This window comes from Aythya marila, assembly GCF_965140915.1.
Source record: "Aythya marila genome assembly, chromosome: 24".
Classification (NCBI taxonomy): domain Eukaryota; kingdom Metazoa; phylum Chordata; class Aves; order Anseriformes; family Anatidae; genus Aythya; species Aythya marila.
Genome location: NC_139065.1, coordinates 1,588,709 through 1,659,661, shown reverse-complemented (window position 1 = coordinate 1,659,661; position 70,953 = coordinate 1,588,709). Strand labels below are relative to the sequence as shown.

The following is a 70,953-nucleotide window of genomic DNA, read 5'->3' as shown; positions in this document are numbered from 1 at the left end:
AGTAGGTAAGACCTTCTGAGCTGTAATATATAATAAAAATAACTGCATTTTAGGAAAGGATACAAACCAACCTGCACCTTCTGGGGCTTAGGAAAAAAAAAAAAAAAAAAAAAAACACCTCACTAAATTTTCCCATAACTGCTGACTGCACACTTCCTCAAAACACTGCTCACTGCTGCTTTGTCTGTGTTATGATCCCACCTGATGCTTTGTCCCACTTGATCCAGAGGAAGGTGTCCCTGCCCGTGGCGGGGGGTTGGAGCTAGGTGATCTTTAAGTTCTCTTCCAACCCAGACCGCTCTGTGATTCTGTGAGGTGCATATTACATATTCAATTTTCCATCCAAGATTAATTTTCCTCATGAATCTATATATTAATATATCAGCTTTGGATACATGACCTTATAAAGCACCTGAGAGGTGCATGCTGATGATATTCAAGGTCAGGTTCTTGCTATTTCAGACTGTAAAGCACTTGCCTTCAGCAGCAAGGCAGAGGTCCATACCACGTGTTCAGCATTCAGCATGCATCCGAAGGCTAACGCAGAGTGCAAAGCATCATCTTGACATCTCGAGTATCAGTTCTAAGTACTCACCAGTGATTTATCAATCTCTTCTTTCTGTGGAACTTTTTCTTCATCCGCTACAGCTAAATTCTTCTATTAACTCTTTTGAAGACCGGGGTAAACTGCTCCCAGAGAATTTATACTGGCTTCCAGAGCTGTCAGGCTGCGTGTATATCTTCTTAAAGTACATTCATTATAGATTTGAACATTGTTACTGTAAAAAAAGCACCTACCTTCTCTTATTCCTTTAGCTTCAGATGATCGTGTTTCGTATCTGCCAGGACATGGAGTCATTCAGAACGAGTCTTGGTTTCCATAATATTTAAAAATATTTTTAAAGTGAGATAATCTCATCCTTCTTTCCCAGATGTGTTCAGATGAAGACAATGAACTTTCTCTGTTCTCTGCAGCACATGGGAATGGCTCTGAGTGTGGTATGTATTTGTGTTTACACTGCCATGGTAACTGTGTTTGTTCTCTGTACAGTAGGGCACATCACCGTGAAAGGGCCATTGAAATTAGCATAGACAGTGACTTCATATTCACCACCAAAATTTGACTCCAAGCGCCCTACACATTCATTTTTCCTTTGAAAACAGGATGGATGGCAAGTTACCAATGAGTAGCAAGTCTTTGAGGCAGCTACTTCTTTCTAAGTCTTCTTTCTTGCTTTAGTTGGCAAAGTTTTGGATTTTTTCTAGCAAGCCAGGTGTATGGAGTGTTATTATATTACAGACTCATAGAATGATACATTATAGAATTATATATTATTATTACAGAATATAATTGTTATACTATGTTATGGAATATTTAATAATAATGACAGGGCCTTACATCCGTTTAAGACTCCTTTCACTGCCCTTGCGGTGAATGGATTTGATTCCTAGTTGGCCATGACCTTCAGAAGGATCCAGAAGAACTCTACAAATTCCAGTTAAAACACAAATTATACAGGGGAGTCAATGCAGAAGCAGGTACAGATGCTGCTGTTTCCAGATTTAAAAAAAAAAAAACAAAAACAAACAAACAACAAAAAAAAACCTTCATATGCACTCTCAGCAGTAATCTGGAACTGAATGCCAAAAAAATGCAGTGCCAGAGGGCCAGAAAGTAAGCAGCACTTGTCACTCCTACAAATCGCCCCATGCAACTTTTAATGACCATGACTTACAGGCAAAGACATTACTGTTTTATTCTTCCCACATTCCAGTTCCAGTCTTTTTCTGACCCTTCACTACAGCACACATGAATTAAATAGCAAGCTCTCCCAGGCAAAGGCCTTGCATTATTTATCTTTACTGTTTTGGTACTGAAGGAGTTGAGGAGGAGAGGGCATGCTAACACACAGATACATGAAGACATGCGTTACCCTTTCTTAAAGCTGAATATTTCTGAGGAGAAAGTTAATAAAGTAAGTTCCTGATTCTCAGATATATAAATTACCTCTTTGTCACTGCCAAGACTGAAAATTAAATGAAAACTATTGAACCTTCTATGTCTTAAAAAAAAATAAAAAATTGATTTTAATGTTAGTGAAAGATGGGTAATAATGTAGAATTCCATTTTAAATATAATAACGCTAAAGAGATACAAAAAGCAGACATCAAAATACCAGCTCAGAGAAACTATTCCAACTACACCAGTGACGAGGGGCTTATCATGACTGCCAATAGTTTGCTCTGGTCATTGTGCTCCAAATAAATAAATACCATCCCATTTTAATCATGGCTAAGCTTTTATACCAAGGTTTGTTAAATTATTTTTCAGCTAGCACAAACATGATCTAGGTCACCAAAACGCAGCCAGCTGAGCTGTAATCCAATAGTTCTTTAACACCAGACGGTGCAGAGTGCAGGAGGAGTTTCCCTGCCCTGGTCCTTACTCAAGCACCAGGGGAATGTCGGGGGCTGGAACCTGGCTGGGCCATTAAAAGTTTTACTTTTGGCAAGGAGGCACAGTGAGGTGGGGGCCTGCACAAATAAATAACTTGATGGGAGACAGCACAAATAAATAACTTGATGGAACAAACGGTCACATTTTCAGGAGTAATTTACCTTTATATGCACGAATATAAAACCAGAACTAAAGTTTTCGCATTATGTTCTTACCTATCTTGGCTGGCTGTTTAGGGCCCAGTGCAGTTAAACAATAATGGATGCAATTCAGGTCATGCTGCAGCCTCAGTGAGAAGAGATTCTAAAAGATTCGCCTTCAGTGAGCAAGAAAATAAAAATGAAAGAAAATTCAGAGATAAGCATGGTTGTTAGTTCAACAAAGAACAGTCACGTGAGAGCACTGAGGAAGAAGATCAATGAACTGAAAGACAACAAATGAGATAAGGAAGCCTTCAGCTGTGAAGGGATGGATGTTTTCTCAAATGAGAAGGAATGAGGCATTGCACGTAAGTGGAATACACAACTCCTATTTTCTATTTTTTGCCCAAGGATCTCAGTTTTTCATTTTATACTGAAATAAGTCATGTAGCTTTCTGCTTAAGGGTGTTTTGTTCTCATCTTTGTATTTTCTTGGAGACACGATTTTCCACTGCACTGCACCATCTGCTCATCGCTTACACCACTGCGGAGTGGAAGGGAGCGCAGGGCCCAGCATGCAGCGTCCACGTTGCTTTGAGCCACTCATCTACACGGAAAAGACAAATGTTGCTCAGTGGGGAAATCTTACTGAGGACATATTTTTCATTTTTCTGTACTCCTGTGAGTTCCCAGAAGCTTGGAGCACATGAACATTCCGGTCTTTTCTGTCCTCGTGCACTCCTTCATCAGCCTCACTGGACACGAGCAATCCTGGAGGCTAAAAAAAAAAACACAACTAAAACGACAACCTGGAACAGAAAGCAAACGGAGGCTAAAACCTCTTCCCTGTTTTCTGCTGGCCATACATACTTGCAGTTGGCCTCCTGGATGCTGGAAAATATAATATTGCTTACCTAAGACTTCAGGCTTCAAATAATCTTGTGTATCTTTTTTGTACTGGAATATTCCAAACACTGCGAAAAGCATCAGTTAACACAAATTCAGGAACAACAAGATAAATAAACAAACAAACAAAGTACCATAAAACAATGCTGGGGAGAGCGTCCTGTGCCGAGGATAATCCCTGATCTGATTTCACGCAGGTTTGCAAGATGCCAAAACCACAGGGCTCGGCTGCAGTCGACCTGGCCCAGACACAGTAACCCAGGAGAACAGATTCATTCCCTCCTGATGGCTGCTCTCAGTCCATTCCCTACCAAACGTTGAAAAATACCTAAAACCACAATTGTTTCAAAGCTGATCTGGATAAATTAAGCTCTTGATCACTTTTCAGCTCAAACCAGCTCACCCTAGGCTTACGTATTACAAATGTGAAGAGAACATGCCAGCACGTTTTAGCGTTGGTGCCATGCCACAAGGAAGGTGTAATGCCTGATATTACTTTATGGCACTGAGGTAATCCAATAAATTACAAAAATATGCTACTGGTAGAAGAGAAACAAAGGTCTAGAGCCACCCAAGCAAGACAGAAACCTCAAATCTGAGGCAGTGGTTCTTCTGCAAATGGACCTGTGTGGTGCAGACAGAGAAAGGAGACGTGGCTCTGGCGATGTAGCATTAATAATCGGCAGAGGCAGGCGTTCCAGCCCGTGTTCTCCACATGATGCCATCTTTTTGATTTTTTACCACTGACTGGCTGTTCAGACTGCCATATGATACTTGGTATGCTTGAACAGGCAAGGGAGATTCTTCCCCCAACCCTGGGCCGTGGGGAAAGTCCAGCTGGCCAACCTTGCCAGCCAGATTTCAAGGAAAAGTTTAGAGCTGGGCCAGTTGGCATGGGCTTTAAGACTCAAGACTGGCAGGTATCCCACTCACTTCACGGTGTACTGCTGGAAGCGATTAACTTTTTGATAAGGCCACTTCTTTAACATGCTAATATGTTTACTGCCACGCGTTCCATGAAGTCTTGGAGAGGTGCAACTTGCCTGCCTCCTCGATAGGATGTGGAAACCCTGCAACGAATAGAGATAGGAAATGGCCAATAGTAAAAGAGATGCTGGAAGGATGGATAAATGTTATCTTTAGAGCGTTTCCCAAACATATGTGAAAGTCCAGAGTGCAAATTTCCCATTTAAGTTGGATTTTTTACATAAAGATCAGCTTTCAAAACACCACGGCTGAGTTCTACAAACGAAATCCCACCACCAACTACAAAAAGTGTTCTCCTTCAAAAAATAAAGACCTGAAAAGGCAAAGGCTTCAGCAAGTCTTTATCAATCCTCAAACTTACAAGAAAAGGCAAGTAGTGGTCTTTCACCCCAAACCTGAGAACACAAAGTTGCATTTCTCATTCTACCGACTCCCTTCCCACCGCACGACAACCCAGACGAGCCTTTAAGCCGTTCGGGGGGCTCGGCGTTGCTCACCAAAGAGCGCACGGCACCGAGCACAACCGGGCTAGCAGCGCACACCCGAGGAACACCGAAAAACCCGAAATGCTCCGAACCCAGCGCGGCTCCAGAGCAGAGCCCGGGGACCCCCGGGGACCCCCGGAGACCCCCGCGGACCCCCAGGGACCCCAGCCGCGCTGCGCACCCCGCAGGACGCGGACCCCGCAGCCCCGGCCGAGCCTCCCCATCCCTCCCCAAAGCTCCTCCGGGTGGTGCCGCCCCGCGGGGGCGGGCGGGGGCCGGGGCGAGCCCCCCCCTCTCCGGTCCCTCCTTCCCCTCCCCGCCCCGGCTGCACGGGCGGAGCGCTCTCCCGGCGGGGCTGCGCCGGGCCATGGAGCAGCACCTGCGGCGGCTGAGGCAGGAGCTGGTAAGGGCTCGGGGCAGGGCTTGGGGCAAGGGTTGGGGCTGGGGGGGACCCCAAGCTGTGCCCCCCCCCCGGTGCTTGGCGAGGAGCGGCGGCCGGGGCCGTGCGGGCAGCCGTCGGTGCGAGGGAGCTGTTTAAACCGGGGGGGAGGGAAAAAAACAAACAAACAAACAAACAAAAAAACAACACACCCCAGGTGTCCGCAAAGATCGGCGACCAAAGAAGCGTTTGCGGTGGCCTCCGGCAGGAGTCCGGTGCGGGATGGCGACGATGCGAGGGGAGCGTCTCGCCCTGCAGCGCCGGGGCAGCCCCCGGGGTTCTCGGAGCGCTCCCGGCTGCGAGGGGGGGGGCACGGCGGGGACCCCCCCATCACCCCCACAAACACACAGCCGGGGGGGGACAAAAGGAGGGGCCGGGGCACGGCACCAGCGGGCCGAGGGGCTTTGGGATGCGAGCAGCCCCCCCATCCAGGCTGAGCTCTTCGCAGGGCGCTGATTTCTGGCGGTGTTTGTGCTATCGGGGCTGGGTGACAGGTTTACCTGCCGGGTCCCCGTCCTGCTGCGATGTCCCCGTCCTGCTGCGACACGGGGCTCTGCTCGCCTTTGTCACCTCCGGGTCGGAGCTGGCGGTGCCCGGGCTCCAGCGGGGCAGGCAGGCTCGCAGGTGGGCAGGGGGCTTTGCTCCGAAAAACCTGGCAGCAGCCGGTGCCGCTTCACCTGGTGGCGTTGGCGACGTTTCCCAAGCGAAGAGAGCGGCCGGAGTACAAACTAAAACAAAGAAAGCGAGAGGCACGGGCGTGCTGGGTGCGATGAATGAAATGCAAATCGCGACACGAGACGCGCACGTTGCAACCTGGAAGGCCTTGAAAATCCGAACAAGTCGGAGGGTGAGGTGGATAAAATGAGTCACTCTCAGAAGAGTGTGCTTAGAATAAGGTTACTAAATCTGTTTTTTTGTCTTACTAATAAATTAGTCTCATTATCTCAGCAGTATTTTGTATAGAAGCCTAAACATTGCACCTTTGGCTTGTGATTCAGAAATGTGCCTGCTTTGCAGAGCACAACACAACATCTGGGTGGTTGGGATATACTTGAAAACAGATTCCTGACACTTACCGTGAAAACCAAAAAAAAAAAACAGAAATGAGAAAATTCTGGTTTTATTCATGCCCCTTCTATAGTGCAGTAACAGAATATTTTTAACTGTAAAAATGCCAATTTTTATGATATTAATAATCCAGGGCATTAGCTTGGCAAAGATTTATGCAGATGCTTGGCTTAGACTGGGAAGGGACATTTATCACCTTCAGTAGGACCAGTCGTGACTTAACTGAAAGTAGCCCCATATTCCTATGCTTGGTTTTAAATAGTCATGTTCTTTCCTCCTCTCAGCCTCCCCCCTCCAAATTACCCTTACTTAGAAACATATTTCAACAACAAGCTCTCAGGATTTCAGCGTGCAGCTTTGGAGTTGCTCAGAGCGCGCTCTGAGAGCATGGCTTTCATTGGGAGCTCGGGGAGCTGCAATTGCACTTACTGAGGGCAGGAGGTCTGTATTAATTACAATAAGTATAAGCGATATCCTCGGCAATAACAGCTTTTAAAAATCAATACTGTCAAGATAGTCTGGAATTAAAATAGATTAATGTTTCTTTAAAGACCAGCCAGCAGCGCAGGAGACAGCTGCAGCCATCTGCCCTGAATGGCGAGTGGGAACCGAGCCTCTTGACCCTGCCTTCCTTGCCACTTTCTTCATTACTTGGCAGGGCATGCCTCCAGATGTTAAACACACCAGAACCAGGAATCATGCAGGAGGAATGGTGGGAAGGACTCGGTCTGTTTGCTCAGAAAAACAGAGGCAACAAGCTGCCCCTGTGCACCTAAAAGGGAGCCCTGTGCCCAGCTCCAGGGCATCACGCTGAGGGCAGAAACACAGAGATTTACCTTCTGTGCAGCTCTGGTCAGTACAATGCAAAGGCTGGAAGCCACCTGGTCTGCACAAGTTTAGGTTGCTTCAGTTTCAACTCCAGCCTTTGGCTGGTTTTGAGGACTTTTTTTTTTTTTTTAAAAAAAAAAAAAAAAAGAAACAAGCGGATGTTGGCACAGCTCCCAGTTCACAAGGAAAGGTTATCTGCAAGTGCAACTCAATCCCCCATCAGTGTGGGATTCGAGGATTCCAGCTCTGATTTTTCTTGTTCCTGTTTTATGTATTAAAACCATATTTAAGTAATTGTGTGCTTGGCTCAGGCTGCTGGTGTGCCCAGACGTTTCAACACACAGCCTGTGCATTGAGATCACGCCGGGCTTTGCCAGACAAGTCACAGATGAGCGTGGGTCTGGGCATGCTTACACCAGCCTCCGTGTCAGCCTCTGGGAAGGCTCTGCCAGGCCTCTCACGATGGCTCCCAGAGATAAATTTGGCCCATTTCAGTCAATGAGAGCGCTCATATTCCCATTGCATGTTTTCCATTGTAAGCTGATAGTTTCTGGCATGTGTGGTGTCCCTTTGATTGGAATTCATTCAGAAGCTTCCACATGCAAATGTTTTAAAGCCAGGAGAGTCTCAGCTGACACAGCCATTCATCACAGCCGGGCGTGCGACCCGAGCACAGCACAGGGTCAGATCCATTTCTGAAGCTGGGGTCCTTGTCCTGGTGCTGACATCCCCGTCTGGGTAGCTCTGGACTGGCCGTGTCTGCTCTCTGCTCCTCAGTCTCTTGACATATAAAAACACAGACCTTGTCCACCTCCTCCTAAAGCCCCTGGAGATTTAGGGATGTGAGAATATGCAGGGCTGGTTTGTAGGCCTGGCACAGAGTACACTGTGCTTCTCCTCTCGTTGTCACCTGTCCTTCATACGGCGATTGTGAGATGTGCAGCAGCACTCGCACATCTTCCCTTAACGCAGTTAACTCAGCGCTGAGTCCTTTTCACTATCAGCTGGACTCCGAGTCTGCAAACATCCTTCTGAGGCACAGAAATATTATCTCTGCTTTCTGAGTTACGGAATATTATCTCAGCTGAAAGATCAGATTTAACAAGAATTGTCTTGCTCAGGGATTAGGAGAGAGGAATTTCATTTCCGTGTCTCATGCTGCAGATGGCATTACCTCTGTAAACTTTCTGACACGGGGATTGTTTGCATTTATACACAGTAACATCAGCAGAGCACAATGGGATTGGGGTTTCAAGGCTCGTCTACCAGAAGAATAAATCGCTTGTCTTTATCTAGGTAGGGGCTGGTGAGTTCATGGGGCAGATTTACCTTGCACTTGGGCTTTGCACGGCTCTCGGGGTGAGGGGTCGCAGTCAAGACAGCCAGAGCTGTGACTTCACTCTGAACACTTTGATTTTTCTTGAGGTATCCAGGACATTTCTGGGCTTTCCGCTGCCTTTTACTACTTGTCCTTTTAGATGGGGAAAAGTAGATACTTAAAACAAAAACCACCACTCCAACTTGAACTTCTGAATGTTCTCCTGCACATTCATCATAAATACATCAAATTACCACGTTTGATAGAGTCTGACTCCCCTCTCGTATTATGTCCTGGTAGACAATGTTTCTTGCTATGAATATCTTACAGGAATAGAACATTTGGTCTGACTGAAAAATGCAGCTAATTATTTTTACTGTCTCACAGTGGGTCCTATTCCAGTAACTGTGTCATGCTGGAAACGGATTCTCTGTACTTTCATTAGTGCTATTTCGGGAGCAGCTCTTGTGGTCTGCAGTAGACAGGGCACAAGCAGCAGAGTCCAGGGCTGACATCGCTGCTCACAACTGCAGCAGGTGGAAACATGCAGCTTCGTTTGTGTCTGTTGATGAATTGATCCCCTTCAGGGAGGCTTTTCCCATCACTGCTGGGATGGCATCAGAAAGCTTGCGTGGTTATCACACATCTTTCCTTGGCATTTGCCTTGAGGGAGGGCACAAAGCAGAAGCTTGGCAGCAGAATTCCTGTTACGCACAACGTGGGGGAGAGAAAAAGCAATTACGGGCCTTGTCCATTTGTTTATTTCCAGAGAAGACTTCTGAAAATGAAAACTGTGGATTTTTTTTCTTTTTAATTACAGCTGCACGCATTCAGGAATTTTTATGACCAGATACCCCAGTGCAGGCAGGCCACTTGGCTGAAAACTGAGATTTTTAACCATCATCTTCAAGAGACAGTCTGTACACTGAGGCTTGCGGTCTTCCTCAGCCCTGTGTTGAGGAGTCTGAAGGCCAGAGTTCTTTTTTGATTATTTACTGGCTGTAGAGAATTGATTTTCTGATTTGCCTTCAAATGTGTGTGATCGGGAAGCACAGAACAACAATTGAAAGGAAGGAAACAGAGTAAGGAAGATAGTTAATCGAGTGATGTGAACTGCGTCTTTCACGGTTAACATCTGCTTGAGAGCCATTTATCCCACTGGGAAATTCTTCAGTAAAGTTTCAGCATCCTTCCTCTTTCAGATAAATTGTGAGCTCACACTTAACATCCTAATTTACTCCTAAAATATTCTGGGAAAACAGAGGTTAAAAAAAAAAAAAAAAAAAAGACTTGAAATCCTAGTGATAAAATTCCAGGACAGAACAACCATCGCAGGCCCATAGCATCCAGGGAAAGGGAGGCAGGGCACAACATCGAGCTAGCAGGAGGCTCCCTGCGAGCACTGCAGAGCTGCGCCCAGCCACAGTTGCAGGCTTGCTGAAGATTAATCTACCTAGTGACCCAAAGGAAAACACAGAAACAATATGATCAGCTCAGCATTTCTAAAATAATTTTGGTCTCTATTAGGTCATCCTCTTTAAATACCAATTGTTTGTGCCTGGTTCTGTTGCCTACCAGCCCTGTTATTGAGAGCTGCTATTTGCCCTTTGCTCTTTCCTGTCCCCTTAGCAATAACTTCCTCTCGTTGCGCTGCTTTACCTAGGAGCTGGACATCTGTCTTCCTCCCCGCTATGAGGGGCGCACTCAGAGCTCTTCTTCCCAGCCCCGTGCTCAGCTGCAAGCTGTGATGCGTTCGCTGGCTTTTCTTTTTCCTCTGGTCAGCACCAGAAAGCTGCCGTGGTCCTGGGCAGGCCAGATGTGCAGATGGGCTGGGAACAAAACCAGCTGTGGCCCGAGGGGATTGAGCGGAACTGAATTCTGAAAACTTGGTGAATTTAGATGCTATTAAGAAAAACTTTGTTCCCAGAGCGAGCTTAAAAAGTTCTTGATTTACGAGTGAAATGGCAAGTGAAATCTCCCTTATTTGTATGTCTCAGGTACACGGTTTTGAGTTTGATAAAATGCCAGTAAGTGCTAGAGGATGTTCCTTGGAGCAAGTTGTCCTCCTGCTGTGTTAATCCGTTTGGGAATCACTGATTTGTAAGCTGTGAAAACTGGTTGGGGTTGTTGCTCCAGGAATAAGTATTTCAAAGAAATGATTAGAAAGGTATAACTTCCAAATTAATTGATGCCTTTGCCATCCAAAATGGATGATTTTCAATGTAAAAAAATCCGGAACATATTTGAACTCCGCCAGTTTTGCAAGATGGGGGCTGAGCATCCGGGGCTGGTTTGGCAACCAGTTTGGGATTCGCAGCTCGCAAGCACAGAAGACAGAACATCTCCTGATGCCCTGTGGTGGCCGGGTTACATAAAGTCACTTGCATAACCTCAGCAAGCACAGTCAGGGTCTCTCTGCACACCAAATTAAGGCTCTCTGGGGTTTATCTCACATTCACGCTCTGTTTGAAATTGCGCTTTCGTTCTTCACAAATCCCAGCTCCTTCTACACCAAGTGCCTGACCGCAGAGCTCACGGGGCTGCAGGGGTTCTCTGCTCGGCCTCATGTTCCCATCACCTTCCAGCCAGAGCATCTGCCTGACTTCCAGCCCAATCTGCTGCATTAATTGCAGAAACTTCCCTTCTAGCAGCCCAGAGAACTTGATCTTGAATCTTGGCCAGGGTGGTGGTCTCAGATCCGGGGGAGCTTGTTCCTTTTGTCAGCAGTTAAAGCCCGGAGAGTCTCAGAGAAGCCAGCGTGAACTTGGGAGGAAGGGTTTCTTCTTGGCAAACAGGAGAGAATGGCTGTTAGACACAAAAGAAGAAACTTCTTTTTCCAGAGCTTTCTCTCCATGGCAAGTATTCTTAATTACCACAGAGTAATTACACGTGGATGAAATCCAAGCCCCTGCAGACTGTTTGGTCACCAGTCAGTGACTTCACTTGGGGCTGGGTTTTGTTCACACTCTTCAATCCATGAAAGACCAAGCCAGTGCCACAAATAGCAAAAGATGAAGCAGGTTTCTCTTGGAATGGTTTTTGTTTGTTTTCTCAACTTCCACAACCTGAAGCTTTAGCAGCGTAATTAAGCAGAGCTAAAAGCTTCAACACCTTCCCAGCCCTTTTGCTGAAAGTGGAGTGGATTTGCATTGCCAGGGACACCGAGGCCATCTCAGCCAGAGGTGAGCTGCTGGGCAGCAGGTGAGGACCACCCAAACCTCATCATCACTCCCAGGAAAGCATCTCCGCTGCTTTTCCAGTGCCTTGGCTCCAGCCTGGTGCTGGCTCTGGTTCAGCAGAACCAGCTCATTCATCCAGGTTCACTTCTGAACACAAGGCGAGCGCTGGAATCCGGGTGTTCGGGGCTCAGACCTCTCACCGGGGGGAGGCTGGGTCCGTCTGCAAGAAACGAGCACGCGGCTGATAAATGCTGCCCATGAAATATTAATGCTTAATAGAGCCTTGCTGGATGAGGCATGCATTGTAATGATACCACCCATCGGGGGGGAGTTAATTGAATCAATGAGGTGAACAGCAGAGCCGCCCAGCATATGTTGGGGTTGCAGTCGGCCCGGGCGGTGCAGGGGGACCCGTGTCACTCCGCTCAGCGTGGCCACACCGCTGCGCCCGCCAGGGGATTTGAGGGGAAGCAGCCAATGAAGGGCCGAGCCAGCTCCAAATCCAGCTTTTTGCAAAGCCCCAGATAAAACAGACTTCCATTAATAAGGCGAGAAAGGTTAGGACGAGGAGCATTACAGCAAATCTGGAGAGGTAAGGTGATAGTTTTGTCTGAAGCTTGTAGAACATATGGCCTCAGCTTTTGTACTGGTAACCCAAGAGCTGTGGTAGTCTGGAAGTGGGGCATTATTTGCGTACCTGCAGAAGCAGAGGTTTATTTGCTGATGTTAAAAAATTAGATAGCTGGGGACAGTTGATAGTGCAATTGGGAAGTTGGCAGAGTTTTTCTGAATCTCCACAGCCAGCGTGTTCGTTCTGGGTGGTAAATGAGTTTCTTGGGAGGGAAGCTCTGAAAAATCAATGGAATCTCCCTGCTCATTTTAGGTTTGGGGTTATGAAATGGAGATAGGATTTTGTGGTCAGAAACTGTTGTGAAGCTTTCCACTTCCAGAGCTAGGCTGTAACAGAGAATCATGTTTTTTGATGACTGCTCTGCTGCACTGCTCAGATCTGAGCACAGAAATGGAAATAGAGCAAACTAAACTAAATTAGCAAAAATTAAGTAAAAAAATGAAAGATTCATAAAGTAAAGCTGAACAAGAGATGTATCTGTCCTTTTTCATACTAAACTTAAAGACCTATTGCTGTACAAAAAAAAAATAAAATCTCATGAGCCTTTTAAACTGTTTTTGACAGTATAGGCTAAAGCTGTTCCTAGACAGTGGTAATCTCTCCTGCAAGCCACCTTGTATCAGTGCAACGCCTTCACCTCCAGCCCTGCCATCCCCTGCTGTTCTTCCCTCTCTCCTTCCCCTTCCCCTCCCCACGAGGGGTGGCAGCTGTTGGGACATACAGCCCGCTTGTTTTATGGTGCTGCTTCGGGAATATGATCCAGATCCTACATAAGAAAGGGAAAGCAACCGAGCAAGAGAGAAGAGGGGAATTTAGCAGCTCTGGAAAATACCTTGCGTTTTTCAAGTCTAACATAGAAAGTTAAATCTGTATAGCAAATTTCAGGGATAAAGCAGGACTGCTGCTGCTGGTCTTAGATCACTATTGTGCTGTAAATAAGTTTAGAGTTTGTTGTTCTGTACAAGAGTTCAAGTGCATTTACATTTCTTTGATTATCCTCCAGTGATAGATGCCTGTAATGAGAGCATTTAGATCAGAAGATACATTGTCAAGTAATGTGATCCTTATTAGGGTTGATTTTTAATTTAGTTTAGCACTTCAGGTAAAGAAACAGTTCTCAGTGGAAGGCACGGTCTCCTCATTATTCTGACTCCCAGTTTCGGTTTGTTACTCAGGACAAGGGGAACAAAAGCAGTGGAATACACTTAAACTGGAGACAGCTGAAACCAGAGTTATACACCTTGGGTTTCTGCCAAGCAATTAATGGGAACTCAAACTATTTTTGTTGTCAGGTCAAAAAAAAGAAAAAAAAAACACTACTTCTGTCAGCTCGCCTTATTCCTAGAGGGTCCAGATTATTTTTAAACCATGTAAAACCCTTAGAGAATTTGAGAAATATCCGGTTGCCGTTCCATGAAATGGATGTGGTAGAGGTATGCTGCATGTCAGACGCGATAAGGGGGGCGGCCACATGTCAGACGAGCTGCAAGCCCAGCTCTCCTGCCCTCCGGTCCGAGCCTCCTCACCCTCTCTGCTCCCCAGACACTGACCTGCTGCCTGCTTCTTCCCCCGCAGCTGTCCATGAAGGAGGTGGGAGACGGGCTGCACGAGCAGATGAACTGCATGATGGGCGCGCTGCAGGAGCTGAAGCTGCTCCAGGTCCAGACGGCGTTGGAGCAGCTGGAGATCTCAGGGAGTCGAAGCACCAGCGCGGAGCAGCACCCGTGCTGCCGGAGCAGTGGAGCAGGGCCACGGGGCCGGGCAGCAGCAGGGAGCTGCAGCCCCACATCCCTCACCTGCATGGTGCCACAGCCGGCCAGCTTGTCCCATCCCACTGTGCTCCCAGAGAGCGGCCACCTCGGGGACACCTCTTCCTCCTCCTCCTCCTCCTCTTCCTCCTCCTCTAGGAGCACCTGTGGCAAGGATGCCTCCCACACAAAGGGACCTTCCTCGGCCCCAGCCAGAGCAGAGCGCGTCCACCCAAGGACATTCGAGCCCAGCAGCCAGAGCATGGCTGGGAGGTGGCCGGCACACCAGGAGTGCCCGGGGTGTGAGGACAGCCACGACTGGACATCCTCCCTGATGTCCCAGAGCAGGAACCGGCAGCCTCTGGTCCTGGGGGATAACATCTTCGCAGATCTGGTTGGGAACTGGTTGGATCTGCCAGAGCTGGACAAGAAGGGGGAGAAGAGCGAGGCCTCCCTGTCCGCCAGCAGGTCCCAGGAGCTCTGCAAGAAGTTCTCCCTCACAGCCAACATCTTCAAGAAGTTCCTGAGGAGCGTTCGGCCAGACCGAGATAGGCTTCTCAAGGAGAAACCTTGCTGGCTACCGCCTGAAGACAAACAACCCGAAATTTCCAAAAGACCCAAAAAGACGAACAAACTCAAGGGGACATTTTACTTCCCACTCCATGGGAACATCCAGAACCACCACAGCAAAGTGGAGAGGTGCCCAAAGGGGGAAGGCAGCATCAAGAAACCCAAAACTGGCACCAAGAAAGTCCACGATACCATAGACTACACCCAATCCGGGTTTGATATCAACACAGCTGTTTGGGTCTGAGTTTGTCGTGTCCCCCGCTCTGCCAAGCATTTCTTGCACCAGGGAGGAGCTGAGGCCGTGCACTTCTCAGGAGCCCCCCGAGCTCTCGGCTGGGACCGAAAGGTCTCCGAAGCGTGCCATGCTGTGGCTGCAATCCCCTGCACGTGGCATCTCCCATCGAGCTGCAGCTGGCTCAGCCCCACACACTGAGGCAGCCCATGGGGACCAATATTTGCAGAAATAATCAGAATTGTTGGCAGCTTTTAGGGTGAGCGGTGCCACCGATTGCAGCTCCTGGAGCTTGCCTCGTGACAGCACCTTCAGGCCCCCTCAGGTGATCTCCAGTTACAGTACCTGCAGCACAAAATTCACTGTATGTGTGTGTATGAGTGTGCAAATATATAGTTTTTTAAAAATTCTGATTGTGTGCACTTAAAACTGGGTTGTAAACCTGGCAATTCTAGCAGTGATCCTGAAGGACTTGTTATTTAAATTTTAGGAAAAAAAAAAAATGAGTGCTGCCACCTAAATTTCAACAATTGCTACTTGCAGGTGTTGAATCCCAGCTCTGTTGCATTTCAGCTGTTTCTCGTCCCCCTGAGCTGCATCTCCACTGTGCTCATAGCACAAATTCCCCCTCCTGCTAAACCAGTGGGGCCGGAGGCTCCTTCATGGACATCTGTGACATTTGGAAACTCCAGCCACTTTTGCCTGTCTCCATGCCCTTCTCCCCCGGGCTCACATTGAGATACAGCATTGCCACAGATGTTTATTGTTAACTTTGCACTGTGACACAGAATTGCAAGAGACGTTTGTTGTTGTTGTTTCCCCTGTTGTTGTGTACAAACCCTGTCCTGAAAGAACCAAGTTCTTCAGCAGCCAGCTCTCCAAGAGCTACAAATAAAGCAGCATCATCCCCGTGTGCTGTGGAGCAGTTTGTGTCCTGGTGCTGGCATCCAGCCCTGTGTACATCAGCCTTTTCTCCCCTACAGAAGCTTCTGGGTTTGCACTGCCCCAAGGACCCAAATCGAGCCACTCAGATGCCCACAGGGGTGCTTCAGCCCAGTCCTGGCCAGCAGTGGGGGCTTGGGGCCCCAAAAACCTGCTCTGATCACTCCCAGTTTAGGAAGGGCTCATGTGTGAGCAGCAGCATTGTTTTTTTAAACATGCAATTCTAGTCATGTTTTAGCTTCCCAGGACAGAGAGGCCAGTGGAGCAGAGGCATAAAGGGAGAATTCCCCCCCCCCCCCCCAGAAATTAAATATAGGCACAAGACAAGCCCTGTTTCTGCCCATACAAGGAGAGAAGAGTGGGTCAGCATCTGACAGCTATGCTCAGCACTTTTTCAGGAACCTGAGCTGGAAGCAAGCTTTTGTTTTCCTTCCTCACAGGCCCTAGCTCTGGGTGCTTTTGCTTTCTCTCCATTTCTCTGAATGCTGAAAGGCTGTTTGGGGCGCTCTGTTTTCCTCCTCTTTTATCAGGACTTCATCCTGTTTGGTACAAAGGCACCCTCCCAGCTCTCACCAGCCCTTTCTGTAGGATCAGCAAAGAGGAGAAAGAGCTTTCTATAAGCAGCAGCACAACAGAGCAGCAGCTCCTTCCTGCACTGACAGCTGAATCCCCCCCCTTGCCCCCTTTTCCTTCATTAAGGAGGGCAACTGCTCCCTCCACCCTCACTAAGGGACCCACCACAGCATGCACTGCCCCAGCCAGGGTCCCAGCACCACAGGGCCCCCACAGCCCAGGCAGGAGCGAGCCAGCCAGCCTTGCCCACCCCCAGATCAAGCCCCTGCCATACCTGCAGCTCCAGCAGCCAAGCCCCACACACAGGTGCTGAGTAGGGGGTCCTAAAGGCTGATTGTGCCCCCCTGGGGGCTTTTTAAGCCAGGCATGGGCATTGCCCTCAGCTGGGATGAGTGCAGGAGGAGCCCCAGCTGAGCACGGCAGCAGGGCAGGGGGTTTGCACAGCTGTGGGCACTCAGGGCGTTGTTTTCCTCCCTGCAAGGCTTTTCCCTTGCTAAGGCAATACCTGCCGCAGGGGGATTTAAAATGGTGCAATTATATGGGATGCAGTGAGAGCTGGAGCCTAAAACGTGCATTTGGAAACCGCTCGGTGGGAAAAGCGATGTCTGGGATTTGCCCCAATTTCCCTCCGTGCAGCCCCTCCTTCCCCCGTGGCTGGGGCTCAGAGAACAAACAGGCTGCTGGGCATCTCGGGGGTTATAAATGACCGGCTATGCCAAAACATGTGCTGTCTTGCAAATATTTGACACCCACCCCCAGCAGCAGCTGCTGGCAGCTCTGCTCCCCGTCGATGCGGTCTCACACGGAGCCAGCAGGACGCTTCTCCTGGGAACGAGCTCTTGTGGCCCCACACTGCAGCAGCTGCCACAGCCCCACGTTCGTGCCGGCCGCATGGCACCGGCCACGGGCACCCTCGGGCCCCCATCCCGTGCCCTTGGAGAGCCCGGCTCTGAAACCAGCCCTTTCTTTCCCTGCTTGGAGGAAACGCTATTGTTTCCAGGCCCGTGTGGACAGGGCCGTTCTTGGCCCAGCAGCCGCCCACGCGTTCCTTTCCCACCCAAACCATGCACCCCGCTCCCCCCGAATTCCTGGCAGTGGGGTGGGACCGGCTACAGCGGGTCAGTGCCAAGGGGCTCGGGGTGGTCTCTGTGCCTGCTGCTGCATGCCCTGATCCTGCCTGCGGCCACCAGCAGGATCACATCAGCCCTGGATCAGGCTGCAGGACAGCCCAGGGAGCCAGGAGGTCACGTTTGCTTCGTTCCTCCTGCTCTCGAAGGAGCAGAGACCCTCAGGGGTGCCTCACACACACCAAGCACCCAGTATAGCTTCAAACGTGTTTATGTTCCCTCTGCCTCCTAAACGTGTCATCAAAGGATATCTTGCGCTGAAATAGGATTTTCCAAAGTGTTTACAGTGACAAATTCAGTGTGCTCTAAGCTTCAGACAGCCACTTGAAAATTGCAAGTAAATGTGGCTGGATCTACACATTCTTGGGAGAAAAAATATTTAATTAATATTCTTTAAGAGGCATTCAAACAATAAAGACTATCAGGCAAGCCAGTCATCCTACCTCGTTTTGTCTCCAGAGCAGGATTTGCTAATAGATGTGGGTAGAATTTGTGAATTACCATTTCACTTCTCCAGGGACTTTTCCTGAAATGATAATGGCTTTTTCTCCTCTTTTTTCATGAAACTGCCATGAAATAGTTCCCCATTATTAAGTATGAGACCTAGCTAATTAGCACGATGACAGTCTTTAATGAGGCCCTAGCTGTGTTCTGCATCTTTGATAGGTGTGGTTAATACCAAACACGGCAATAATTACAGAGAGACGTTCCCCCGTGAACCTGTCCCATGCAAGGCAGCAATGGCAAATGAAACTTGGGCGCTGAGATTTATTAGAAATCTCTATTCCTGGATTGTGAGAAGCCCAGAGAGGATCAAGCTGGAGTTAATTTGACACCAATAATGTTCGTTCAGACACCAGGGGTTAATGAGATGGCAGTGAGGGATGGATGCAGGAGGAGATTGGCGCTGCCCACTGCTGGCCTGATCCCAGGAGCCCTGGTTTGGGCACAAGAGGCAGCAGCAGCGAGCCCAGCAGGGAGCTGCTCCGAGGCTCTTGGTGGACTTTCCCTCCCCAGGTGCTGCTCTGCCCAGGTTTGTGCTGGGCCAAAGGGCTGGGGGCAGCACTGCCCGGCCCCACACACGTTGAACAGGCATGGATCAGCGCTGCGTCTGGCCCAGGTCGCCTCGTGTGCAGAGAGGGTCGGGCTCTTACAATTAATGAAGTGATTTCCAGGGTCTGCTCCTCTCTCTGCCTCTCTGGGCTTTCCCATCTCATCCAGCACTGACGCTCACAGCGTGCTTCCTCCAGCCAGATGGCCTCCAGAAGGCTCACAAATGTGCCAGTAATTAAAAAGCTTTTATTTTTAAAACCATTTCACAGCTTACGCTTCTGACAATGGGATGGGGCTAAAGCTGGGCAAGAGGAAAGGCAAATAGAGGCTGGCTGTGCCCGTTTGGGTCCCTTCCCATCGCCCAGCTCCTCTGTGTCCCCTGCATCCCAGGGGCAGCTCCGTGACCGCGCTGCGCAGCGGCTGTGCCCCTGCCACTGCCAACCATCCGTGCTGATGTGCCTAACTAACCGGAAAGGCCTTCTGACTGGAAACTGAGCAAATTTAACAATTTCCCCTCAATTCCCCTCATACTGAGTCTGGCAGGAGAGAAGCCAATTGCCGTATCATTGCTGAAATAAGACCCATTTTGTTCAAAGCCCACCGCTGTTTATTCACGCCAACATTTTCCCCATCACCTTTGTCATATTATTAATCAGCAGCAGAACCTCTTCTACTTCCTCGAGCAACATTCCAAGAACCAAACCATGCCTCTCTCTTCAACATCCTTGTCTCTGCAGAAAGAGGGAATGTTTCTCTTTCCTTTTGTTCAAGTCCAATTGTATCCACGTGGCATTTCTAATCAAGAAATCGTACCCTCTTCCAGCTGGCAAGCAGTCTCATATGCTGATCTTACAGAATAAACAAAAAACAGTTTCTGCAATTATTTGTGTCAGCCGAAGCCGGGCTGTGACACTGCTGGGAGCTCTGCTAGCCCAGCTCGGCTTTGCTCTGCTGCCCCAGAGATGGCTTTACCTGAGCCTCCCTGCTGGAGGTGGCTCCTTCTCGTTCGCCTTGGGGGATTCATTCGCTGCCCGGCTGTGAGCTTGCAGTCCCCAGTGAGGTCTCAGTGCATGTTTTTCAGGTGCATTTCCTATAATAGCCACAATGAGCAAAGCCTCTGAACTGGCTCAAGTTTCTTGGTTCTCGCCAAGCAGGGAAGAGAAAGGGAGAAATCAATATCCCGGGAAAATGAAACTCCTGACCCTCCTCTGGTCTTCACCTTGGGCAGTCTGGAGGCTAAATCAGAAAAACACTTTCAAGCAGGCTTTACACAGCACAGGAGACAGGACATGGTCCTGGTGGGGACGGGGAAGGGGCTGGATGAGGCCACAGCCCTGGTGTGGGAGCAGGGGGGAGAGTGGCTGCTGGGTGCTGATGCCCACAGGCTGCTACCACCTTTGGGGCCAAGCCAGGTCCCGCTGCCCATCCCTGGTACTGCTGCCTCGAGGCACAGAGGAGCTCCTGAGCAGGGCACAGGGCTGGGCACCAGGGGTAGCTTCAGCTCCATCACCCAGCTCTGGTTTGTCTGTGCCACCTCTGGAGATGCTGCTGTGGGAGCTGGGGGTGCGGGGGTCCCACCGTCTGGGCAATTAGCGGGCAGATCTGCTCCCTCATTAGCGGACTGAGCCAGCAATTCGGGCTGGACCCATCCCAGAGGGCTTCGCTGCATTCACACCATCAGGCTGGCGTTAGCGATGTGACATTTCGAACCTGGAGATAACGAACGTGACATTCTGTCAGGTTTAATTAGTCCCTTTGCTCTGCCCATGACAGCCTCTGTGGAGGTGAAACCTGGAGCTGAGCCTCCGAAGGCGTCGCGAGCGGAGGTGAGTGCCAGGAGGCGACACCGGGCCTGAGATCAGCCGGTGCCCCAAGAAGCAATTGCTTTATTCTTAAATGGATACGCAAACAGCAACTCTCCTTGCCTAGTTAGTATAACCAAGGGGTCTCTCCTGCGTTTTGTGTCCTCTCTGGTCTGTAACAACCCTTTGGGACTGAAAAATCTCCCGAGAGGACTGGCCGGGTGTCAGGAGCGCTGCACAGCGCCCGTCACCTCCGGCCTGGGCTGAGGGCGTTGCAGCACCAGGCCCCGTCTGAAGGGCTGCAGGAAGAGACCCCAATTAATCTGATGTCCTGGCAGCGGTTCCAGCAGCAGGGTGTGCTGGCAGTGTGGGAACACAGCAAGGGATGAGCACTGAGCCCTGTGCCCGGCCACCACTCACCCAGGCCATGCTGTGGGCTCTTGTGGCAGCCAGGGCAGGAGGCCGAGGGGAGCGCTGCCCGGCTGCAGCTCTCCCCAGCTACCTGCTCCGGCTCTCCCCGCTCTCCCTTTTTCATTCCGTTCCAGACCAATTACTGAGAGTTTGCACCCAAAGGCAGCTCGCCAGGCATTTATGCGTGCAGCTGCCTGGTCTGAATGCACTCATGCTAATTGTGTGGAAACGAGTCGCGGTCGATTTTGTACCAAGCTTCCTGCTCCCTGAATCGAGCTGTGCTTGTAAGGACTGATCACGTCCTCTGACTGAAAAGGATTCAAGAGGGAATCTTTCTGCTTACTGCTTACCTGGTTTTCAAACACTCATCACTCAATGTTGGTGATGCCGTTACTGGGATTTGCTGAGCTTTCCACAGAACAGGTATCTTGTTTGCCTTTTTAAGGTGTCTCCTAAGATGAACGGGAACAAACACTCCACCTGCAGCTGGAAACGGACTCAGGAAATTCACTGGAGATAAGAGATATTGCCAGGAGAAGTCAAGCAAAACTTTTCCTTCTGCAGGGCTTTTATGGGCCCTCTAAATTACCCTGAAATGAACAGGACAAAACTCCCTCACCCTGCCCGTGAAGCAGCAAGCCTTACTGGTGCCAGGCAGCCCTGCGTGCCCAGATTTCGTGGTAAACTCCGCTCTACCTTGCCAGACCCGTGGGTGGCACTTGCCAGGCAGATGAGCATCAATCGGCCAGCTCAGCGCCAAGCTCCTCACTGGGCAGCAGCACATTTTGCAGGCCTGGGCTGCAAATGCATTCCCAGCACCACGAAGTGCTGCAGGGCAGGCCTGGTGCTGTACGCATGCCCCTCGTGTGTGAGTCTAAATCGGGTCTGGAACAACCTGTCACTCCTGCAGCATGTCAAAGGTAAATTTCCCCCTATCCCTACCAGAGGGGATTATGTTCCCAGCAGGGGTTCAGGTTTTTTGCCATAATATGATTTAATGTGACAAGTGCAATTAGATGTGACACGTCTTTGCAACATTTCACTACCTTGGAAAATCACAAACAAGCTTAAAATAAAACAGAATGCACAGACTCGCAGCTCCCTGCACGCTGCAGCTGGAAAAAATAAGCACCAACTTAAGGACTTTTCAGTGCTTCCTTTGGGATACACAAAGTCATGAACACGATACTATAAATTAATAATTTAGATCCCAGCCCTGCAATGAGAGCCATCTGGCCAGATGCCTCTACCCTGACCAGAGTCCCTTGGAGTTAACAGCACACCACGCAGAAAGATCTGTCCACGTGCATCTCTTAATGGACTGAGCCTTCGGTCCCTGCCCTGGAACAAGCAGAAATGGAACAAAAAGGACCCTCAGCACTTGGATTCCTAATTTAGTGTCCTCTGAAATTAAGAGAACAAATTAAACCTACAGCGGCTTTGTAAGTGTAGGCATATGTTTACTGAGCCCTTTGGTTCCAGAGCATTACACCAACACTAATTAATCTCGGCACTCCCGTTAATTGGTGGCCCCAGCCCCTCTCTGAGCACTGGGGCTGGGAGGGGGGCTCTACTGAGGCAGGGAGGGAGTCCCCTGGCAGGAATGGGGACGGCGACAGGGATGGGAACGGTGCAAGGGGATGGGGCTGCAACAGGGAGGGGAGTGCGGGATCCTCAAAGTTCTCGGGGAGCTGGAAATCCGAGCGTGGTGAGGGCAAACCAGGCCTCTGCAGCCCCAACCCCTGGGCACTGCTGGGTGCCCGGGTGGGCTCTGAGCTCGCGCTGCCCCTCACACCCCTCCTGCCCCAAATCGTTGCTTCAAGAAGGGGAAAAACGCCCAGAATTCGAGATGTTTGCTTACGGCTGTACCTCATCCACAGTGGCAGGGTTGAAATGCTGAGACAATTCATTATGCACATAGAAATTAATTCTCATTTCCACCCTGTGGGGCTCTTCATTTACACTTCAGTTGTTGGAGCTGTTGCATGAGATGTATTTTCGTTTGCTTCTGTCTGAAATTAACGTGGATAGTCGATTGCATTTTCATAAGAAATGTTTTTACTTCCTAGCTACTATTAAATCCCTCTCAAGCAGGAGAGATGAAAGCAAGTCACCTCTGTGTTTCAAACAACAAAGGGGCTACAGAAAATATCACAGTGTGGGAATGGTTAACCACAGCACCGGGGAGATAAATCAGGGGTAAATCCTGATCTCTGCACAGCAACCAAGCCACGCTCACGCAGCACCTCTGCTCAGGATGGGGTTTCCCATTCAGACCTGCAGTGTAACCGTGCCCAGCCTGGTACCTGATGCAGGTTGCATGGCTCCAGGACAGAGCCTGCTCGCCCCTGTGGTCCTGTCCAGGATGGAGGCTGAGGGCAGAGATCACCCCATGTGTGGCGGCAGCACGAGAGGGAGCAGGATGGGGCTCCGGAGACCCCACAAGAGCCTCTGCAAGGGGAACGTGCAGCCAGGCACGGCCACGCGTGATGCCCGCTGCATTTCCCGGGGAGGAGACAACGGGGAAGGAGTTGGAAGCTATCAGCAGGAGGAGAACAAAAACGCTCTTACACTCGTCTTGCTCGCCATGCTCATCTAATTACGTTATTTAACAGGATACCCTCTCATTGATTTTAATTACTCATATAATTTGGGACGTTATTCACAGCGCATCCCTGCAGGGCGCATGAGTCTTGGCTGGGAACAATGTGCTCAACTCTTCCTCCGACATGAAAGCAGAAGCTGGGGAAGCCGAGCACGGCGCGAGCGCAGAGGGGGCACGGGGCCCTCCGTGGGAGGCTGGGACTTGGTGCTGCTCCTGTGCTGATGCAGGACACACCAGCGAGGCTGGGATCGCCCTGAGATCAGACGTTATCCCCCGCGTGTCTCGATGCAGCTCCACTTCTGTGCATCTCCGCGCTCGCACGTGGCCAGCCATCCCTGCAGCCTCAGCGGGGTTTGGGGAATTCCTCGCCTGTACCCGGGGCTGGGGTCGTGCAGCCCAGCTGCTGCCTGTGGGATGCTGAGCACAGCCCCTCGCCTCCCCCGCCCCTCGCCGAGCAGCTGCGCATTAATTGTCCCTTTGATATCGGCCAAGGACGACGCTCGTGCCACGCCGGCGGGGAGCTCGCCCCTGCCTGCACCCCCCGGGCTCCCGCTCCGAGTGCTCCGCAGCAAGCGGCCACTGCTGAGCCCCGAGGGCCATTAATCAGAGCCCCCGGCTGTTATCAGAGCCCCTGACCGTTAATCAGAGCCCCCAGCCCCGCGAGAAATGCTTCCAACCGCCCGCCCTCCGTCACTGTGGTTTTTTGGAAGATGATTGCACGCAGTTTAGCGAAATCGGGCTGTGCATCCCCCAGCATACACTTGTCTGGTTTCTTCACCCGCTTTTGTAAGTTCGTGATTTAATTAGGATGCGAACAATCCCAGAGGAATGTTTAATTAATATTATAAAGCAACAATGGGATGATTAAGCAAGTCTGGGCAGCTGCTATTTATGCACAGGGCATGTGGCACTTGTTGGGGGCGAGCGTGTCAAGGAAAAATCATTCCACAGACCCCTCTGTGCAATTTTATTTCTTGTTTTAATTGTCTGGTTCAGTCCTTTTCTCCTCTTTGTGTTTGCTCAGGCAGAGCGAGAGGAACAGAGATTTAGCTCAGAGTCTCTTGTTCAGCTTAATTATAGAGTGAAAGCTCTCAAATGAGGAACCGCTCTCCCACCCCTTCTCCTCCTTCTCCAGCCGTGAGGTCTCCAGAAACAACCCAGCAGCCGCTTTGGGCAACGAATGCCCTAAAAGTGGTCCAGGAATAGCATCCAGGAGGTGGGGGCATGGCCGGGGCGTGCCGTGGGCATGGCTCTGTGCTGTGCTGGGGTGCCGGGAGCAGGCAGCACCACGTCCCTCGCTGCTTGGCCCTGTGCAACTAAATGCACTCCTCAAATGGTTAAGTGAAGCTCTCCTTGCATGATGCCTTCATGGCATTTTAGGCCAGTTGCTCTTGAGAAGATTTTTCTTGCTTCTCAGAAGCCTGCTAGCAACCTGAAGTAATTGCATTTGCCTTGGGTTGAATTCCTTTTGCAGCTTCTAAAAATAAACCCTTGATTTCTTCTATTTTCCACAGAGCAGCCTGCACTGAAAGCAGCAACCAAACGGAGTGAAAAAAAAATATTAAAGGAAGCGGGAAATCCAACAGACGCGGAGCGAGAAAGCAGCAGCAGATCCCGAATCCTATTAGGAACGTGCCACTCAGCACAACAGCAGCATGCCAATTAGCATTTTCCGGGGGAGAACACACGGGCAGGGCGCAGCGCAGCCACAGATGGGTGCCTGATGCTGAGCGGGGAGTTTGGGGTGGTGCAGGGCTGTGACAGGGGCTGTGGGCACGGGGCTGTGCCCAGAGGCTCCAGGAGGGCAGCGGAGGGGCCGGGAGGAGCCCCCGGGAGCTTTTTCCTGCTGCCCATGGGCAGCGGCTCTGCTGCCAGCTGCCCTGACTCATCCCTGCGTGCCTCAGGCGCTGCCTCGCGCTTATTCAATTATTGCTCCAGTCCTGCCCCCGCGCCGGGAAGCTAATCTCATGCCGAATGCTTCTCGGTCAAGCCCTAAATGCGATTGTTTCAGAGGGAGAGGGCCAAAGCCGCCTGTGATCTGCTCACCAGACAATGGCAACGCGTTGGGCACAGAACAAAGGGCAGCGCCCTGTGCCCGGTCCCACAACAGCTGAGAGCTGCAGAGGGACAGTCCACGCCATGCTCTTTCTTTCCAGGGCTGCAAACTCATGGCCGGGAGCTGCCAGGCTCGCTTGTCCTCGCAGTGCATCAGGGCCTTAATGGCTTTTTATGTCAGCCCCAAATCGATGCATTTAGAGCAGAAAACTTCACTCCGAGGCCAGTCAAACATGTATTATCGTTTGCTCAATTACAGCGTCTGATTCCCTGACAGGACAAATAAATATCTCCCCGCGTTAGAGTCCTGCAGAAGAGGGATGCTGGCTGTTGTTCCCATTGACATTCATGGACATTTCTAATGGGACTTCAGAAAGCAAGAGGCTTCTGTTCGCCTTTTAATCTCTTTATTTCTGCAGATTTCTGGTTCTTTGGCACTAGACAATACCAAGAGTCAGCTGAGCAAGGTGCACGTTACTGGAGAGAAACCTGTGGGCATGCACGTGCTGCCTTTCCTGTGCTGAAGGAGGATGCTCCCGCTCCGTCTGTTTGCAGTGCACTCAGGGCTGACTGCATCTCAGATTTAGCTGTCGCTTTGTCAAAGCCCAGCCTTTGCCCTTTGCTCCACATATCCGTGATTATGCCGTGTCTTTTACCGTTCCTGCAGATTAACTGTGACTGGTATGCGAGATGGCCAATATCGGGTCTCCCTCGTTTCCAACATCATTTATCATAAAGGATTATCCCACAGGGGCTCCTGTGCAGTCATATTTAATAACGTACAGTGCTTCCAACCAAATGACTTCTGCTGTGAATTTAAGCCACACTGACACTGCAGCTTGACACTGCTTATTTCCAAAGCTAAATGAAAACCTGTAGTAGGGTACTGGTTATCTACGGCCCCGAAAATGTTACATCCACACACTGGCCGTGGGGAAGGTGGAGTGAAGGCATAGCCCAGCTGAAGTTAATTTGTCTGATGATTTGTAACAACCCGGGTAGCAAAGGGCAGCAGAGCCACAGCGCTGCTTGCTTCCACTCAGCTCCACCACCGTTCACTCCAAATGGGATACAAGAAGCCTGATTTATACGTAAAACACTTGGGGAGAGAAGTAAAATTATTGTCAGCTTTGCTCAGCTGAGAGGAGCTCGGATCGAGGCACCTATTGCTCTCTGTGTGGCCATCCTGAGTGACACCCAGAGCTTTTCAGGTTCCTGGGCTGCAAAGCAGGGAGGGCACCACAGAAATGAATCCAGGAGGCTCCGTTGGCACCCTGCGAGCAGTGCTGGGCCCTGGCAGCACCGGGTGCCCATCCCCTGCCGCGCTGCTCCCCTAGCCTGCTCCTTGGCAGAGAAACTTTGGAAACACTTCCCAGTGCCTCCTCCTCCTCCCTTTCTGAGCCAGGGCTCGGCTCAAAGCAGTACTTTGATGGGGAGCGGGTGGGAGGCTGCCCACCCGGCCCCATAATGCTCGCAGTGTGCTGGGCCGCAGAGCCACGCTCGGCCCCGTGAATTTGTCCTTTGTGGCTCAGCCTCCAGCCGCAGCCCCGTGAGCAGCTGCCGGCTGCAGCCCTGCTGCCGCCCTGCTCTCCCCGCAGCACAACGGGCTCCTTATTCCCTTCCTCCCCCCCCGCCATCGGGGCTTTTGGCCTTACACATCCCTCGCACACAAAGAAAATGCCGCCAGTGTGCAAATTCAGCATTGAGCCAGGGGCTGGCAGGGCCAAGGCAGCAGGATGGACACCTCAGGCTCACACACCTTTGACAAATCATTTACTCTTCCTCTACTCTTTCTGAAGCATGGCTAATTAGCCCTGGCATGGCCTCTAATTAAGGCAGCTTCTGATGCTGCCTCCAGGCACTACCCCAGGCAGCTCCTGGTCCTGCTCAGCACCACGGGCTCTGGAAAGGGAGCTGGTTTTGCAGATGATCCTGGTGTGAAACCATCACAAACCGCTGCCTGCTGAATGCCTCCACCGGTAGTTAACACAAACTCAAAGTCTGGGAAACCCCAAAGGCACCAAACTCAGCTGGGCGCTGCTTTTACTGCTGGGCCATCTTCTCTCCTCAGGTCTCAGTGAATGTCCCAGTAACAGGCCTCAGGACCAGTTTGTTTCAGCTTCTCCCAGGTCCGTTGGTCTCTGCAAGTGGTCCCGGGCTCTTCTGGACAACGTGACACAGGCGGTGGTGGAAGGGCTGCCCCACACATCCCTCAGCTCACCAGCTGCAACACGGGTGCAGGCCCAGACCCCAGTTCCTCCTGAAGCAGCTGTGACAGCCCAATGCGAGCAGCATGGGAAAACACTGAGAACAGGCAGCGTGTGCCCCAGGAGACCCCGGAGAAGCCCACGTGGGTGTGCGAGACCATCCCAGAGCACGTTTTCCCACGACTTGCCCCTGAGCGTGCACAAATCCCCGTGAGATCGCCCAGCTGCTTCCCCAGCTGTTTGAGGATGCTGACCCGAGCACCAAGGCCACGTGAGGTGGAGGAAGCCGCCGGCTGCAGCGCCCCGTGAAGCCTCACAGGGACGTCACCGGGATGAGAAGGACCAAACTTCCTTTAGCATCCCCTGAGAAATGTGGCTGTGAAGAGGTGCAGCAGCCCAGGGCTCCTGGCAATTTTGTGCCGCAGCTTCGTGATGTTGCCTGAGGGCCTCCAAGGCAGCTCCTCTCCCTCATCCTGCACAGGGGCTGCGGAGAGCTCTCTTGGTAATTTGGGGGTCTCTCCATGGCACGGGATGGGCGGCTGCACGGCAGCTGAAAGCCTTCGCCCTGCTCCGGGTCCCAGGACAGATAAAACAAACTCCTGGCTCTTCGCTGAATGGCAACCGGCCCATAGCAGAAATGAATTTTGCTTCTTCGGTGTCCAGCCCTGGCAAAACAGATAAAACAGTCGTTAGTTTGGGTGACTTTTGCAAAGGCCAGCTCTGAAGCTCACATTATGTTGATGAGGTGTCTCACACCGCTGCTGGGTGTGCTCCCCAGCAGCAGGCGCGTCCGTGCAGCTCAGGGGCTGGGAGCAGAGCACGGCAGCAGCACAGATCCCTGCAGGCTCCACGACCCAGCATCGCCTGCCCAGCTCCTTCCTCAGCCCTGCCTTCGGATCCAGCTCAAACCCGGCCATTTCAGCTCCTCAGAAAATGGGGCTCATGGCACCGGGGAGCTGCCCTCCGGTCCTACCGCCTTGAAGTGGGAAACGGGTTTCAGAGCAACTTTTGGAAACACAGAAACGAGGAAGACAAAAACAGGCTGGAGGGATGAAAGCACGGCCTTTTCTCTGGGGGAGTTTGTGCGAGGCTCAGCTTGAAGCAAGGGCGCTGGATGAGGCCGGGGCTCGGGGCCTGTCAACGCGCTGCCTCCCTTGGCTCTGTCGGGTGGTGCCAAAACCAGAGAGGCTCAAGGCCCCTTGCAGATTTTAATTTTTCACTTTCTTCAGGGTTCTCCTGGCCAAGGCCCCGGAGCCCCCCCCCCGAGCCCCGGCGGCTGCAGCCGGGCACGGGCCGAGGCCGCCCTCTGGTGGGCACCGAGCGGAGCCGAGACCCCGGGACCGAGAAAAGGAGCAAAAAGGAGCAAAAAGGAGCAAAAAGGGCGAGGGGAACAGCCCGAGAGGGAGGCACAGCCCCCAGGGGAACACAGCCCTGCCCTTGCAGCCTGGGCTGCTCCGGGTTTTACAACCAAAGCACCTGGCATTTACAGAAGGTGAACCAATTTCTCGCGCTGTCTCTAGAACATCAAGGTTTCCATTTTTCATAGAAGAGACATCTAGCAATCAAGAAGTACATTAAAATTACTTTATTACTAAAATATTTTTACATTTAGTAAAGATAACCAACCTGCAAATACCATGCTTCTGCTCCTCCTGAAAAAGGAAGCGCAGTGGTAGGTTGAAGACAATCAGCTACATAACTAAGTTTGTCCTAGCAACTTGTAAGGAGGCAGATGTTTTCACATTATTGTCATCCGAATATTCTCATCCAGTCTTGTTTGGGCTGCATTTAGAAACTGGGATCTCTGTATAATTCAACAGCTGCATCAGTAACAGTTTTAGAAAAAACACATTTATAGAAATTTGTCACCCCGGGTTTCCAATAAAACTATACAACTCCAGGAACAAATGTTCACCAGCTATTACATCTTGATTTCCCATTTAAACAATCAGGACAGAGTCCGTCCCGAGTTTTCTCCACTGTGAAGATACATTTCTCTTCTCACTTACTCAGAAGTGAAGCGGGAGCAAATCCTCCAACACTGAGGGAATTTCAGCAGCATCAAACTGAAGATGTGATTTGGGTCCAACGGGCCCCAAAGGCAGTTCTTTTACTTGCATATGCACAGGAGGATCGAGGCTGAGCACCCAGCGGTCTCTTCATACCCTGCTCTTTTAAACTTGATGAAACCAACAGGTATTTAAAAACAAACCGAACAAGTCAAAATGGAAAAAAGAAAAACAAACAACCCTTCATCTGACTGCAGATCAGGTAACGTTAGCCAGATTTTACCTAAAAACGCAAAGCAGCTGTTTGCTTTGTTGAAATCGTGTTTAGTCAGAACCGACACACAACTCCCCAGTTTCGTCTCGAGATGCTGACCGTATGTAACATCCCCGTGGGCTCCTGCCCGGCAGGACAACGCTGCTAAAGGAAGGATTCTACTGGTGAAGTACACAGCTGTGTGAAACTGAAGACGACAGTGAAGTCAGACCTTGATACAGTATTAAACCAAATTTGTACATATAAAAATAATTGTACAGAGGAAATATTTTCAGCAGAATACAATCTTTAAATATTCAAAAGAACATACAAAGCTAATTAAAAGTAGCCTTCTGTACTTTAGTGTGTAATATGATTAAGTACATCCAACAAGGAGGGTGCGTGAAGACATCGCATTGGCGTAACGACAAACTGTTGGGATCTGTTGCAACAATGATCTACCAGAATGGAAAAAGAGTTCACAAAACGTTGATAAAAACCAAAGTCTGGAAACCATAACAAAAACACAGAAACAAAATGAAAATGTACTAAAATTTAATCATTCATAAAAGCTGTAATTTAATCTGTGACAGTAAAACACAAGAAGCAATATTAGAGTTGGTTTAGTATATTATATATTTTTGCTTTTAAAGCCATAGAAATCAGTTATCCCAGTTTTTTCCTATAAAAGACCCATTTTTCCAAAGCATTATGCACAAACATTTTTAATTAGAATATAATGGCAGAATGAAAATAATGATATTCTGTAACCTTTAAATATAAAATGAAGTCGACGACTCAAAAAGTTATTTGCTGCTGTGAGTTCAAAGGGAAATTTTAGGTAATATATATCTATAGTTATAGATATAATATATAATGGTGGAACATTTTTAGTGCTTGATGGGGAGAAATTATGGTAAAAGGGTCAATATGAAATTTTAATTATAGTAGCAATATCTAACATTTGAAATGCATCCATGCTCCTTTGTATAATCATACACTAGAGTCAATTATATTTATTTTCACATCTGTTAACTGCTATTGCAAAGGAGAAATACTATTGTCTTAAATTTCCAAGAGATATACACAGAGCAATTTGTTTTTCCAGGGACTGTGTGCAAACCATTTTAAGATCTAAATTCTTCTCATGGTATATAAAAACAGGAGAAGCTTCTTCAGATATGTTGCTAATTTCCATAAGGTTTTGACGTCGGGAATGCTGGCACTTTCCATTTAGGCAACAGTTCTTCATTCCTGCAATCTAGAAAAAGCGAAAAACAAGGTGATGGTGGGAACGTTTCTCATCCTACTGAACAGCAACCTCAGACGAAGGCCTGAGCGTTTCCCCACACAACTGCCCATACACGTCTGTAAAAACACAGATTTCAGCAGGAAGAGGTTATCTTCCCTCGCTGTTGTGGTTTGCTCTTACTGTCCTTTGAACTCTCAGCTACAGAGAGCGAAAAGCCTTCGGAAAGCAGAACCGTTTCAGAAACACGTATTTGTTTTGTCACCAACACGGCAGCAGCAACAGAGAGCTGCCTCCCCATCCCGCTGTCCTAACAACAGTGCCTTATGAGGCAGGGAGCCTCTGCTCCAGGCTGCATCTGGCTCACGTGTATCGAATTCAGCAACAGCAGAACAATTTAAGGGGGGGCAATTTCACCTTTTATTTCTCTGAGACGCTGCCCAAGTATAACAAATTGGAGACCACCCTGAGCCCTGTTCCAGCCGTAACAAGGAGGCAACTGGTTAGGAAGAGATTTACAAACACCAGGGGAGATGTTGAGCCGTATTTCAATAATCTGGAGCAGCTCTGGGGGCACAGGCAGAAGCAGCCAGTGCTACAGGAGCCCCGTCAGCAACTGACTGAACACAAGGGCTCCAGGTGAGCTGCTGGCAGCTGCAGAGCCCTTCAGCACTGCACCGAGGCCAAGCAGGCGCCGCAGCACAGCTCAGCACAGCTCAGCTCAGCTCAACACAGCCCAGCACAACCCAGCTCAGCTCAGCCAGCCTGGCAGACAGCACGTCCCCAGGGCTGGGGGTGCCTGGCTCCAAGAAGCCATCCTGGCTGACGCCGCGCTAGCTAAATCCAGATATATCGCCCGAGGAACAGGAAAAGCCACTTGAGATACACTCTTCAATTTCTTTTCCTTAAACCATTGTTTCCCCACAGGACTGAGCTATTATTTTATGACATTCAGAGCTCAGGATAAGAGATTCGATCAATAAATAAAGCACAAATCATCAGCAGCCAGGTTAGCTGCATAGCTGCACTTGTCCTGCTCAATCACAGCCAGGCTAAAGAAACGTCTGCCCACAGCGTGCCCTTCAGGTCTGGCAGAAAGGCAGTTAACCACCGATTCCAGGAATTCATCCTTGAAATTCTTCCTACCTAACCAGAAGTTTGTTTTAAATGCTGCAGGATAAGGGCACTTGTGCTGCTTTGCCAGCTGCCGTACCTAAGAGAACGGCTTCTGGTGGGTCACAGCAATGACCGGAGGCTGGCAGCATGGGCACGTATGGAACATCGACAGCCAACACAGCGAATTAACCCGTCTCAACCCAGCCTGCAGGGCTTGCTTGGGCTGCAAATCTGCCCTCTGCATTTCCAGCCAATGCTCTTTGCACAGCTGACACCAGCTGAGGTGATTTGTCTGCTCTCTGATCATTTCCTGCTTCCCAGTGCTGAGCAGGGCCACTTCCCCTGCACACCTCTGTGTCGGCACCGCCACGCAGCACACGTGTGTGCTAAGATGCTGGTGTTTCTGTCCAAAACTTGAAGCTACAGAAACGCTGCTTGCTTCCAGGAGTGTGACAGAACAGCTGTAAGCACACAGAGTGCCCTGCCAAGATACACAGGAAGGTTATTTATAGCGTATGTCCAACCTTGTTTTTTTTTGTTTTTTTCCCCCCTGGTGGTCAGCTTTTCATTTTTCTGCCGTTGAAATCCATGTCCCACCCAAACCAACTTGCAATTGTCCTTTTATCAGCTAGGGCTGGACAGCAGCTGCAACTACACTGCAAGTCACCCAAACGCCACTGAACTTCAGTAGAGAATAAAAAGGAAGCAAAACTGACCCAGGATGGCTCCAGCCATGGTGTCACAAGACAAAGGTAGAACTTGTAACAGCAAGAAGGCAACACCTCACCCATCTCCATCAGTTCCTGCTCTACCTGGTGCATTCATCAACGCAAGTAAAAGGAGAAAGGGAGCAAGGCAGGTATTTCTCTGCTAAGTCAGTCAGTGAAACTGGTTTTCAAAGTCCCACAAATGCAGCAGACAGGGAAGGAATTACATATTTTGGAGCAGCCCAGGGTCAGATTACCTGGGCTGCAGGTGCAGTTCAGACACCTCTTACCTGGCTCAGAGCTGCTGCACGATGGGAGCCTAAAGCAGCAGACATGATTTCTTTTTAGGCTTCTTCTTTTCCACTGGTGTTTTCCTATTTATCTGTCTGACCAGGTCATAAAAGATCTGAAAATGAAGAACACAAACTGAGTATCAAAACAATAAAATGTTGTACGTGTCAATAATTAGGCACATTGGCAAAATGACAGATACTCTTTCCTGGTGGCTGCAGTCTCACAAATTCCATCAATCTGCTTGTGTTTACCTGAATGTGTTTCTCAAGCAGCTGCTTAAGAAACAAGAGAGCAGAGCTCACATCAGCATGCAGAATATAGGGGAGCTGTAAGCTCCTGCCCTGCCACATATAGGCTTCCCCCTTCAGGTTACGCATGACCAAAGGCTTCAGAAGGGTAAGGCAATGGAATGGCAAAGAATCCCTTGCTTTGGGCACCCAGAAGAAAACTGGGAAAGGACAACAGCTTTTGGGTTTTGTTTGCAAAAGGACAGGCATAATACCCTAAAGGACCACTTTCTCCCTAGTGCTCCCTGGTGTCTCTGCAGAGCACCGTGTCCTTCCAGGCAGCCCTTCTCCCTGGCTTTCACTTTCACAAGTGGTCTTTGCTCACCCGCTGCGTTCATACCCTCCTAGTTCTCCTCTTTGCCATACAGGTCAGAGCTGCTGTTCGCTCACTTCTGATCTAATTTGCCTTTGTCCTTGATCTGATCTTTTGAATTTATTAATACAATCAGTGAGGAAAAACAAATTGTCTGCCCTGAACTCAGACTTTTCCAGAAGAGGATGACTACAGGGGCCTCTTTCAGCTTCAGAAATTTCTTGTGAACGCTTTTGCTGTGAGTTGTTTTCCCAGTAATAACCCATTTATAGCAAAATGAGCTTTGCAAAAATGCTTGGAGCTGGGTCATGGTACTGAGCAGAAATATTTAGAGCTCCAGAAAGCTCCACCCTTCTCCTTGTTTACTTTTTTCCTTCCCAGAGTGGCTGATTGCTCACAAACTCTTGTTGATTCAAAGGAAATTCAGCAGACAAAGAAATAGGTTATAACAAATTTCAGCTACTGGAAATCTAAGATTTTCTGGCTATTACATATGTGACAGCACTCGTGCCCAGTTAAATAGCTCCAAACAAAATGAACATACAGTGCCTTTTATCAAGCTCTGATGTAAAATATTTTAACAGCATCTGATAGTTGCTCACACATCTCCTTCCCTAAGTTTATTGCTGCAGCTTTCTGTCAGCCCCAGGCAAAAGCAGCAGTTTGGACTCTTCGACAGACACAACCAAGATCTTAAAAAGTGTGCAGACGACATACAAAGAAAAGGTTTCTGCAGGAGAAACCAATTCTCCTTCTTCTCTGCTGATGCAAACTACCTTTCAATATTTAAGCCTTTATAAACAAGGGCCAAGGTTATTCCAAAGTGATTATGATGTGCTGAGGGAGCCTGAATCTGTGAAGGCCCCAACCACCTCTCTCTGGCAGATGAGGTTCTTGACTGCTTTGGGTAGACCCCTCATTCCTCCCTGCTTCCCAGGACTAGAGTAGGGGAAAAAATATTGAAAAATCTGAAGATCTGTCATTTAAGTGTTCGTATTGACAGTGACTATGGAAGTGAAGTTTGCAGCAAGGTTTCAGGAACGCCACCATCCCTAGATGTCAGTGCACTGCAAGAACATCACACAGGTCACCAGGAAGAAACCTGAAGCACTCCTACTGAGGTCGACTCATACCTGTATTAAAAACATCCTATCTGTAGGAAAGGTTTAACTTCCAGCAAATGCAAGCAGAAATTTACCAGCCTTTAGCCTAGACTTTAACAAAGTTAGGAACTGCAAATGTAGCTTTACAAAAACAAAACCAAAGAGTAATGTAAACTCTTCCCCCCTCCATGAGCCAGCAGAACAAATAACCAAGCACAGTGAGTGGCTTGATTCATCGTGTTCCTTCTTGATTTCCTTAGTTTTTATGCTTTTTATAACAGGACAATGTGAACTAGCAGAAACACACAAAAGTAAGACCACAATAAAAACAGAAACTAATCTTCCAGATACTCATTTTCCTGGGTATGATCAAGCCTGACTGCAGGTGTGTATTTGTCCCAGCCCAGTTCTTTGGAGAACTTTAAATCACCTCTGGCTACTGAGAGGTCAGTCTCAGTGGAAATACAAATAAAGCAGGACTTGGTAAACTCCACGGTACCTGTTTGATGACTGAGCCACTCATTTCTTTGTTAGCTGTCCCAGCTTTACTACAGCTCAGAGACACACACAAAGCCCTGTCTGGCAGGAGCCTGGCTCAGCGAGCTATATTTACCAGGCTGGATTAGCGAGCACTGCAGCCAGGCTAATCCCAAGCACAGCAGCCTGGAGCTCCCGTCCCTCTCCACCCAACAGATGTGGTGCTGGGCATGTCACGCTGGCTGCCAAGAGTGCTCTGGGTCTAGTCCAAAATCCTCCTGCTTCTCCTTATCACTGTCTCCTAAACGGTCCCAGTTATCTCCTGGCACCAAACCAGCTCTGCTCAATGGGGTCACCTTAGTGTTTGTGACTGGAAAACCGGCCCCTGCCACTGTCAGATAACTCCCAGCACAGAACAAAACCTTGCTGCCGGATGGCAAGCAGTGCCACACGGCCTCAGGTAGCAGCGACATGCACACCGACTTCCGAAGGTGTTTCTTGTTTAAACACGGGAATGGGGCACACAGAGAGATGTTTGGACGTGGTCTCAGTAAATTAGCGGCTTACCAGAGGAGGACTGTGATGGGGTGTCTGCTTGAGCAGCCAGATGTAGCAGGAATGTGAAAAGCAAATACTTTCAAAACCAACAACCAACACTAAGCAACATGACAAGTAACACAATGGGGCGTAACTCACGTCCTGAATAGCAGCAGTTGCTATCTTAATAAAGTCTGTTTTCCAGGTAAAGTTTTACCTAAGGTAAGAGTCATCCAGTTAACTGGGCTTACTGATGACCCTCTGCCATCTATGCCCTCTAACACAGACCACAGAAAGCATTTGCCTGGGGATGTCACCCACCCCTTAATTAAAAAACGAGCAGATTTCTTTAAACCAAAAAAAAAACCAACAGTAACTAAATAGATTCATCTAAGCCGTTCTTAGACTGAGACTTCAGAACCACCCTGAATCTAACTGAAGAAGGAGTATAAGGAGGACTGCAAGCTGGTCTACTGCAGTATTGATGTTAACATAACACAGGCAAGGAACAGCTGATACTTACCTCATTAACATTGATTTTAGACTTTGCAGACGATTCTAGAAAGGCACAGTTACACCACTGTCTCGCTAAGTTTTGACCCTGTTCTTTGCCGACTACGCGTTCTTCCTCCAGGTCACATTTATTGCCAACCAGAATCATTGGAACCTGGAGAGAGAGGGAGCAAAACCAAGAGATGTCAGCAAATTAACATACAACACGCACTGCCCAAGTGATGCAATAGCTCGCAAAGGCACACGAGGGAAGTAAATAAAACAAACAGAATAACATAGCCATGTATAAAAAAAAAAAAAAAAGTTAGAAGTTCAGCAGAGCTCACTTTTAGGCTGGATTTTAGTAAGTTTTCCAGTAAAGATTTGTTTTCCAGTATTTACATCCAACACCATTCTATAGTCAAAAGCACAGCTTACTAAAATGCATTTCAGGACGTTTATGTGACATGAGGCTGAACTGCCCATCAGCTTACACCCCTTTTAGACAATGGCACATACAGCACGTGTTTTAAGAAATACATTATATGTTTCTGACCTTTTTACCTCTCTTGTCAATCTCTTGTCAAGCCAACAAGTGGAAGCACCTTAGAAGAGAGCTGCCCTGATCACGGAGGAAGGAGGAGCGATTCTGTGCGGCTAAGCCCCGTGCACATCACCATCTGCCTTTCTCATCACAACACAACATCGTACTACTGACAAGCTTTACGTACAGAGATGAGGATGTTCATTACAAAGGCGCAAACGCTGAGATTGATATTAACTAGTTCAGAGTAATTGAAGTTTCCAACGAACGGCCACTCATCGGCTCAGCTCCTGAAAGGACGTCGCTTCCAATAAATAACCTCATGCCGTATCAGAATAAACATTTGGTACATGTTCAAAATATTCCTCCTACGCCCACGACGCAAATACGAGCACATCAGCTGCTCGAGATGAATGAAATGAATGATGAAAGGGGATCGACCCTTCTCCTGCAGCTGCCGGCTTTCTGAAGAGGCTGGGTGAGTCAGCGTCCCACTCCTTCAGAAGGACGGTGCCTTGGGGAAGCCGCATTCCTTGTGGCATTCCCTACAGAAAACACTACTAAGGCACCTTGGAAGTAATGCCCTGAGATACACACTTTCAGAAGGCTTTCCCTGTTTCTCAGTCACAGCCTCTACTGTGGCTGCAGCCCACCGAAAGATGTTACAAACGGCAAGCTGAAACAACCTTCAACAAGCAAACACCAAAACCACCCCAAACATCAAAAATCTACATCTCACGTGGGCCTTGGGGGACAATACAGCCAGAGCTCAGGTGCCAGACGCTTTGAGGACTCTGAAAGCTGAGATGGCAGCGAGATCTGCAGTCCCTCCTGCGGTGCTTCACAAGCACCCGGCAGCCACAGCATCCTGTTTCCCTCATGCTATGTAAAAGTAAAAAAAAAAGAACCAACAACCAAAAGAACTGCTGATAATGGGTGTGTACCCTGTTCTATTTCCTGAAGCATTTAATTCTTTGAGCAGAAAATGAGTACTTTCCAGCTGGAAAATAAATCACGATCCACTTCCTTTGATGATTTACAATGTACTGCACATTTTCTAATCTACTCCAACGTTAATATTTGTAGTCTCTTCCAGATTCACCTAGACAAAATTAATTTTTGTATTTAAAACTCACAGGCATACTGATTAAAAAAATGACTTTTATTTTTGAGAAGCAAGTTTTACTTGTTACATCAAAAAGCTGAAGTCGCAGAACAGATGAGGCAACCCCCAAACAAGTTTATTTCCCAGAGAGTAACAGGATATTTACAACTACATGTCTAGTCCATGCTTTGCAGTTTTCTAGATATTTAAAAGAACTCCGAAACATTAAAATGTGTTGTGAACATGATGAAACATGGTGAACATGAGGGGAAAAATGGGAAAATTAGGATGTAACATAGTAGGAAAAAAGCGATACTCAGTTGAACAGCGTAGATTTGAAAGACGTGTAACTCTGCTTGGTTATTTCAAAAGGCTGCGATTTCTTAACCCAGAGCAGAAAATGGAGTTGGAAGAAGAACTTGCTTGACCATTTCCTATGTCATGTAGGAGGCTGGAATTTAAACTTTGCTGGAGATAGCTTCATGGCTTAACTACTGGGATTTTAAAAGACATTCTGAAACTAAATACAGGAAGGAGTGCCTTTTTTTTTTTTTTTAAACTTAGTTTAACAGTTCAAAAGGTTCTCAGCCTTGGATTCAAGGAGTAACATCCCCCAGCACAAAATTCAAAAATGCTCTTGCAGTAAAGCCAAGGAGGGCTCCGAAGCCATTCCGAGGTAGTCAGGATAAGGAACAGGGAGGAAGAAGAAACGCGAGGGGACTGCCTGCTCCCTCCGAGCACAGGAGCGGGATGCCTTGTTCGAACCTCACTGCCCTGCAGGGCGACATAAACCCAACACAGATGGATAAACGTGTCCTGGCTCTGCGTGTGACCGCTGCACACGAGTTGCACGCAAAGGATGGTGGACACAAGGCTGCTCTTGGATTTAGCCCCCATTGCAAGAGCCATGCAAGTGATCTGTGCCCACCGAGAGCCATCACATCAGCATTCAAACCCTGAATGCACCGCTGATCCTCACGGAGCATGGGTTTGAATGAAACAGAGATGACCAAGAGACCGGGCAAACCAAATGGGCACAGATACAGCAAGGCAATCTGCTCTGTGCCCCTCGACCAAGGACGGAGCCCTGCAGGGGCACTGCCCTGCTCGCTGGGGCAGCCCCAGCTCCTGCTGCCCTGTCCCACACTGCCTGCTCACACCATGACACGAGAGCAAAGTCAAAGGAACATTGAAAAATAAAAATAAAAAAGTCTATTAATACTAGCGACCCTTAAATTACAGAGCAGGAGTCCGGTCAGTGAGCTGAACACGTCCTTTCTATTTACAGTTCAAAATCATCAACTCGGACTGCTCTGGTAGGCACGGGGGACACGGGGGGCACAGCTCAGCCCCGCTGCAGGCTGGGACTTGAGGTTTGGCAGCTGACCCTCAGGACTCGCCACGTCTCTCCGTACTTCAATTTCTGCCTCTCAAATTTGGGAAAAACAACATCAGTCTCCATGGCAAGACAGCTGGAGATCTATTAAGAATATCATTACTGGCTCGTTCAGATATAATTTTTCCATAATTTTGAGGAAAATAAAGTACTGCTGAAGCACAGTATGAGGAAAACGCAAATACTGGAAAATAAATAAAATGAAAGGGAAAAAAAAAAAGGTTTTCTTCAATAAACTCCCACCGTTTTTCTATCACTTCCCATCAAGACTGTCAGCTTTCCAGCAAACTTGAAACGTAACACTGAAAATAACAAATAATGCTAAGGAAATTCATTTCAACACAAAGCTTTGCTATACAGCAAAGAATATTCCTAGACAGAAATTATAAATTCCTGTATGCTTAGTTCCAAAAATCATTTTAATCATTTTCAAAATTAAAAAAAAAAAAAATTGACTTACATCTTCAGTGTCCTTAACCCGTAAAATCTGTTCCCGCAGGTCCTGTAAGTCGTTAAACGTGGACTGTGCTGTTATTGAATATACTAGTGCAAACCCTTGACCATTCTTCATATAGAGATCCCTCATTGCTGTGAATTGCTCCTGCAAACAAATATTTCAAAAAGTAGTTAGGTAGTGAATGACACTAAAGAACATTTACAAAGGAATACTTCTATTGTAATGGAGACAAGAAGGTAGTACAGCACGGGTCAGATTTACGTATTTATCCCTCACAGAGATCCACTGCAGTATGAAAATCTAATAAAAGCATTAACACATCTCTTTTCTTTTGCTTTTTCCCTTCCTCTATTAAGAAGAGCAAGACTCCTTCCAAAACCAGGAAAAGGTGCAACAAAACCAATAAAAACACATCCACAGGTATACCGGGGTATGCCCCAAAGCGTAACACAAGCCATTAGCATTTGGTCGACATGTTCTTCACTCATCTTCCGTTCATTTCCTGATAGAGCGTTGAGCAGGAGCCTGCTATCAGGCCAGTTCCTCAGATGACAGATCTGGGCTATCACTTCAAGTTCTCTAGCTGCAGACAGGCCCACGTCTCACGCACAGTGTGGCACTGTCACGAACACGGCCACGTGGGAGGGCAGTGCCCTTCAGAGCCTGCTGCTTAAGAACTTTTTGGGCTATGTTTTCTGGCCACTTGCAAAGTTAACATGCAAACCTACCCTGTATCAGAATGTTGATATGGCAATCTGCTTCTGGGTTATTAAACAGAACTGTTCTATTTTAATTGTTGTGCCTGATCTATTGCTTCTTCCTCGGGCGGGATTATTATATTAAGTTCTACGCTTATCATCTTGTTTTGTTCTTGATAAAGAAACTCTGTACAGATTAGGAAAAGAAATCATACTTACTGTCCCTGCTGTATCGAGGATTTCAAGCATACACTGTTGACAGTCTACTTCCACTTGCTGCATAAAAAAGGGAAGAGAGAAATACAGTTAAAACTAAAACCTCTGAAATTAAGGCAAGGGAAATCTCACCTTAATTTCTTTACTTCTGAAGCAAAGACCTCTGTAAGTGAGCCAGCCACCTGCACTTTCCCAGCACTAAGAGAGGCTCTGCTATTAGAAGATTAATTACACCTTAAGCTGGCATTTGGGGCAGCTCACTAGTGATCCAGGACTCTTTTGATTATAAAGGCCTAAATAAGTTGAGATATTTACAATGAGCCTCTCAAGTCAGATAAAATCCATTCCTACAAATCAAAAGGACCTTGAACTTCAGTTGTTTTTTTTTTTGTTGCTGTTGAGGAGGGAGTGAGGAAGAAAAGAAAAAGCACAATATTTAATAAACGTCACACTAAGGCTTAACAAGTCTTTTGGAAGCTAAGAACCGTCTCAGATCCACTAAGGGCAATTCCAGGAAAAATGAATAAATTTAACAGCAGAACTCGTAACAGAATTTACATTGAATTATCACAGGCACAAATGCTACAAGTTTTTGTTTTCTGTTTGGTGTCTTTAATTATGGCAACAATTATGCTAGCCTGCAAAACAATGGGTTACTTGACATCAATCCCCAGAAGAAAGCAGCTCTGTTGATAGAGCTGTGTAACACCAGAGTCAGGGATCCTGACAAGTATTTCTGCTCAGCAATTACAAGCCTGCATCCAAAACAGCTGTGAAGAATTTTTTATGCGCCTTCAAACCAAGCAGAACGTATTTAAACTAAATAGTAAAACAATCATTCCTAGCAGAAAACAACAAAATGCAATCGCTGTGCTACAGTAACACAACCTACTGTGATAAATGGTGTGTGTAGATATATACCTTTTCAGATCGTATGTTAGCAACAAATATTGATATATTTATGCTTTGAAATAATAATCATTCATCAAATTACAGTAAAGAGATATGAGTAACAGTCTTTGGTGCTCTAATACGTTGCCCAGGCACCCATCAACAGCACTGGCACTGGGATGAGCAGTATGCCAGGCTGCCAAGAGCCACAGCTCGTACCCCCATACAAGAGCTAAAAAGTCAGTGATGGTTTGGGAAAACACAGAGAGAGATCTCTGGTCAGGTGCTCTAACCTCTTACAAAGAAACAGTCCAAGAGCAGAAAGCTAAAGCCTCAACTGAAGTCATCAGAGATTTAAAGCGAAAGCTCCTAGTTATACAAAGTAACAGAGCTTTAATTCTTCTATTAAATAGAAATAAGAACAGCCAAACATCTACATGAATGCACTTCCTAGACTGATGCTTTTTTATGCATCATTTCTTGCTATGCTTTTATGCATCCATAACATTCTCATAAAAAAAACCTTGCTCATTTTGATAAGCTTTCGTTGCATTATTAAAAACAAGCAAGCTCCGTGAGACTTGAAAAGAATAGAAGTGATGTTATTTTACCTTTCTGTATGAATCTTCTATTGTTGGGTCATATTTTTCAACAAAAATTCCCTGAACGAACTGTACAGTCTGGGGAGAGAGGGGAAAAAAAAAGTGAAGTAACTGTGACAGTAACACTTAACCAAGAAACACTTTCTGAACAAGTAATAACAGAAAAAACACTCAACACTGCTGATAAACTTCAAGTGGGGAGAAGGGAAAAATACACACATTTTCAATTATTTAAAAAGAAATCTGCGTAGTTTCTGTTGTTTTATGAGCCACTACTCAAGCACATTTTAAAACTATGCGAGACAAACTGTTTGCTCATTTCTTCATAAAAGATGAAGGCATCTCAAAAATAAAGGCATTCTCTAAAATGCCTTTATTTTAGTGTCTGTGACTTCAGAAGAATAAAAAAAGCACCAAATATGGAAGATGTGAAATTTGATCAGAGATACTGGCAATGTGTGTGCTGTGGAAAATGCAGATTTCAATTGTGTTAGAGTTACAGTGGAACTACTCTGGATTACACGCAGAGCACAGACATATTTCAGAGTAGCGAGCTGAATCTGGAGAGTCTCCAGATACTCAGTTTGTATTAAATCATTAAAGAAGGAGACATCATTCATTTCAAAGAGGAAATCTTTCTTCTCCTATATAATTATTCCAAGTGAATCTACTCTAAACATTTCCCATCAAGCTGTCATTTGGATGCGCCCCATCTCTGGACACTCAAGCTCTGTACGTGGCATACTTTGGCTCCTGCTGGTCTGTGGTTTCACTTGTCCTCTGGAAGACACAGTTTGCTTTTCCTTTTTGGTACCTTCTCTTCATAAATAGGAAGAGCATTCTTCTCTTTGATGTCTCCTCTTATTGGCAACCCTGCATGTGTTCCCTGCATCTAAACAGTCGTCTGTCCTCCTCCGGCGCAGTGCTGGGAATCAGCAACTCCCAGGTGCAACCAGACAGATCTGCACCGGTACCAGTTTGGTAAATTGGAATAGTTTATCTTTGTAACACTAGCGATAGTGTTAGTTCTTTGCAATTTATTCCCGTGCAGTGACTGCTGCTCCGAGCACTCCCCAGCTCAGCGACCCGTGGCTGCAGAGCCCCGGGCTCTCCCCATCTCTGGCCGGGCGCAGCGCTGTGCTCTCACCTCGGGTGCAGCACGGGTGGGTCCAGAGGTTTGGCTGATGTTGGTAAAGCCAAGTGCCAAGATCACAGCACTTAATTTTATCTCTTTAAATATCAACAAACACAGCAACCATCTTTTGCCAACAGAGCTTTCCATGAATCTCTAGTACAAATTCTGCCAAGTCGCTACCTGTTTCAAGAAGTTGTGTTTTGTTTGGACAAAAGGCTGAGATTTTTCTGCAACGGGGTTCACTTTTGCCACACAAGGACTTTCAAAGAGTGACACATACCAGATGCATGCAGAAAGCCTTGCTGTGTGCTGAAAACTGAGCATTTCTGAGCATTTCTTTATTATGCTCCTTCTTTTAACATAAATAAATAAATAAAATCTAGTACTACCTCACTCAAAAGCCATCCTATTTCACTAAATAATCCTGTATTAATAAGCCTGAACCATTATTAGGGGGTTTACAATGTTATACCAATAATGGCAACTAACAATTTCAGATTACAGACTGTATTGTAGGATGTTCAGCACAGTTACTAACCGAACAGAGTCCAAAGAAGATTGCAGTTTGCTAGGAGGTTAACATTTGGACACTGAAGCTGGTCAGAGCTGTACAGCTGCACCCTGTGAACTTTTTTCCTGTTTGTGAAGCAGCCTCCAGCAAGAGAATGACAAACCACTCACGACATTTTGTCGTTCTGCTAAAACTCAGTCTTATTTCATATTCCCAAACACAGTATTGCTCAGAAATAAAACTAACTTAACCCACAGGAGTTAAAACAGGAGGATTCGTAGCGAAACAAGAGCATTTTGTAATCTGCACTCCCAGTGAAAACACTGGATTGAAAACAAACACCGTGCTCTTTGTTGGGTACTTAGCTTACGCAGTTTGAAGAAAGAAATTTTAAAGCGACCTCTGTATTATTTTAAGTCCCACCCTGCCAATACCTGTCAGTAAGTTGGTCATCTGGTAAGATAAATATGATTCTCCCTCAGCTACTAATTGGCACTTACTGTGTCCTGCCATAACCATAATGGACCAACGCTGCATATGAATTACCATGCGTGCTTACTTAGCACCTAGACCTTAACTTTAGTTTACCAGACTTTTCATAATCAACCCACCAGCAGTACGTACGTACAAAAGTTAGGGTCCTCAGTGATTTAACCCAATTTACATCTCTACAGGTGGGAATACACAAACTCATCATATACAATAAAGGAAAATACAATCTCCAGAATTTTTGAGAATAAATTTTGGAAAAAAAATTCATTTACAAAAAAAAAAATCACATTTCAACTTTTAAAAAGGCCAGTGATGAATGGGGATGCAGAACTTTACATCAGAAATGAGGAAATTCAAAGTACTTCACATACTGAATACTTTTTACACATGGTGTATTCAGAAGCGCCCTATTTTACCTAGCAAATCCTTCAATATTACATAATAAAGCCAAGATAATCAAGGAGAATGCTCATGGAAAAAGCAATGCGGATCACTTAAGTTGCTGTGGAAGAACAGCGCATCAAAAATTTGTACTCCCACATCCTGTAAATATTAGGAAGGGATCCTGAAAGAGTACCTCAAATGTGATATGTAATTGAACAATCTTTCCTCTCATTCAACTAGATTCTGCAGGTGATTTGACAAGACTATTAGCAGCCCCTACCAGCAGAATAAAAAACAGTGAAAGAAGTAACTATCTACGAAATGAACGGCTGGTCAGCTATCACCCTCTGTGGAAAGGAACATGGTGTGTTTCCTTGTCTTACATAACTTTACACTTGACCAGTTCTTTGCCTTTCTTGTTGGGGCGAGCTGCTTGACTGATTTGTGATAAATGGGTGACAGAAACCTCTCTTACAATGCTTTACTATCAACTCTGCTATGTAAACCTCTTACTAGAAACAACACAAGCACTTAAGGAGTGCAAAGTGTCATCAGTCTGCTTGTCCCTCTGCTCTGCCTGGAGGCAGCTTGCTATTCCACCCTGGGGTTTCAGGCCAGACAGCTCCTTCAGGCTCTGTCCATGATGGAAAACAAGCCACCTTCGAGGTGTACTCCTCAGCTGCAGCCTTCGCCACCATGCAGGGCAAGTCTTGATTCATTCTTCTAGCCTAGGCTAGACTTTTCGAACTTAGGGACATTCAGTTATTGACAGTATTACACATCCGCAGAAAGCAAACATGAAATGCTAACTGTTCTAGCAGGGATGAATCACCCGTTTCGTCTCCAAAAACTGACACAAACTCACAGATCCTTCAGCCACCTAACAATGGCTACCTGGAAGTCACTGCCCATATTAAAAGGATTAATATGCCCATAATTTAATAACGATAATTTAATAATGCCCATATTAGAAGTAATACAAACATCCCAGTACGTTCAATGAACAATGCCTGCAGTGAGACAGGCCAGCCTGGAAGCTCACGCAGTGGTTTCAGGACCACTTCCTCAGCGACTCACCAAGGCGGACTTCCCCACACCTCCTGAACCAAGGACCACTAGCTTGTACTCACGCATGGTGTGGTCTGTTCAGATACCGACGATCTAGAAGGCAGGAAAAAAGAAAAAAAAAAGCAAATGGTTACAAATGTACCTGTACACACACCTTCACGACACAGTCTTCTGAAAGTGGCCTTGTGCTCCTGTTCTCCAGATGCTGCTGTGAACAAAAATCTCTATAGGAGCAGCTAAGACTGTTGTTTTCTGTGTGAACTGCTGCCAGCTCCAGTTTATACCAAACAGAACAATGACCAAACTATAGATCCCCCCTCCAATATATTTAAATATTCAAATGTGCAAACTGCACGCAGCCCTATGCTTCTACAGTGAACCAGCCAACGCAATGCTTCCTTTGACCTCGCCATAAAGCATTTTAATGATTTCAAACTTTGCCCTGGAACTCGCTGCCTCCCAGGTTTCGGGATGCCCAGACCCGGACCTGCCAACCTTCTGCTGTTTGGAAACGACGAGGATAAACACGATCACAAGCAGTGCCCGGGCACACAGCCCCCTCCCCGCCACACACCCCGCGAGTGCCACCTTGCCCCTGCATTCCCAACGTTTTACAGCATAAAGCCGCGAGTACGAGACAAGAAAATCAGGTTAGTAAGATGCAAGCAGGGAGGTTTATTTCTCCCGCAGCAGGGCAGGATTTAGGTCAGTATTTTCTCTCTGGAAAGGTCAGCCTGAGCTCGCGGCTGCCAAGGCAGAGCCTCGCTGCTCGCCCAGCAAGGCCTGTGCCTTTTTAAGGAAATCTTCCAGCTCCCCGAACGCGCTGCGCAGCACCACAAAACCTCTCATTCTCATCGCGATTCCCTGACAAATAAGGCAAGTGACAAAGCTGGCGATAAACATTTTACACTCTGTTTACATTACAGGCCAGGCTGGGCTGTCCCTATCAAGGGCGCTGAGGCAAACAATGACCTCAGCCGCGAACCATCCCCTGCTCCTTCCCGGCGAGATAGCGCTTTCTTCCCAAGTAAGGATTCAGAAACACGAACGCTATGAGGCTGGGGAAGTTTCATTTCTCACAGGCATTTCAAACTAACGTTGCACGGGATTTATGGGCTCGCTGGCTACATCTGAGGACTGGGTTAGAAATAAAGACGTGTTCCTCGTAGTTCCCTGCAGAGCTGCATCACCTTGCTGCTGTGAACAACCATCCGCGAAGAACGGGGATCGCATCTTCAGCCCTGCTGCTGCGTCTTTGCCACGGCGGACAGCTACCTGACAACCTGTGTCGTGGTTTATATAACCGTGAAATTGGGAATTTTATCTTTTTTTTTCCTGTCATTTGAACTCCCAAGGGCCACCTGCCACACGCTCCCCAGGCACAGCCCTGCACGCGGCCTGTCCCCAGCACCCTGCTTCCAACCCTCACCCCTCACCCACACTGCGTCCTGTGGTCTACATGGGACACACACGGGTTAAAAAATTAATAAATAAAGCCCACGTGCAGTCGCAGAGGAAGAGGCACCCAAACCCTGTGGCCAGTTTAACGCAGCTTTAAGCTCACTTTTACATCCGAAGGACAGGAACTGGGGGCTCGCCTGCCTGTGCTGAGGCTCTCACGTGGCCGAGCTGCTCTTCCCTCGCCCAGACGTTAGAGGGAGAAGAAAGCAGAAGTCAGCAGCAGCAGCTTGTACTTTCAGGCACCTTGGGGCTGTTTTTCTTCAACCCTGGAGGCCGCTATGAGCTTTGGTTGCTTAACTTCATAGAAATTGTGAAACTAAGTTGAACCGAAAGGGATTTTCCAGAATGCTAAATTCAAATGTCTAAAAACAGACCAAGCTGTGTCTATGCACTGCAGTACACTGACAACGTTCTTGGTTAAGATACTGTCAGCTGCAAGTTCTTCTGCTTGAAAGTTTCCCTGAGAAGTAACATTCACTTCCTTTTTTTTCTAAGATCATGATTTTGGTTGGGAAAGAGAGGGGAATTCCAAATAGCAATGCTTTTTCCTTTGATAATCCTTAGAAATTAAAAGGGAATGACTTTTTTATAAAGTGTAAATGCAATCTATTGATCTAGTCTATCTGCATCTTCTATGGTTCCACAGTCTGCTCCACCCACGAAAGCCCCTGAAAGTAAATCAATCTAAGGGTTAAATTTAGCTGTGAACTCTTTCACTTCTTATTTATAGTAAAAATACTTGTGGGAAACTTTCAGCTGGGAGTAGCACAAGACTAACTTCTCATTTCTTCTCTGCAATATTTGCTGATTTTTTTTTTCAGGTGCAACAGGAAACCAAGATCCTGAAACGCATGAGCCTTATTACTGTAAACTCCACACGCCTTAATTATCTTGTAGCTCTTTCACAAGTATGTTAATGTTATCTGTTTATACAACATGAATGGAGTGCTCCAGAAATTACTATGCCGCATCCTAGCCAACTTTTCGTTTGGCAAACTGTTTATGCCCACCTAAATACAGCAAGACACAGTAGCATTCATTTCCACCCCGAGCTCTGTGCAGCAGAGGAGCATGCTGTGAAGCAACAGCAGCATTTCAAAATGGCATGAAATTACGGGTGCTTAGTGTTTCTTTTGATTCGAGAAAAGCCTATGATCACTAAGAAGTGTAAAAAAAAACTTTTTGTTGTTTCACATGTTGCGAAACTGGTCTCATTAGCTCTGAAGGGCAAGGTGCAAAAAGAAAGCAAAAACTAAGTGTGTCATCTTGCTCGTGCTCCCCTTCCTCCTTCACACACAGCTAGCGAGGTACAGCAGGACAGGCAGGGGGCAAAGAACAAATTTCACGTTAAATGCCCTGGCACTGCTCTGAGCAGCAGGCTTGCTCCACCCTAAGTGTCAGACCAGGCTACCAAGCACCTGCACAGCCCCTTTAAAACACAGCAGTAATAAATCAGTAGGGTCCAGATTGCAGCTACAATAATGAACAAACTTTGCTTCCACACTGCAAAGCACCTGACATCTCACGATTAATCTCTTCCTTGTTTAACAGGAGCACCTCTTTGTGCTGTCACGAGAGTGCCCAGGCTGCCAGCATCAGCCCCCTCCCAAAGGAAGGACGAACATCTCCAGCAGCTTGCCCAAAATACCTGGCCTGGGTAACCTTCACGTGGTGTCCATCACGAGAAGAACAAGCCATATGCACCTCTAAATGTCTACATATCCAAGAGAAAAACCTCTCTAGTGCCATTTATCTGCAGCTGGTCAGATGCTTTGGGCACTGATGAAGCAATCCCACTGCAAGAGAACTGTGTGGGAACATGGGCCAGGGTCAGTCTCGTTCACAACCCAAACGACAAATTAGCTGTTCCTCATACAAAAGCCTCACCAGCTCATCAAGAAGCCTGTAATTTCACAGAATGTTAGGGATTGGAAGGGACCTTGAAAAATAAAATTGGGTAGCTGGGTAGAGAAATGCAAGCAAAGAATAAACACAAGTGCAACTCTGGAAAAGGCTGGGTGCAAGAACCTTGCGCTAACCCGAAACGTGATGTGCACCTTGTGCGATGCGGATGCCTGAGTTCAATTTCACACACCCAAAGAAGGCAGCCTGCATTGCTGCTTGCTCCTTCCTTCTCTGAACACTGATAGGGCCACTGGTGTGAGGTAGATGCACCGCTCAGCGGGAGGAAGACAGTGGTAAAGGCACGTGGCTTGATGGTTTTGCATAACTTCATGAAACGTTGGGCATAACTGATGATACAAGCCCCAGTAAGACGATAACAAAAGACTTAAATGAACAACAACAAAAAAGAAATTAAAGTAGACACATTCTTGGCTCAGCCTCGGAAAGAAAACCTCTGAACTATTATTATATGTTTGTATTTTGTACAACAGCAAAATAACACCAGGAAAGACAGAGCACGCTGCTTCAGAGTGGCGTTTTTCCACTACAAGAAACAAGGTTCAGACAGCTTTTAACTTAACCTCAAATGCTGCCTTATACATTTATCAATTCTCAAATGAGAACATTAAATACTCGTACCTTGGCATAAAAGATCTCTCATCAGTGTTAACAGCACTACTGAAGTTTTTTCCAGGCTCCCTGCAAGGGACTGAAAAAAAAAAAAAAGAAAAAGAAAAATTAATTCCTCAGAACATATTTTTCAGATGATAGTGTATGTAAGCATCAAATCTACTCTTCACAGTTTGAAAGTAAAATATGCCTGTTATAAAATTTGCTCTTTGCTTTAATCAAGGGAGCTCTACACAATCTCTGAACACCAGAATCAAATTCTCTTAAAAACAAAGCCTCCAGCGCAATTTAACCCTGCTTCTGGTAAGTGAAACGTTATGGGGTCAGGAGAAAACCAATGGCAAAACAGAATTTCAGCTTGATAACATCATTAAAAAATGCTTTACAAACTGGACTTGCAGCTAAGGTAAACCGTGGGAAGGAACCAAAATTGAACCTATTCGGTTAGAAAGCAAAGATCAAGCAAAGCTGCCACTTGTGCTCAATACAGACGCCAGCAGCTCCAGCTGCTCCACGCACTGCCACCTCTTTAGCCTCAGATTTCATTCAGGAGCATGGCTTAATATCATGGCTTATTTTTGTGGTTTTTTTTAAACGAAAATTTCAAGCTCCTGGTTTTTGGCTACCAGATCTGACAGCAGTGAAATACAGTCTGAAGACACAGTAGGAAAACGTTGCCAAAGGGAAAAGTACTTCTCCTCTACGCACTGTTTTTTAAAATCAGTGTCTAAAAAGCTTGTCAGCTTGCCTTACATCAAATGTTATTGGCTTTGTGCTGTTGCCACTTCTGTCCACAATCCCTGAACCTGTAATTTGACAACTACAATTACAGGACGCTCACTCCTGTTTCCAATCTCACACTTTTTACTGTTTCCCTAGCACTGCCTTCTACCTCGATACCACGGATCTCACCCCCAAATAATCTCACCCCCAAATTAATCCGTGTCATCCTCCCTCTGCTTCTGCCCATTCATTGCTCAACTGCCCGAGGGATGGGAATTTCAAAGAACAGTTCAGTGACCGATTCCCATTAAAAGCCAGCAGCAGCTCAGTATTCCTCTCCTGCACTTTGTTTTATCCCAAAACAAAAAGACACCTTCGTTCTGCAGGAGATGCGCGCTGCTCCAGTTTCATCCCCAGCTTTCTGACGGGCTTTTTCTTCCCGAGACTGCACAAAACCTGCACAACTTCACTTACAAGACAAGCTCAAGTCAGCCGAAACCTGCCTGAGGCCAGACCAACTTTGCAACGCGTTTTAGGAGATGAAAATTTCCTGTACCGAGACCGCAGGAAAAGCAGCCTCCAGCAGCTCAGCTACCCAGAGCAACCTTGAAGGGGAGCAACTGCCGCTTAACCGCACTGCCAGGGTGAAATCCAACGAGTGCTGCATCCCCTACAAAGCACAGCTCTTTTACAGAGCCACGTTTCTCTCTTCTGTCCCCAACGCGGTGCCATGCGCTGCTGGCAGGCACAGGAAGCCAGGCACCAGGCACCGATGCTATTGGGGGTCCCAAAACGGATCCTGCACCTCTGCCTCCTCCCCAGCACCTGCACAGCCCCAGCCCGTGGTGGGATGCAGCGGGGTCAGCGCTGGTGGCACCCCAGGATGCCTCCTGATTTGTGTTTTTTCAAAATATTTTAGCAGCTCTGCACCCAAAACTGCAGAGCCACGGGCAAGTGTCACCTAGAAACCATAGAAATCAAAATGCTTTAGAAACAGAAAACAAAGTTTTCAAAATCCTTCTTCAATACTTTTCCAAACACAATAGGAAGCGAGTCTGCAGCCAAGCACTTTGCTCAGGCAGCTCTTGCTGCAAGCACCCACTCGGATCCAATTTGCAGACACCTGAAAATAGGGAATTTCATTCAAAGTGTTGACACAGGCTCAGCTACGGGACTGAAGACAGATGACAAACCAAGAACGCCGACTGCATTTGCACTTGAGATCAGCAACACACAGCCCTAGGTTAAAAAAAAAAGGCAGGGGGGGAGGGAGAGAAGGAACAGAGAAAAAAGAGGCACTGAGCAAGCACAGACAAAACCACAGGCAGAGGCATCAGTTCCTAGAGACACAACGAAATGGCCTCTCCACGTGCAGCTCAGCAACGTGCACCCCTGGCCGTTTGGTGTTTTGCTCCGTTCCCAGGAGAGATTCCCGGTGGGGTGGCCAAGACGGGGACTCAAGGACATCAACCTCCTCCTCTGACCCGGCTCGCTCGGCGTCCTCACCTCCGTCCTGCACACACGGAAACCAAGGCGTCTGACGTCCTCAGGGGGACGCGTGCTGTCAGCGTGTTATTTAGTGGTCGGGCTGGGGACAGAAGCACACCGATGGCCCCAGGATCGCTGTCACCACCGTGCCGGCGCGGGGCAGGTTTCCGGTGCTACAGCCACCGTGGTTATTTTTACCCTGGCAGCTCAGCGCTGAATCACGGCTACTATAAACAAACCTGTTTCATTTTGAGCTTGGAAGTGTTCTCCATGCCAGTTTCTTTTAAATACTACCGACTAGGCCATGAAAAACTGAGGTTTTTTAGTTTCTTTTATTTATTTTTTTTTTTTGGTAAATGTCTCCTAAACATTACTCATCACTCCAAAATCCTGCAGCACCAGAGCCAGGGCAGCCCCCGGCCGCCTGACAGCTCCACTCGCCACCTCCTTGCAGCAGGAATCTGTTACACACCGTGTTCTTGGATATTAAATTACTCAATCAAGCCGAAAGTACATTAAATACTTCCCTAATATTAATCAAAGCTGTCAACAATTATGCAACGGTGGCACGTAAGCTACGGAAACGTGATGGGATGAGGGATGGAGGATCACAAACGAAAAGGTGCCTGCAAATCACACAATTAATTAGCAGAGGGCTCTCCCAGAAAAACATTACCACGGACTTACCCTGCTCCTTAGCACAGCATTTCCTTACAACATCAGAAATTGCTGCCATGGACGCACTTGCCAAGTCACTGCACCAAGGCAGTCAATCTCCCTGCCTTTAAGGTGCGCTGAAAACCTCCCCCGCCTGTCCTGACGCTGTCAACGTCAGAAAAATGAGAGGGGGAAAAAAGACAAGACCAAGCAGAAAGCAGGGCTTCAATGTGATTTTCATGCACAGTTTGACAAACTTCCATCCGCACAATCTTCAGAGCCTGACTTGACTTCACTGCTCGTTACTGCAGCATCCAACACCCAGGTAAACAGATGCACTACCACTAAATAATCCGACAGGAGGATTATCTGATACATTACGACAAAAATCGCACTCTCAGTTTTATGAATTTAACAGGAAATTATTACCATTTTCCACTGACTGCGTTCAGCATCAAATCAAATATAAATCAGCATAACCAGCATGCAGCTAGCTGTATGTGTCACCGCACAACAGCTGTGTACATCCAGCCCCTTTAGCTTTTTAACCTTTTTCTCCCAAATTTAACTCAGGCCAAAGCCTAGGTTATTTCTGTTAAAAACAAGGACCACGTTTCAGTTCCAGGGAGGAGCTTACGTTGCCAAATTAAGCTGTTAGCTTCGGTAACTTCGCCACTAGAGAACAGGGCATTCTGGACACTCGGACCCATGCACTGCTCCGTGGAAGTACGAGCACACCCAGGAACTGAAAAAGCCACGAATGAGATGTGATTCCCTACAGTAAGGATTGGGAATTGAACCTTACCATGAGACAGTATAAAATAAAAGTATAAATTGAATTCACTTTTAATAGTGAAAATTGTTTCAATATTATGATATTTCTGAAAGAGAACTTTCACCAAGAATTCATACATTTACCCAAGAGAAGGCAGCAGCACCTTAATTACATACCTTGCCCAACTGAGAGGCACTCACGATTCAGTAATTTAATACTAAGAAGGCATGCTTTGTTTTGGTTTTGACAGTAAAACAAACAGAAAAAAACCAACAACCAACAGCTCATGGACAGAAGCACGTGCCAAGAATTCAGCTAACGACGAGCCAAACGAACAAACAGGTATTTGAAGAACATAAGAGAAACCTACACTGCTCCGAGATACTACGTGCAGTATTTAACTGGAGAAGGTAGGAGACCGACCTTCCGATCTTGCACACATCCATTCTTAAAATTTAAAGTCCCGGCTGTCTGCTCCTCCTGAACCACGTCCAAATCACCAGTTTCTGCATAATTTCACATCTTCTGCGGCGTGCTGTGAAGATTACTGATTCAGGGCCAAAGCCATAAAAGCCTCAGCTGAGAGTAAAGTCCTCTCGCAGCAGAGCAATCCTTCCTGACTTCAGTGCTCTGCTGAACCGGAGCTCTGAGCAAATTAACTGCAGCGCACACAACCAGGTCAGAGAGACGACCTTCTTTGTGAGCAGTCGAGCTGCGGTGTGAAAAAGCGATTTTGGGCACAAACATCTTGAGAACGATCTGCCTCGATCCGTAACCTTTTCTGCAGGCAGCTTCATGCTGAACTTGCAGTTTTAAATATCAAAATGTTTACTTCTATGGAAGCGGCTGCCTACTTGCTCACTTCAAATTGCTTTGCCATGGGAGCACTTCAGGCAAGGAACAAGTACTCTGGGCAGCCAAAGCCTGCCGTGCTCAAACGGCTAATTTATTTTTTGTCCTGTTGGTCTGCATTTGCAGAAAGTCACTAGGGACATGCGCCAGGCAGACAAAAGCAGTGAAAGGGAAGCCAGAAGCAAAACCCAACGAGCAGCACACGCAGCAGCCCTGAGTTAGAAGCCACCACGTCACCCCTGGCAGCCTCCCCCCAGGGGCTGCAGCGCTGCCACCAAGCAGCACTGAGCCGCAACGGGACGGAGGACATCCACGCACACCGGGCAGATTGAGGGAATAAACCGACTTTTCTCAATTAAATACATATAAAGCGCTCAGAAGCGCTGTGCTGCCAGCTGCTGGGGCCCGGATCAGACCCAAGCAGTGGGTGCAGGGGCAGAGGTCCCGCAGCACAGCGCGGCTGCGCTCGGCCGTTCCTCCTGGCTGCTCCAGAGAGCTCGGCAGAGGGCACGGCCACAGCACACGGCAGCCCTGGACACAGCCCTCCTCCGGAAGAAAAGTCCTTCCTCGCCCTCTTCCCCATCAGCAAAACATGCAAACATTAAAGGGCACGCACACCAGGTACGGAATCAGTTTATGGGACTTCCTCCCATCTGTTGTCTACCACGCCCACCCCTTGCCACTGATTTTCCTTCCCACCCCCTTGGAAAAAATGTTCTGACCTTTCTGAATAAGGATTAAATTCCAGACAGAATCTAGGAGGCTCGATCGTAGCAAAACATGAAATATATTGTACTTGGTAAGAAGAATTTGTTGTGCTGATAGTAGCTTGGCAACATTCTTAACCATGTTCTTCCTGGTTTTTATAATTAGGGTAAATAAGTGACATGAGGTAGGGAGATTTTAGCCTGCACTTTAAGTAATTATTTTATTTCAGCAGTAATAACGACCAGACACCGCTAAATCCCTGCCTTTTTTTTCTGTTCAAAAAATGCCAGCAGGCCTAAGGGGGTATTTTTCATACAACTGACTGTCTAGAGTTGGAGTTTGGGGGCTGATTTTATTTTTTTATTAACCTCCATTTTTGTCAGATAAGCCCAATAAATTTATTTCACGTTCAGAAGGATTTAGAAGTTTTCTTTATCAAAGAAAACACTTTCTTAACCAGCAAAGAAAACGACTCAAAGCACTTCAGAGTGCCTTGTTTGGTGAACATCCTCCGAGCAGCATCGCCATGGGCCACGTGTCTGCGCCCAGCACAGGCAAGACCGAAAGCTCGCTTCCTTTCTTTAACCAGCACTTGCTTGCAAGGCCACACCATGATTTGGTAAATGATTTCTGAGATTAAACTTGAAACTGAGACGCAACTTAGGAAGGAATATTTTAACATTCCTTCCGAGCATTCTTAGAAGTCCTGCACTGTAGAAAGTGCTTGGAACTGATGAGAACAGGAAAATAACTCGAGGCTGCACCAACAGACGAGGATGTGGCCGTGGCAGGGAACTCACTCGCAGCAGCAGCGAGCAGATCCAGCAGCCTGGATTGCCACCAGCCACTCGGTTTCATGCAGCAGCTCTCCCCATCCTGCACAGACACTGCCATTCAGCAGAGCAGGATGACTTACAGGTCCCAGAAACATTGCTGCCCTTCAGACCTTACTAGCAAAGCTTCAAGAAATCAGCGTGCGCGTGCACACCAAGCTTCCAGACTGATCTAAAGGTCAGGTTTGCATATGCAGTCTAAAGATTTTCACTGCCTAAAAATACGGTCTTGTACGTCAGCCACGAGCAACCAGTGCACCTCTCCTGCACAACTGCAGCCCCTGAACATCTGCTGTGCCACGGGTACTTCTGGAGGAAAGGGCCCACTCACCACTTGTTGCTGGAGGTGTGTATGAACTGCCAAGCACCGATGAGCACCCTTGTAACGAGTACCTAAGCAGAGTCAGCGATGGATGCATTTTAACACCACCAAGGAGAAGTGTAACTCTTGAGATGTTTTGATGGCAAATTTTCAGGCTCAATGGGGACCTGAATAGCAGCAAGTTGATGTACAGAATTAACTTAAATACAAACAAACAAACCAGCACACCACCAAGCTTTCTTTACTTTCTGCACTAAAATGAAGTTATTTAATGTGTTCCTAATCCCTTAGCTTTTAACTCTGCCCTGTAATGCTGCTTCCTGGAACCTCAGGACATAGGGGGACAGACATTTTCTTTTACAGCAAAAGTGAAATTCTCTACTACGTGAGGATTTTAACCAAAGGAAGATTCAAAATTTTATGAACGGTTCAGGGCTGGCACCTGAAGGGCATCAGTGAGAGCTTTTTGGCCAGAAAGGTCCAGAGCTAACCTGCAGACAGATCTGCACGGGGACTCTCATGGCTCTGCACTCTTACGTTTCTTAATTCTTCTGAACCTGCAAGGCTTGAAAGAGCAAAACAGCTTTGTCAATTCCTCCTGGAACATCCTATATAGAAGGAAAGAGGTGACACTAACCCATGAAGGAAATAGCTCCAAGTGATTTAAACATTTTTATATGAGCCATTTTAGTATTTACAGGTCAAGCTTGAATACAACCAAAATAGATTATTATACAGCTGTCTTAAAAAAAAAAAAAAAGCCATGGGCAGTTGGACTCCTGCTCCAGAAGCAGAGAAGCTATGTTTAACTCGCAGGGGAGGAGACATCCTACAGCAGCTAACCAGCGAGCAGGAGGAGCGTCGCTGCCATCAGCCAGTTCCTCCCCTCCGCCTCACAAACAGGAACAAAAGTCACTCTCTTTTTAGTCTTTGAAATGATAAGACATAAGGCAATAGGAAAAAAAAAAAATCTCTCCCATATTAGTATGCAAATGTGTTAAACATATGGCCTGGAGACAGTCAGTTCTGTACTCTGATCGAGACCTTAGAACACGCCGCACTCACGCTGAATGTTAATTGCTGTTATCTGCAATTCCTGCGCTTTCCGTTTTGGTTAGGACACCTTTTCATCAAAGTCAAACCCCCCATTTCACTGTTTTTTTTCTCGAGCAACTCAAAAATGCAAAATCAGCCATACAAACGCAGGGCCACTACAGCCGCTGACTTCAGAAGATAATTATTTAAACAAACTTTTGGCTGTACAGATACGGTTCATATGAACTTGGCACCAAAGTACCAATAAAAAAAAAAGTTTCAGCCTCACAGTTCCATGGAGATTCCTTGGTTTTACAGCACCGGGGCCCTGACACCTGCTACCAGCATGCTCAGTCACCCCGCTGCGCTGCTCAGACCTGCCTTAGTGCTGAATCGCCTCGCGCTCAACGCTGTGCTCACGGTGAGGGTTTCGAGCAAGCAGTTCGCATAGCAGAGACAGGCTGCAGAGCACTGAAATCACAGAATGAAGGGAAAGAGATGCTTTCTCAGAATGCACACCATTGAGGAAAATGCCCTGGAGCATTAAAACATCTCTTTGATCATTTTAAATGAGATTCCTGAAAAAGCTTTATTCTAAATTTGAGCGCATTCTGGTGATCAATATGCCAATGCAGTGTATTCATGAAAAAAACACAAAGGCAGAAAGTCATACTGATTACAATATTATTGTAAGTAATCTGATGAGTTAAAAGCCCTAAATGCATGAATATTTCATGAGAAAGGCTGTTTGGAACGGTTTCAGTCTGTAACTTTAATCTTAATGTTATTTTCATCTACAATTAGTGTTATAATCCAGAGCATGTGAAAGCAACAATTGGCTACGTCTGTGCCATCTTCACCTGCATTTGTTCCATAAATCCATCGGATTTCTGTTCTCCAGCCCGGTAACAGGACGAACACATCAAATCCCAGGGCACAGCATGACGTGCTGGGATGGGACTGCTTCTGCAGAAGGGAGAATTGCACCAGAAATAACCCTACCCAATGAACTATGGTTTACTTCCAACCATCATGTGATAGGTGACATATAAAAGGCGTTATTCTGCATGTCAGCGGTCTGTAATGAAAGTTTTTTTCACTTCTCAGCAGCCCCTCCCTACGACTTTAAGTTTATTTGCATTAGAGAGAAGGATATTACATGAAAAGCAACATAAAAGGCAGGGCAACCAACACAGCCAGCCCAGCTGCTCTTCCCACACGCTTAGTGCTTTCCAGAGTGAGGGTCTACTTGCAACTAACGTGTTAAAATTTTGTGAGATCCAATTCCATAGGGCACATTCGCTTGGACCAAGACTGGCAGAGGCCTTATTTCGGGAAGATCAGCAGCTCCCTTCTCTGCAGCCGGCCAGAGCTGCGGATGTGCAGCTCCTCCGAAGAGCAGCTCCAACAGCTCTGAGTTCACACAGAACACCCTCATCTAAATAAGACAAATACAAATTTTCTCAGTATTAGAGCACTCCAGAACACAACTTTGGACCCAACCGAACTCCCAAACGACCCAGCAAGCCTTGAGTTTGCAGTTCTAGCCACTCAAAAGCAAAACACAAGCAGCCTGCTCTCCGGCTCTGCTCCAGGAGCAGCGTTACACAACGCGACCGATTGACAAACCTGCCAGCGACGTGCTGCCAGTGCAGCGTGTCTGCAAAAAGCAGTCTTCTGGCAGGGCAGGGTGATGATTACCCGCTGCAGAAAGGCTTGTCCTGCTCCTTACAGAAGCACCCGAAGCACCACGGCAGCGGGCGTTAATAAAGATGTTTCGGTCACAACACGGCCACTGCTGGGGACACGCTCAGGCCTCCTGCTTCGGTGCCCAGATGGATGTAAACCCTTTCAATCTTATCAATATTCAAAATAAATAACAAACCGTGCCTCAGGCCACCTGCTCAGCAGGCCTGCTATTGCCCAGCTCCCCATATTTTCAGTCAAACACAACCAAAGGGCCGAGGAGAGCCAAGTTACTGCGAGCAGCCCTGCACCTTCCAGCTCCGCTGCCTGCCCTCTGCTGCCCGTCCCTCCCTCGTTACAAAAACCCGCGGAGGGTCAGAGCTTCCCTCCAACAAAGGGGCTTGTTCGGTGAAGGTAAACAAACAAACAGGAGTTTTCAAAACACAGCCAGGCCTGCTTTTGTCAGCATCTGGATTTCTCAATCGGAGGAATTAAATATGCGCCTTCACCCAGGTTCAGGTCAAGCCACTACAAACGCAGCGAGGCGGCGCCTGTTCAGGTATAGCAGGTATTTCCCAACACCCAGCACCCAGTACCTGCTGGACCACTTGCAGCAGGAGCAGCAGCGAAGATCAAAACATTGTCTTCATGTGGCCGCATCCAGATTCATGCAGATCTCTCCTCCCTGCTACGATCACTTGACACTGTGAGAAAAGCGCACGCCGTCGTGCCCAGTGGGCTGCTGCCACGAATAGAAGCAGAAACAACACAAACAGCTTCAAACCTCCCCTTTAATTAGATGTACTGCCTGCTACGGCGGTCTGAGCGTAACCTGCAGATATAAAAGTCGTAAAACCCCAAACGATCGGCGATCAAAACGAAGGAATGTTTCCAGTGCCCCATTTCTTCCCACACACACCTCAAAGGCTCTTCCCACAAGAGATGAATGCAGCCTAGGTTTAAACACACGGTTTCTGATTAGGAATGTAACACCCGGGCAGCGCCTCCTCCTTGAACACCACCCATCTTCCCACAGCCTCCCCAATTTCAATACCATTAAGTGGACTGCCTGAGACAACCTTAATTACTGCAGCATTTGCAAAGGGAGAAGTGATCTCAGTAACCAGTTTCTGCCCCGTTCGGAGCTGTAGAAATCACAACTCGTTGCACACCAAGCCTGGAAGTGAAATAGCATCAGTAGGCCTAGCACTGCAGGGAAGTGCAGCACAAACACCGGGCAGGCACCGTGCCCTGTAGATGCCCCACTGCTGCTCGGGTCCCCACAACCTCCCCGCACTCCCCTCTCTCCAGAAGAGGGGAGCTCAGAACACAGGCAGTAATTAAGAGAATTATCACTGCCACAGGAAAGCACATTTCTCATAATGAGCCATTTATCTCTCTGAGAGGTGTCAGGCAGCCAGCAGATGTGTCAAACCAACACACAGGTGATCTCTGCAGGGTCACCAACACAAGCAGCAAGGCCCCTGAGGTTGTTCCCACAGAATGGTACCAACTCCCCAAAAACACACGCTGCTCCTTGCAGACCTCAGCCTGTTACTGCTGGGGGCAGGCAGCAAATCCTCACCCACCAGCCACAGTAACGTGCAGGTTGTGTGCTTCCAGACGCGGCAGGGAAAGCAGTCACCGCGTTACCTGGACTGCAGGACTGCCAGAAAGATGCTGCCGAAGTCGCACATAGTCACAAGCAGCTTTTGACCATTTTAAGTCAATTTAAGTGCCAGCTGCTGCCGAAAGGGGTATTCCTGTGCTCTCTGCAGCTCCTTCCCTCCACCAGCACTGGTGCTTGCACAACCACTCAATGAGTCAGAGTAAGAAACGATCTGGCTGAAAACTACCTCTATATTTCTTGGGCCGGCTCGGCTTTCAGCTAGCTCAGCTCCTTGAGTTACCCCAACAGCGAAGAGCACGAGTGGCAGAGCATGGGAAACGCCGGGGTGCACGACAAATGCGAGCTGCATGCGGCGACCACAAAACCCAGCCCGAAGCCCTGCACCACAGCATCTCTCCCAAGGCCCCTGCCCCGACCCCTGCTCCCACGGAGCCGCCTGCCCTTGCCTTCCTCTGGCATCTCCCTCGCTGCAACCCGGGCTGCTCCTGCCAAGAGATGTGTTCAGCGCACCTCGGGACCTACCCTGCTCATCTGCACAGCAGCGTTTGTCAAATATTCACATTTTCCTTTGCTGCTAACACTACGGGGTAAACCGGTCAGCACAGGCATTAAAAACCTCCACTTTGTGTACCATCATTGGAAAAATCATTTTTTGCATGTGGAAGATGCTGCCTACAAAATACAAGTTACCTCCTCTGCCCCTCAGGGCTGTCACCCACAGTGAATCCACTCTGACCCAGGACGATGCTTTTCCATGGCCGGCTCTGACACAGGAGGAAAAGCAAATTAACCCTGAACACACGAGGCCGGAGCCTCAACGTCTGCTTGAATGCTTTTTGATCTCGCAGTTGCTTTCAGTCCTGGTGATACTTTATGAAACGTAACATCCTGTTTCATGCACTATAACCAGGTTTCTCCTAAAAATCTCACATTAACAAATGCTAAGTCGAATGCCAGGTTTTCTAGCTAAATAGCAGCCTAAAAAGCATATTATTAAAAAAACTCAGCCATGTAGCAAGGAAAAACAGCACGTACTGTAAAATTTTTGTCTGTTTTATAAATCCAAGGAAGCCATTCATTCTGGAAAGCCTGTTTAAGGACAAACAGTCAGTCCCTTTGCTGGTCTCACTGCTGTGACCTGGCCCAAAGCTGCCACCTGGGACCTGCCGGGCACCCGGACACAAACACAGCAAAACCTCACAAGCCACACGGCTGAGAGCAGGGCACGACAGCCTCAGGTCAAGTCAGAGCACAGGGCTGTCACACACACAAATCTGAACTGCATCAGGCCTGGGCTGTCAAAGAGTACTCAAGTACACTTTCACTCTTGCACTAACTTTCCTAGGGGGTAGGGGGCTTGTAGTGAAGAAAGCTAAGCACTGATGCACAGAAATAATGTCATACGTGGCTCGATTCTACTTTTACAGCATGTGAGTTTTAAGTAAATATGCAGGCTAATCACAAGTTATTTCTACGTCAATATATTTATATAAAAGTCTACCCATAGACAGCTCACATTGCTCCAACATGGATTTTTGTCACTAGTATTAGTCAGTGTTGGGGACACTAAAATGGATCAGTTGGTCTCCTAACTGCTTCCTGCTTCCAAGTGCTCCTGGCAGCTCAACGATAAAAAAAACTGATGATGGGAAAGCAAAGGAGTTAAATCTGTGACTTGCCTCAGAGCTCTAATCTCATACCCAACTGCAAAGGGTGAAAACACCAACTACTGCTTCTAACTGTACAGCCTTAGAAAAAAAAAAAAAGTCAAGCATTCTGGGAAATGCTTTACCCATGAAAACCGTCTCTCCCCTACTGGGCTACCTAATGAAATTTATCTCTTGTATACCTAGGACTGAAATAAATCTATTTCGCCATTTTTATGAAACAAAATAGACTGAACCTGATTATATTTGCAACACCAGCAGTGAAGAGCGTACTGGAGCATGCTGTATTTTCTACTAACATCAGAGAGCTCAGAGCCGTACTCGTGTTCCAATCTGGGCCTTTATGAACAAAAAGCCAGGTCCTCCTTTACTCCTTCTGCACTCATGATGCCAGGATATAACCCACTGAAAACACTGGTTGAGAGGTGAACTTTTTGTGACGTTAACTTGCACCCAGAAAGCAGTCCAGGAACTGGAATGATCTCAAATCCTTGCTGCCACCACACTTCGGTACTAACAAATAAAACCAAGCATCTCACATCGGTTTCAGCACCTCAGCAAGACAGGCTGGATCAAACAAGAGAGCTCAGCAAGAGGAAGTTTCCTTTCCAACTTCCTAACATCCTTACTTATCTCAGCCATTAGGAGTCACCTTTGCAGGATCAGTAGCTTTTGTAAAGTGCAAACAAAACACAAATGCACAATTAAAAAATGGACCCTGGGGTTTATGAGCACCCTTTTAACAGGATGTTTTCATTACAGTTCTGCTTAATAACCTATCATCTACTAAATATAAGAAACCGTTCAATTAACGTACGAAAAAGATCAGCAAACTGAGCATAACTGCTGGACATTAGGATCATGCACAACTGCAGCTGAATTGTTACGTGAACTTCTGCTGCTACAGAATAAACAACAAGCCCTTTAATCTGAGTAAAAGCAAATCAATAACTACTACAGAGCTCAGCATAATGTGAATTCAGGCTGTACTCTAACCCCCACACCCACTAACTGCTCTTGGGAAAAAAAAAAAAAGGCAATGCAAAAAAAAATCCAAACACAACCCCAGGATTTGGCTGGGTTTTAGAAGTCAGGTCTCTCTCGAATCTGCTTCTGCAGAACGAAACACACCCAGTTACTAGAAGTGCTTGATGTTTAACATTACCCTGGCACGTCAGAAACAAAAAGCAACAAAATAGGAAGTCTCCCGCATTAATATCCTGAAAAGTTTTCATGTGCCACCAAGTACACTGTGCGCACACATGGCACAAGACAAAATACTGCAGCGTAGTAGTACAAACAAATGCTTAGAGTTGTTTATGCCTTGAGATTGTGATTCAATATAAAATTAAAACTTTGACATTAGAGTAGGTCCACATGTTTCGCTGCTGTCATTTAATTACATTTCAATTTCTCTTAAGAACAGACAGTGCCCTCAGACTGGATGAGCAGAGGCGAAATGGATCACAGATAGTTTGTGTCTGTATTCTTGCAGCTTATGGTTTCAAATATAAACTATGTTGATAAATTGCGTAAACATTAGTCTCTAAATAAAAGCATTAACGTGTCACTGGCATTACACTGCGCTAGTAATTTAGTCCCTGTTTGGCACGCGGTCCTCAAAATCTTCAGCAAAGCTACTTACCCTACAAACCGCCAGCCCAGAGCCAAGACGCGTGACGACAGCCCCGGCTCCTCGCTTCGCTGAGGCTGCGGACGGCACCTCCCGGCTCCTCCAGCCCTCCTGGGCCTCCCAGCACCTCCCAAAATGTCTTGTGCCCCACGTGCAGCCCCCGGCCCGGCCAACTGCGCCCTGCTGGACGCGTTGCCCTGCGAGAGCGGGGCCGTAGGCAACATCTGTTTGTAAGAAGCACAACTCACTTCCCTGCGACATCTCGGCCTGAGAGAACACAACTACTCCTCTCTGCCCGCTGTGTGATCGGGTGCAAGTCCTGCGCATGAAAACAGATTATTTTTAGAGCCGTCCAAGGGAGCACAGAGCTTCCTGATGACTCTGCCTGGGCGAACTACGGGCGTGCTCGTGGCCCATCTCCACACCGAAGGGACGCTCTGCTGGGCCAGGATGGGCGATTCCCCATCTCCAGCCCCGCACTAAAAACTTCAGGGGGTCAGGCTTCGGGCAATCGTGTCAACTAACTGGTGACTTTTTTTTTTTGGACAATGAACAGAACCTTAAATATTTTTATTTATAACGCTGATCTTTCCCATAGCAACACGATGCGAGCACGGCATTCCCAGCGTAATGAAATCACTATAGCAACGTGATAATGATGTCAGAAAAATGAGAAAGTATTTCATACTTCGGGCATGGCGACCCACACCGCTTCTGTGAAATAATAACGTCGCGGATACCACACAGGCATGGGTGTTGCATTTAAAACTTCCCTCTGCATTGCCTCATTTCTGATAACTCCTCAGGCAGGCACACGCCTCTGACTGGTAACGCATTGCTTTCTGTTTCTCCCTGGCTGCGTCCGCAACTGTCCCAAAGCCTCAGGAAGCCGCATTAAATGTCTGGTTGACCCCGAGGGCCGTGCTAGCACCAGTGAGGACGCCTGACAGATTGTTTCAGGCACAAACACACCAACCAAAACCCAACCGGGGAACATTTCATAGCACAGGCAGCGCCTCCCAGTTAAGCAGCCGGTTCCCTCCGTGCAATAAGGGAACGAGCTTTCTATTTCGAACAATCCTGCTGCTCCAACTACATCGCAGAAGCGCCAGCAACGCCAAGAAGCGCCGACACGACGCTCCGAAGGCGGCCGGGCGCTTCCAAACCAAAACGAGTGCTTTCAGCAGCGCCGTCGCCCTTGTCAAGTCTCAAAGGAAGGCAGAAGCAGAAGCAGCTCCCGTGGCGTGCCCTTCCTGGGCTGCCAGCGAAGCAAAGTCCCGAGAGCCGCCCTCAGCTCCGCGGGGCCAGGCCGAAGTCCTCCGGTTGGGACACGGCACCCAAGGGAGCCCCGCACCCAAGGCCCGGAGGCCGCCGCCGGGAGGGAGCGGCCTGGGCCGGGCGGGGGTGGGGGAGCCTCGGCCAGGGCGAGGAGCGGAGCCACCGGGCCCTGACCGAGCCCCCCCCTTACCCCCTCCCGGGCCCCTTCTCCCCGTCTCGGCCCCGTTGTCCTCCTGGAGCTCCCCTCGCTGCCTCCCTCGCCCCGTGGCACCGCCGGGGCCGGCCCAAGATGGATGATGGCCGGGCAGCCCCCGGGCACCCGCCCCAAGCGGGGCAGGGGCCGCGCAGCCTCCGCTAACCCCCCCCCGGCCGCAGCGCTGAGCACGGGGGGGACACCCCGAGACTCCCCCACACCCTCCCGGTTTCCTCCCGTCCCCTTCCCCCGCCGCTCACCGCCGCCGCTCGGCTCCGGGCTCGGCTGCTGTGCGCGGCGGCGGCGGCGCCTCCGCTCCGCCCTTCACCGGCCGCGGCCTGGGGAGGAGCCAGCGGGGAGGGAACGGGCCGGGGCCGGCAGCGGGGAGGCCCCGGAAAAGTTGCGGGAGGCGGCCCCGAGGAGCCTCCCCCAGCACCGGGCCTGGGCCTCGCACCCCGCTGCTGCCTCTGCACCCCCTGCTCCGGTCCCAGCGGGACCCCCCGGGGCTGTGGGGAGTCCCCCGAGTCTCGCCCGGACACCGCCACAGCGCGGGGAGGGGGCTCAGGGTGGGCAAAGGGGACAGCGATGGTGAAAACAGGCAGGGAGCGAGCAGATAATGAGGCCGAGAGTGGTTCTGAATGCAGGCTTTATGGGGGCAGGCGTGCTGACAGCAGCGCAGGGTGGGGTGTGTGGGGCTGGGAGCTCCCCCAGCGGAGCTGCCGTCATCCAGGCAGGTTTTCAGCCAAAAAAATGCTTTCTGAAGCATTGCTTGAGCAATGTAGTTGTTTTATTAATGCAGCCTTAAAGGATGAAGAGCTGTAATCCTGACCTGGATATGTTATAGAGTTGTATTTCAAGGAGAATGTGAAATGCAGAATGCACACTGCGAGGTCATCTGTCTGTCACCGGGACTGTGAGTGGCAGCGGCTATGCCTGAAGGGTCAGAAGTTCACCACATTCACTGCACAGGGCCCTGTGTTCTGCAACCAATTGGGGCCTTTTCCTGCTCCTAGCACAAACCGTAATTCAGCTGTACATGTATAGTGTATGTACACTTAAAGCTAATGGCAACAATTAATTTCAATAAACTGGAAATAAAAACCTTACTGCTGGTAGAGATGTCTAAGTGCCCCATGAAGAGCAGTAACAGCATGGTTTGGCTGTATAGCTCTGTGAGAGCCACAATGCAGAGCTGGTGCACGCCTGCAAGCACAGCATCGCCTCCTTACATAAGCGGGGACACAGCAAGGACTGCAGCCGTCCCTGGGGACGCTCATGGTGAGGCACAAAGGACGAGAGCCACAGCAGCAGGGACACAGTGCTGATGCCCTCCCTGAGCCCTCCGCTCCCTTCACTTGCACAACTTCAGGGCGCAAGCAAAGCTATTGAAGCCTGAGCATGGAGCAGTATTCTTGCAGTTACACTTCCTTTCAGCCTGAGCTCCAGCCAAAAAGCAAAATTTTATTCCCCAGGCTTTACAGATGAGGAAACTAAGACGGAGATTAAATGACTTATCCAGAATCCCTAGCAAGTCAGTGGCCTGGAGATGAATGCAGCTCAGAGTCCCCACTCCCGTCCTCCACTCTAATCAAAGCAGAAAAAAGAAAGTGCTTTAGCTCTGCTTGCAGTCTGCTTGCAATAGAAGTACAACACAGAGAATTTTGCTTCCAGGTATTACTCATGTCTGCTGATACTGATCTATAAATCCCTCTTCTTTATGGCTCAGGTCCTAGAGAGGTATCTCCTTCTCTAGGGACCACCGCGCTGGAAGCGAGCAGGTGAATCGCTGTCTCAATTTGTATAGCTGGAGGCAGGGCAGTCTCAGCGGGATTTCCACATTCTCTTTCTCTGCAGGACTCAGACTTGCCAACCTCAGCAGCAGCGCTCCCAGTCCCTCCTCTTGCAGTGGGGCCGCTGGTGTGGGTGGATCATCCCCGCCTTTAAGGGTGCTTGACACCGATGGCTGTACGACTTGCAGCTTCCTCTGAACTCAAGTATTTCATCGTGCAATCTGTAAACTTAGGAAGTTACTAGCTGCATGTTGTTAAAAATACAAGGCTGTATCTGGAAAACAGGCAGGAAGAAAATATCCGTAGTAACTGCTTTTTTTAAAAGCTGCAAAGTCAGGAAAAAGAAAAATCGTTCCCAGGGATAGATGCTGTAGGAGGAGACACTGCTCACAGCCTTTAGAGGCTTGGTATACTTGGAGGTGTTAAGAGCATTCTGCAAGGCTTTACCAGAGGAACATATTTTAATAAGATTTCCTTTAAAGCTAAATTTTTAATAAACTTTATCCCAAATATCAATACATCTGCAGCTTTTCCCACTCAGCACTACTGCCTGAGGAATTTTGTTATATCCAATGAATCGTGCGCTTTTATCTAGTTCTTAGGTTGTGGGTCAGCTTAAGTTTCAAAACAATAAGGGTCCAGGCACACTCAGGGCCTGATTCAGCAAAATGAAGGGCTTATTTAACGTCTGTTCTGGGAAGGTTGACTTTTTTCCCCCCAAAGTTTTCTGCAGGTTTGAATGGAAGCTGATAATATTTCTTGCTGAGTCAGACTCCGCAAGTACATGAAATTAAATCTGGATGAATATGAAACTGGTTATGAGAGGATTAGGAAAAAGCAGTCCAAGCTCAGGTGCGTTCAGAGGGACTTTTCCTACTGACTTCAACAGCAAATAAATCCAGGTGCTCGTTTCTCCCAGCCCCACAGCCTGCCCTTTCTGTGAGCAGAACAGGTACAGTCCCACAGGCAGAACCATCGCCAGGCCGGGTTCACCTCTGCGCTCCCGCACCTTATCTCTTGTGCAACGGGTGCTTGCTCGTCAGCAAATTCAGGCTGTCAACACGTGGTGTTAAATCCCACATCCGCACCTTCCACACCTTGTTTCTCCCTCAGAGCATTTCCAGTTTATAGCAAACCCTATTATTTCGGGGACCTCTCCGTAGGTTGCTGCGTGGTGACTGAAGTCATCATCTGCACCTGCTAAGAGGGGGTGCGATCTGCCAACATCCCAAAGCTGCAGATTCCTACTGCACACCACCTCAGCAACAACACAAGGTCACAGCAGAAGGAGAATTAAACCTACGTCCTACCACATGCAGGATACAACCTGTTGTGTCCTGGACACAGCCCAAGGTGTTCAGCGGTTCTTAACACTGTAGTTTTATTCAAAAACTTGACCATTCTATTTAAATAAAAGGTGAATTGTCACAAATTATTATTTTTAATTCCCCAATCTAAATCCATTGATATTAAGCTGCACCAGCATTTCACTCCCCCTTTGCCATGTGGCAGGGGTGAAAGCCTGAATGGACAGCAGGGCGATCACCAGCACCTGCAGCAGGGCTGCGATTCCTCAGTCATGCAGCTGAGCTGCAGGGGTTGTGCCGACACTTATCCAGGCAGATGAAAATGAATCATGATCCCTCAGGACATTTTTTTTTTTTGTAAAAGAACAATTGTCCAATTGGATAAATTATCACAAGTTGAGCTGATGTAAATATCTAGCTAATGCCCATTTGCTGATTTAATGAAATCCAGAAACGACTTGCAATCACATAATGAGCCTGGATTCCTAGCTGATAGAATCACAGAACTAGAGAGAAGTCAGCTCAGTAAAACACATCAGCAGTGCATTTAAACGAAAGTGCATCTGTCACTGCACAGACTACTAGTACATTATCATCACTCCTGTTGTTAAAAGACCCTGACTTTCTGATGGCTGTGTTCTGACCACTTGAATTTACTAACTGCACAAAGAGGAACTGGTCCCCTCTAAACTTATTTAAAAAAATAGTCATGAAAGAATCAGAAAAAAATACTCATTACAAAGAGCTCAGCATGAGCTTTTGAAGTGCAAACATAATATTTTCTTTACAGTTGAGACTGCAGCATATCATTAGCCCTAATGAGCCAATTATGCTCCAAGCAGTGCATGCCAGCAGCCACCGACACCGCGCTGCCAGCGGCTCCCTTGGCTGGCGGTGTGGCCAGAGGGGTCCCCAAGCCATGCTCCATCCCACACCATCCCACAGCGCTCACCAGGTGCCACAGCCTCGTTTGGGACACGGAGGATGGCAATAAATGACACCATCATGCTTGGCAAGGCCCCGGACAAGAGCCCCCTGTGCCAGCCCCACACAAAATGCTGCTTGCTCCCCGGGCTGGTCCCACCGTGGTGCTCCGTGAGAGGTCTGGGGGCTTCCAAAAGGAAAGCCTGGCTCTTCCAAAGGCTCCATCCCAGAACAACTGATGCTGCTGCCCTTCTCTTCTGCCGGCTCAACCAGGATCAGTGAGGTTGCCTGAAAACAAAAGTTGAACCCAACAGGGACTGCAGCAAGGATGAGGCTCCCTGCATCGACAGGACGAGGGAGCCCAGGGTTTCCTCTGCCAGGGCTCTTGCTGATCTCTCTGAACAGAGAGATAGGACGCAGACTTTTCGTGCAGCTTCCTGAGCATCATCTCAGCTTGCAAGCACACCAGAAGAGCCTGGTGTCTGCTCTTTGCAGTTCTGCAGAGTAGGGAGAAAGGCAGAGACCAGTGCAGGTTTCTGGTTTGGGGTTTTTATAAATAAATACCATAGGAGGCTGTGAAACTCGCTGGGGAAGGAAGCACAGATCACACTTCCTGCTGCTCAGGTACAGCAGGGAGCTGCTTATTACCATACACAGCATTTCTCAGTTTTCTGTCTAATGACAACATAATGGGCTGATTTTACTATTTGCTTTCTACAAGCAAGAATTTACTTGTCCAAAATCATAGAAGCCTAGCATTTACTAGGCAAGAAGGCTGCTAGCAAGGAAGTGGCTTGGAGAGAGCTAAAACAGGAGCTGAATATAAGACCTCAGCCTGTGTACCCCTTCCTTGCTTTCTAATGGCAGGCACTTTCACAAACTTGAAGAGATAATGCCTGCAACTGCTTTATCAGGGAACTCTTCTGCAGTTATTAAAGTTTCATTCCTCCCCCCAGCCCAGCTGTAAACATGGGTATCAGCAAAGGGGAAACACCCAAGTGGCCTCGCCAAGCTGCCAAGCAGAAAGCCAGCCCTGCCTCTTCCTTGTGCTGGCCACTGAAAGGGAAAACAACAAAAACATTTCCCTCCCCCGTGAAAGGGAAGGATGCTTACCCCAGGCAGGGTTCACAGCGTGCTCCAGGATGCAGTCACACAAAGGTGAGAGTGTAACACGTGCATTTGTAGGAGACACCACAAACTCTGACAAGTGCGTGGCACTTTGGGCCGGTGTCCATGCCAAAATCCACGGTTTGTGTTCCTCGTACCTTTGTCTGTCAGCCAGAGGCCTGACCTCACCGATCCCATGCACAATTTGAGAGTGGCCTGATCCGACCCGCAGGATTTGCATCGCAAGGA

The 70,953-nt window shown here is 48.0% G+C and overlaps 2 protein-coding genes across 3 annotated transcripts; one reads left to right on the top strand and one right to left on the bottom strand.

Moving 5' to 3' along the window:
- The first annotated feature begins 5,323 nt into the window (after nt 1-5,323).
- On the top strand, nt 5,324-15,880 carry INKA2 (inka box actin regulator 2). The gene is made up of 2 exons (XM_082778568.1): nt 5,324-5,379; nt 14,015-15,880. Exons 1-2 carry the CDS (start codon nt 5,344-5,346, stop codon nt 14,999-15,001), a joined length of 1,023 nt encoding a protein of 340 aa, XP_082634694.1. The 5' UTR covers nt 5,324-5,343; the 3' UTR covers nt 15,002-15,880.
- Nucleotides 15,881-30,567: 14,687 nt separating this feature from the next.
- RAP1A (RAP1A, member of RAS oncogene family) lies at nt 30,568-65,917 on the bottom strand. 2 transcript variants are annotated; one of them, XM_082778451.1, is made up of 9 exons: nt 65,837-65,917; nt 50,106-50,175; nt 46,110-46,193; nt 42,520-42,588; nt 41,021-41,077; nt 40,107-40,247; nt 36,633-36,776; nt 33,389-33,504; nt 30,568-31,287 (listed from the first exon to the last, which is right to left on the bottom strand). In XM_082778451.1, exons 3-8 carry the CDS (start codon nt 46,164-46,166, stop codon nt 33,418-33,420), a joined length of 555 nt encoding a protein of 184 aa, XP_082634577.1. In that variant the 5' UTR covers nt 46,167-46,193; nt 50,106-50,175; nt 65,837-65,917; the 3' UTR covers nt 30,568-31,287; nt 33,389-33,417. The 2 variants fall into 2 exon arrangements, with proteins under 2 accessions (XP_082634577.1, XP_082634578.1); XM_082778452.1 differs by lacking the exon at nt 50,106-50,175 and having other exon boundaries at nt 65,837-65,879.
- Between the last annotated feature and the right edge of the window lie 5,036 nt (nt 65,918-70,953).

What these genes read in the sequence shown, in the direction of transcription:
- INKA2 (XM_082778568.1), top strand. Translation starts at nt 5,344, where the DNA reads ATGGAGCAGCACCTGCGGCGGCTGAGGCAGGAGCTG. An exon ending in GGCGGCTGAGGCAGGAGCTG is followed by an intron (nt 5,380 to 14,014) that starts GTAAGGGCTCGG and finishes CTTCCCCCGCAG; the next exon opens with CTGTCCATGAAGGAGGTGGG.
- RAP1A (XM_082778451.1), bottom strand. Translation starts at nt 46,166, where the DNA reads ATGCGTGAGTACAAGCTAGTGGTCCTTGGTTCAGGAGGTGTGGGGAAG. An exon ending in GTGTGGGGAAGTCCGCCTTG is followed by an intron (nt 42,589 to 46,109) that starts GTGAGTCGCTGA and finishes CTCTCTCCCCAG; the next exon opens with ACTGTACAGTTCGTTCAGGG. An exon ending in TAGAAGATTCATACAGAAAG is followed by an intron (nt 41,078 to 42,519) that starts GTAAAATAACAT and finishes TTTTTTATGCAG; the next exon opens with CAAGTGGAAGTAGACTGTCA.